Source organism: Oncorhynchus gorbuscha, linkage group LG02, assembly GCF_021184085.1.
Source record: "Oncorhynchus gorbuscha isolate QuinsamMale2020 ecotype Even-year linkage group LG02, OgorEven_v1.0, whole genome shotgun sequence".
Lineage (NCBI taxonomy): Eukaryota > Metazoa > Chordata > Actinopteri > Salmoniformes > Salmonidae > Oncorhynchus > Oncorhynchus gorbuscha.
This window is the reverse complement of record NC_060174.1, coordinates 100,614,993-100,687,081: the sequence shown is the minus strand read 5'-3', so window position 1 is coordinate 100,687,081 and position 72,089 is coordinate 100,614,993. Positions and strand designations below refer to the sequence as shown.

The window sequence follows — 72,089 nt, the reverse complement described above, 5'->3', positions numbered from 1 at the left end:
CTTTTGTCCAAATACTTGTGGATTATACTAATAAAAGCATGGTTGACCTGACCAGAGAGGTCCAGGACCTGTAGAACAGTTTGTAGTTCTCCCAGGGTCAGCACGATGAGTTGAAACAGGAGAACGGTAAGATGACAGTAATCTGTAAGTCATTGAGAGAGGACATCAGTTCTGTGTCTGAATCAATGATAACAATGAGGGACAATCAAGGCGGAACAACATGGTTGTGGACGGAATTGCAGAATCTCAACATGAGACCTGGACGGAGTCTGAAGACAAAGTGAGGAAATTGAAGATGGACCACAGGAAGATTGAGGTGGAGCACGCCCACAGGTCTGGAAAACCCACCACTGGCCCAGGTGATAGGCCCAGGCCGATAGTTGTCAAGTTCCTGAGGTTCAAGAACAAGATAGCTGTTCTGGAAAGAGCCAAGAACTTGAGAGGAACGTATATCTTCCTCAACGAGGACTATCCTGAAGCTGTGTATAAGAAGAGGAAAGTGTCACACACTGATCTGTTTCACCTGTCCTTGTGCTTGTCTCCACCCCTCTCCAGGTGTCACCCATCTTCCCCATTATTCCCTGTGTATTTATACCGGTGTTCTCTGTTTGTCTGTTGCCAGTTCGTCTTGTTTCTCAAGTTTTTTGTATCGGCTCCTGCTTTTCCCCAGTCTCTCTTTTCACGTCCTCCTGGTTTTGACCCTTGCCTATCCGGAGCCTGAGCCTGAGCCAGCCCGCTTCACCATTCTGCCTGTCCCTGACCCTGCCTGCTGTCCTGTATCTTTGCCCCTGTTGCTGTAATAAACATTGTTTCTTCGACACGGTCAGCATCTGGGTGTTACCTTTATCCTGATAGTAAAAACTGGCCATGACTGACCCAGTAGACCCAGGCCAGCTGTGCTCTATTGAACACAGTTTACCCCGTCTTAAATTTTATCGATTATTTACGTTTTAAAATACATAAAGTTGGATTAGGAAAGTTGTTTGAAATGTTTGGACCAAGATTATAGGTAATTTATTAGATCATTTGTAGTCATGTTGGGCGAGTTGGAACCAGTGTTTTTCTGAATCAAATGTGCCAAATAAATGGACTTTTTGGGGATATAACAATGGAATTAATCAAACAAAAGAACCATTTGTGATGTTTATGGGACATATTGGAGTGCCAACAAAAGAAGATCTTCAAAGGTAAGGAATAAATTATTTCGTTATTTCTGAGTTTTGTGTCGCGCCTTGCAGGTTGAAATATGATTGTCATGTGTTTGTTGGATGGGGTGCTATCCTCAGATAATAGCATGGTTTGCTTTCGCCGTAAAGCCTTTTTGAAATCTGACACGGTGGCTGGATTAACAAGAAGTTAAGCTTTATTTTGGTGTATTGCACTTGTGGTTGTATGAAAGTTAAATATTTCTAATAATTTAATTTGAATTTGGCGCTCTGCCATTTCACCGGATGTTGTCAAATCGATCCCGTTAACGGGATTTGATCCCACTCACCCATTGCAGACAATGTTCTTGATGAGTATGATGTTTTTTTAATAAGCTCTCAGCAAGACTTTTTAATAATGTACATATAAAATTCTATTTTTAAGTCTGAATGCTTTGGAATGTAGACTGCCTATATATGAGTGGGACATATGGAGAATTTTCCTTCTTCTTTCTCGCACCCCTGTTCATGCCATTCTGCTGTGGGGAAGCCCGTCCAAATCTATCCGGGTCTTCATTGTCTCTGGGGCCAATGAGAGTTTTTTTGGACGCTACCCTGGCTTCCGAGCTGAACATCCACGCTCAGCCCCTCTCCACTCCCATGGATGTTAGAGCGCTGGATGGGCACTCTATAGGCTGGGTCACTCATATTACCACACCCATCAACCTACGGGTGTCAGGGAATCCCAGCGAGACTATTCAATTTCTGCTCATCAAGTCTCCTCAGATTCCTGTGGTATTTGGATTATCCTGGCTCCAGCGACACAATCCCCTCATAAACTGGTCTACTGGTGCCATCATGGGCTGGAGACCGTTCTGCCACATCCAGTGTCTGAAATCAGCGCAACCTGCCCCGGGATTTTTCCTGGGGGCCTGGAGGGTGCACCGCACCTCTCCACCATTCCCACGGAGTTCCCGGACCTTCAGAAGTTGTTCAACAAGGCCTGGGTCACTTCGCTTCCACTGCACCCGACCATATGACTAGGACAGGGAGACGAGTGGAAGACCGCCTTCAACACGGCCAGCGGCCACTACGAGTATCGGTCATACCATTTGGCCTCACCAACTTCCCTGCTGTGTTCCAGGCTCTGGCAAATGATGTTCTCTGCGACATGTTGAACCGGTTCATCTTTTTTCTACATTGATGCCATCCTTGTTTTCTCCCGCTCCCCCCAAGAACATGTGCTCCACATCCGACAAGTTCTTCAGCGCTTCCTGGAGAACCAGCTAAAAGTCAAGGCAGTGAATTGCGAGTTCCATCGCTCCACCATCCCCTTTCTGGAGTACATCATCTCCGCTGGGAGTATCCAGATGGATCCCGGGAAGGTGAGAGTGGTGGTGGATTGGCCCCAGCCTTCGTCCAGGGTGCAGCTGCAACGTGTCCTGGGGTTCGCCAACTTCTATCTCCGCTTCACCTGGGGTTACAGCACCCTGTCTTCCCCCGTCAGCACTCACTTTTCCCAAGGTTCCGTTCACATGGTCCCCTGCTGCTGACCGGGAGTTCCGGAACCTCAAACACCTCCTGGTTCATCCTGATCCTTCCTGTCAGTTCGTGGTGGAAGCCGATACGTCGGATGTAGGAGTGGGGGCGGTTCTGTCCCAACATTCTGCCCTGGACGTGAAGCTACATCCCTGCGCCTTCTTCTCCCATCACCTCAACGCTACAGAGAAAAACTATGATGTGGGAAATTGTGAACTTCTCGCAGTCAAGATGGAGTTGGGGAATGGAGGCAATGGCTGGAAGGGACGGAACATCAGATCATCGTATGGACCGACCACAAAAATCTGAAGCATCTCCGCACCACCAAATGCCTCAACTAGAGGCAAGCTAGATGGGCCCTGCTGTTCACACGGCTCAACTTCTCCCTCTCAAATCAGCTGGGAACCAAGAATGTCAATCCGGATGCACTGTCTCACCATTATAGCCCCACTGCTATTACCCCGGAGCCCGAGACCATCCTTCCCACCTCATGCCAGGCAATGGCACTCAGCTGGGATATAGGGAAACAGGCTGAACCCCGGGGGGCCCCGATAAATGGATGTTTGGGCCTGACGCAGTCCGCTCCGTGGTCCTGGAGTGGGCCCACTCCTCCTGACTGGCCTTCCACCCGGGTACCTGCCGGACCATGGCATTTGTGCGACAACGCTTTTGGTGGCCCACCATGGTCCCTGACCTCTCCGCATTTGTCGCCACTTGCACAGTGTGTGCTCAGAAAAAGACTCCTCGGCAAGCTCCAGCTGACCTTCTGCAACCTCTGCCTGTCCCTCACCATCCCTGATCCCACATATCCCTGGATTTCGTCATGGGTCTTCCTCCATCTGAGGGCAACACTGCCATCCTTACTGTGATCGATCGGTTTTCCAAGGCCGCCCACTTCATTCCTCTCCCCAAACCACCCTCGGCCAAGGAGTCGGCCCAGCTCATGGTGCAGCAGGTCTTCCGGATCCATGGACTGCCCCTTGACGTGGGGTCCCCAGTTCTGGAAGGCGTTCCGCACCCTCATTGGGTCGTCGGCCAGCCTTTCCTCTGGGTTCCACCCCCAGTCCAATGGCCAGTCGGAACGAGCCAACCAGGACCTTGAGACAACTCTGCCTGGTCTCCGCCAACCCCACCACCTGGAGCCAGCAGCTTGTGGTGGTTGCCTGCTCTGCCACGGGCCTGTTGCCCTTTGAATGTTCCCTGGGGTACCAGCCCCCGCTCTTCCCCGAGCAAGAGGAAGAGGTTGGCGTATCTTCTGCCCAGATGGTTGTCCGCCACTGTCGTCGTACCTGGAGGAGTGCCCGATCGGCCCTCCCATATTAATATATGTAGCCTTAGAAATAAGATTCATGAAATCAATAACTTGCTAACATCAGATAACATTCATATATTAGCCATTTCTGAGACTCACTTAGATAATTAATTTGATGATACATCAGTAGCAATACAAGGATATAACATCTATAGAAGAGACAGAAATGCTTATGGCGGAGGTGTTTCTGTATATATTCAGAGCCTGTAATGCTTAGAGAAGATCTTATGTCAGGTGTTATTGAAGTGTTGTGGTTGCAGGTTCACTTGGCACATCTAAAGCCTTTCGTTTGGGGGTGTTGCTATAGGCCACCAAGTGGTAGCAGTCAGTATCTAACTAATATTTGTGAAATGCTTGATAGTGTACAGTGGGGCAAAAAAGTATTTAGTCAGCCACCAATTGTGCAAGTTCTCCCACTTAAAAAGATGAGAAAGGCCTGTAATTTTCATTATAGGTACACTTCAACTATGACAGACAAAATTCAGGGGAAAAAATCCAGAAAATCACATTGTAGGATTTTTTATGAATTTATTTGCAACTTATGGTGGAAAATAAGTATTTGGTCAATAACAAAAGTTTATCTCAATAATTTGTTATACACCCTTTGTTGGCAATGACAGAGGTCAAATGTTTTCTGTAAGTCTTCACAAGGTTTTCACACACTGTTGCTGGTATTTTGGCCCATTCCCCATGCAGGTCTCCTCTAGAGCAGTGATGTTTTGGGGCTGTTGCTGGACAACACAGACTTTCAACTCCTTCCAAAGATGTTCTATGGGGGTTGAGATCTGGAGACTGGCTTCTTACGAAGCCACTCCTTCGTTGCCCGGGCGGTGTGTTTGTCATGCTGAAAGACCCAGCCATGTTTCATCTTCAATGCCCTTGCTGATGGAAGGAGGTTTTCACTCAAAATCTCACGATACATGGCCCCATTCATTCTTTCCTTTACACGGATCAGTCGTCCTGGTCCCTTTGCAGAAAAAATGATGTTTCCACCCCCATGCTTCACAGTAGGTATGGTGTTCTTTGGGTGCAACTCAGCATTCTTTGTCCTCCAAACACGACGAGTTGAGTTTTTACCAAAAAGTTATATTTTGGTTTCATCTGACCATATGACATTCTCCCAATCTTCTTCTGGATCATCCAAATGCTCTCTAGCAAACTTCAGACGGGCCTGGACATGTACTGGCTTAAGCAGGATTTGAGTCCCTGGCGGCGTAGTGTGTTACTGATTGTAGGCTTTGTTACTTTGGTCCCAGCTCTCTGCAGGTCATTCACTAGGTCCCCCCCATATGGTTCTGGGATTTTTGCTCACCGTTCTTGTGATCATTTTGACCCCCACGGGGTGAGATCTTGCGTGGAGCCCCAGATTTACATTTACATTTAAGTCATTTAGCAGACGCTCTTATCCAGAGCGACTTACAAATTGGATCGAGGGAGATTATCAGTGGTCTTGTATGTCTTCCATTTCCTAATAATTGCTCCCACAGTTGATTTCTTCAAACCAAGCTGCTTACCTATTGCAGATCCAGTCTTCCCAGCCTGGTGCAGGTCTACAATTTTGTTTCTGGTGTCCTTTGACAGCTCTTTGGTCTTGGCCATAGTGGAGTTTGGAGTGTGACTGTTTGAGGTTGTGGACAGGTGTCTTTTATACTGATAACAAGTTCAAACAGGTGCCATTAATACAGGTAACGAGTGGAGGACAGAGGAGCCTCTTAAATAAGAAGTTACAGGTCTGTGAGAGCCCAAAATCTTGCTTGTTTGTAGGTGACCAAATACCTATTTTCCACCATCATTTGCAAATAAATTCATTAAAAATCCTACAATGTGATTTTCTGGATTTTTTTCTTCTAATTTTGTCTGTCATAGTTGAAGTGTACCTTTGATGAAAATTACAGGCCTCTCTCATATTTTTAAGTGGGAGAACTTGCACAATTGGTGGCTGACTAAATGCTTTTTTGCCCCACTGTATGTGATGTAAACAGAGAGGTCTACTTTCTTGAGGACCTGAATATTGACTGGTTTTCATCAAGCTGTCAGCTCAAGAGGAAGCTTCTTACTGTAACCAAATCAAATGTATTTATATAGCCCTTCGTACATCAGCTGATATCTCAAAGTGCTGTACAGAAACCCAGCCTAAAACCCCAAACAGCAGGCAATGCAGGTGTAGAAGCACGGTGGCTAGGAAAAACTCTAGAGAGGAACCAGGCTATGTGGGGTGGCCAGTCCTCTTCTGGCTGTGCCAGGTGGATATTATAACAGAACATGGCCAATATGTTCAAATGTTCATAAATTACCAGCATGGTCAAATAATAATAATCACAGGCAGAACAGTTGAAACTGGAGCAGCAGCACGGCCAGGTGGACTGGGGACTGCAAGGAGTCATCATGTCAGGTAGTCCTGAGGCATGGTCCTAGGGCGCCGGTCCTCCGAGAGAGAGAAAGAAAGAGAGAATTAGAGAGAGCATATTTAAATTCACACAGGACACCGGATAGGACAGGAGAAGTACTCCAGATAAAACAAACTGACCCTATCCCACCGACACATAAACTACTGCAGCATAAATACTGGAGGCTGGAGGGGTCAGGAGACACTGTGGCCCCATCCGAAGACACCCCCAGACGGGGCCAAACAGGAAGGATATAACCCCACCCACTTTGCCAAAGCACAGCCCCCACACCACTAGAGGGATATCTTCAACCACCAAGTTACCATCCTGCGACAAGGCAGAGTATAGCCCACAAAGATCTCCGCCACAGCACAACCCAAGGGGGGAGGCACCAACCCAGACAGGAAGATCAAATCAGTGACTCAACCCACTCAAGTGACGCACCCCTCCTAGGGACGGTATGAAAGAGCCCCAGTAAGCCAGTGACTCAGCCCCTGTAATAGGGTTAGAGGCAGAGAATCCCAGTGGAAAGAGGGGAAAGTGCCTGTAATCTGGTTCAGGATATTAATCAACCTACCAAGGTGTTTAGAAACACTACAGGAACAAGATCATCCACATGTATTGATCACATTTTTACTAATACTGTAGAACTTTGTTCTAAAGCTGTATCCGTACCCATTGGGTGCAGTGATCACAATATAGTTTCTATATCCAGGAAAGCCAAAGTTCCAACAGTTGGGCCTAAAATAGTGTATAAGAGATCTGGCATGTCTTTACTATGAATTCAATTATATATGACATGCTATTTTATCAAATAAATTCTCTGTAATTAATATTACCTTATTAAACTTATCATGTAAATGTAATTAACTAGGAAGTTGGGGCACCACTTCCTAGTTATGCTTATAGAGCTGTTGTCTTCTGAATAAACTCTTAAAGACTTGGTAATCTATCAACGTAAGCATATTGTCCATGTGAAAGTCATGGAGTGCCTGGGTCTGTGCTTTTGGTAATCCCTGGATCACTCTTGTGAAATCTCCAGTCTGCAGTAGCACAATGGCCAGTGTCACAAGGCATCAGAACTGCCAAGACCATATTACAGTCCTTCAGTTTACTTAACTTGTGTGGGCTAACGAGTGTGTAGGTAGGCCTCATTTGTTTAAAAAACAAACATTTAAAAGCTTTGGAGCACCTTAAATGACATTTTGTGGGGAAAAGCCAACTCGGCCCCCATTTTATTGAATCAGATGGCTCATTTATCACAAAACCCACTGATATTGCCAACTACTTTAATTACTTTTTCATTGGCAAGATAAACAAACTTAGGGATGACATGCCAGCAACAAAACGCTAAACACTACACATCCAAGTAGATTTAGCCAAATTATGAACTTTCACATGGACAATATGCTTAGCAAGATGGCACCAATAGAGATGGCAGCTTCGCTTCTAGTCCTTAGGAAACTGTGCAGTATTTTTTATGTATTATATCTTACATTGTTAGTTCAGAAAACCTTAAGTGTTTTTACATACAACCGGGAAGAACTATTGGATATCAGAGAGACGTCAACTTACCAGCACAACCAGCACTACGACCAGGAATACGACTTTCCCAAAGCGGATCCTTTGTCTGCACCTCCCAGGGCATCTGAACTGACTCCAGAGGCCGACCCAAAACAACGCCGCCGGAGGAGAGAATGCCTCTAGTGAGGCTTCGGATGCGCACACATCACCCACCGCTTCCTGAGTATATTACTCACTAATGTCCAGTCCCTAGTTAACAAAGTCGACAAAATCAGGGCAAGAGTTGCTTTCCAAAGAGATATCCGGGATTGTAACATACTCCGTTTCACAGAAACATGGCTAGCTGGGGACATATACATACACGTGCACATAGATTTTGTGTTGTAGATATGTGGTAGTGAAATATGGGCCTGAAGACACACACTTAGTGTGTTGTGAATTCTGTAATGAATGTATTGTAATGTTTTTCAAATTAAGGATCAACCCTTTTTTTCAATTTTCGTCTAAAAAGACATACCCAAATCTAACTGCCTGTAGCTCAGGCCCTGAAGCAAGGATATGCATTTTATTGGTACCATTTGAAAGGAAACACTTTGAATTTCGCGGAAATGTGAAAGGAATGTAGGAGAATATAACACAATAGGTCTAGTAAAAGATAATACGAAAAATAAAAACAACGTTATTTTGTATTTTTTTGTACCATCATCTTTGAAATGCAAGAGAAAGGCCATAATATATTATTCCAGCCCAGGTACAATTTAGATTTTGGCCACTACATGGCAGCAGTGTATGTGCAAAGTTTTAGGCTGATCTAATGAACCATTGAATTTCTGTTCAAAATGTTGTATCAAGACTGCCCAAATGTGCCTAATTTGTTTATTAATAACTTTTCATGTTCAACATTGTGAACTCTTCTCAATAAATAGCATGGTATTCTTTCACTGTAATAGCTACTGTAAGTTGGACAGTGCAGTTAAATTAACAAGAACTTAAGCTTTCTGCCAATATCAGATATGACTATCTCCTGGGAAAATTTATTGTAACTTACAACCTCATGCTAATCGCATTAACCTATGTTAGCTCAACAGGCCAGTGGAAGGGACACCGATCCCGAAGAAGTTTGAATTTTGCCAGACCCCAGGAAGAGTAGCTGCTGCCTTGGCAGGAACTACTGGGGATCCATAATAAATTCAATACAAATACAAAACACACTTGCTGTAACAATTAAAAAGGTACAATGGCAAACTAAGGTTTTAAGACTTGACATGATGTGTTAATTTAGTCTATTCAATCTATCCAACCGTACACCTGTGTAAATGGGACAGATTACTTTGGCAGTTACACAGATATCTTTATCAGTGATTTGGTTGATAAAGGTGTCCGTTTGATTACAACACCATAGGAGCAAAATTGACAAAAATGTAGTGATTTTTTTTTCTTCTTCTGTGGATGCAATTTATTTAGTTCAAACAGGCCCGGAGTTGTGTGTTTGAACTCCTCTAAAAACACAGCATATGGGCAACTACTGATGACGTTACCCAAGCAGGCCGTCTTCTCGATCCATTAGTGTGGCAGGTCGCCTCTCTCCTAAGTCATTCAAGGTATCAGGCACAAATCTATAAGAATGTATGACACAGTATTGTTTAATGACAATATAAAAACAATGATCATACAAAAAGCGCTTTACATGTATCCTTGTTTTTCTCTGAAAGGCTTCTTTGTCGTTTTACAAAACATTATAACTGTGGTCGGCACACAGTGAACAGAATACACCGAATCTTGTCGGATCACAGAAAATGAAGGAACGTTTCCAACGCAGCAGATAATAAGGTACTAATAGCCATCATTAGCAGCCTTACCTCCCCACACACCCCCTGGTGGGGATCCATCTACTGGGCTCTTACAACAGAGTTTTCCCTACTTCTTAACAGGTGAATCCAGTCCCCTTTACTACTAACATAACTGTTTGGGGTTTTTTCTATTACAAAAGTAGTAACAGTTTCCAGGGTGTGGAAAACAGGAGCCATCTGTCTGTTTCCAAAGTGTAGCATCGTCATACAAAAGGGGTAAACTAACTTCATGCCCTCCAGTCCCTCTCCCCCCCTCTGCCTCTGTCAATGACATAACATAATCAAATCAAATGTATTTGTCACATACACATGGTCAGCAGATGTTAATGCGAGTGTAGCGAAATGCTTGTGCTTCTAGTTCCGACAATGCAGTAATAACCAACGAGTAATCTAACCTAACAATTCCAAAACTACTACCTTATACACACACGTGTAAAGGAATAATGAATATGTACATAAAGATATATGAATGAGTGATGGTACAGAACGGCATAGGCAAGATGCAGTAGATGGTATTGAGTACAGTATATACATATGAGATGAGTAATGTAGGGTATGTAAACAAAAGTGGTATAGTTTAAAGTGGCTAGTGATACATGTATTACATAAAGATGCAGTAGATGGTATCGAGTACAGTATATACATATGAGATGAGTAATGTAGGGTATGTAAACAAAAGTGGTATAGTTTAAAGTGGCTAGTGATACATGTATTACATAAAGATGCAGTAGATGGTATCGAGTACAGTATATACATATGAGATGAGTAATGTAGGGTATGTAAACAAATGTGGCATAGTTTAAAGTGGCTAGTGATACATGTATTACATAAAGATGCAGTAGATGATATAGAGTACAGTATATACATATACATATGAGATGAGTAATGTAGGGTATGTAAACATTATATTAAGTAGCATTGTTTAAAGTGGCTAGTGATATATTTTACATCAATTTCCATTATTAAAGTGGCTGGAGTTGAGTCAGTGTGTTGGCAGTAGCCACTCAATGTTAGTGGTGGCTGTTTAACAGTCTGATGGCCTTGAGATGGAAGCTGTTTTTCAGTCTCTCGGTCCCAGCTTTGATGCACCTGTACTGACCTCGCCTTCTGGATGATAGCGGGGTGAACAGGCAGTGGCTCGGGTGGTTGTTGTCCTTGATGATCTTTACGGCCTTCCTGTGACATCGGGTGGTGTAGGTGTCCTTGATGATCTTTACGGCCTTCCTGTAACATCGGGTGGTTGTTGTCCTTGATGATCTTTACGGCCTTCCTGTGACATCGGGTGGTGTAGGTGTCCTTGATGATCTTTACGGCCTTCCTGTGACATCGGGTGGTTGTTGGTGACCTTGATGATCTTTACGGCCTTCCTGTGACATCGGGTGGTGTAGGTGTCCTAATGAACTGGACACATTGTTCTTTTTTGGGAAACTTCTTAAAAGACATTTGTTTATTTGTGCTGGGTGAGTTAGTGATTAATGAATGGATACTTTGACAAGTTTTTATAAAGGATGGTGAGAAAGTTCCACAGTGACTTGATCTTGTTTTGATCCGTGTCCTCTTCAGATGTGGAACATAAACAAAATATTTCCTAATAATATTATGACATTTTCATTGTTCATTTGTACATTCTCAAATTAGCTCACCATGGAAAAAGGCTGACACTGAGGAGAATCGGCAGCAACCGTCTTGAGCTCTGAATAAACCAAAGATACAATATTTTGGGCTAAAATTACAGCCTGGTCTATTTATGTTTAATCTACAATATCTTCTATCAGGCCTACGGACAAGAAGGAGCCATAGAGCCCATTTAGAGAATAGTCCAGCAGCATTCAAACTGACACTTAGCCATCAGTTAGAGACTATCACAGCATAAGAAAAGGCAGGTGATATATCTGCAACATGAGTACAATTTCACATCAAGAAAATATCACAAATGTTGGGGTTTAAAGACAAATGTGTACAGCATAATAATCAAATCCAGGGTTTGATTGAAATCTTTTTTTTTTTTTTACGAGATTGATATTGGAGTAATAATACTATGCAATGGAGGTATTTACTTTGGGTTATTTCTTTCCGGTTAAGGTTGCTCTGGTCACATATCTGTCTGTGCAAGATTAGGGAGCGTCCAGGCTTAAGAACTGAGCTCCATGGGCTGACTTCAGAAATACAACCCTTGGAATTCAGTTCTCAAAGCTAAGAACTCAGGGTGTGTTCAGTGCATTCATTTACAGATGAATGAACAGCTCATCCTTCCTGTAAAGTGATGCGATCACACAAACAAAAACAAAAACAGCCATACCGTTTATTTAGTACATGAGTTCACTTAAAAGATAGCTCACTTTAAAAAGTTACATCAGTATGAAAAAAAATCTAAAATATGTAGACTATTCCCAAACTTGAAAAGTATTTGGTGATTGATTCTGTCTCATTGTAATACCTTTATGTACAAAGGACATGATACTGTGACTGAGAAAACAGACTATCCCTTGAAAAAGAAATATGTCAGACTTGATTTTATTTTTTATTGTAGGCTACCTCCAAGGATCACTTGTATATTTGCAGTATTGGTGCATTACATTCCCATGATGCTGCACTGACGTTACACACTGTCATGTCCCTATCTTATGTAGGCAGATGACCGATACCAGGTTTTCCAGTGTAAAATGTTAACTTTTAAAAAACTTTACATTTGTAGGTTTCTATTCTTCAACGCAGGGCACGTGACTCAAACACAATAGTGCCAATTGCCAAACATCCAGCATAAAAACAGGAACTCACTAAGAAAATATTAAATTAAAGGTCTGTTTAAAGATTTGAACATTTAAATTAAATCTGGACATTGCTCTTTAATTTGACTATTTTCAAAGCAGATATTTGCCCATAAATTAAAATAATTAATTAATATGCAATAAAACAAATATATAAAAAGAAATACTAGGCTAATAAAATAACAAGAATAGGTGCATTTATCTGAATATTAATTTTGTTTCTGTTATTATTGTTGCAACAATACTAATTCATTATGTAGAGCTGAAGTACACCTATCTTTCAAAGCAAATGACTTTTACATTAAAGGTTAGGTTTCACTATCTAACAACACAGTGTCTCGGTATTTCATCATGTATCACATGAATTCTCATAAACTGTTTTAAATCAAAAAGGATACCTTAGTTGTGGCATAAAATGTAATAGCAGTTTGTTGGTTGATATGTTAGTAATTGAACAATTTAATCAGAAGTTATTCAGAAGTTATTTGTAGTGGCTACATTGTTAAATTGTCTTAGGAAAATTGTACTAGTTGCAAACATATTTAGAAAATGTTTCAATAAGTTACAATTACTAGGGTTATAATTGTGTATCGAATATAAAATGTTTAACAATCTCTTGCCATGCATTTTTAAAATTTTAATTAGGCTATAGTCTCCATTTTAGCAATACTTTTTGATGATTCAACAACATTATCAGACATGGGTCTATTTCAAGTGGATTAATGATGCTATACATGTGATTATCCTGTCATTACATTATTGTAGCCTATGCATATTATAGAGTACTATAACGTATTGTGCTTTAACATTGTAGGGAGATGGCTAGCCTAATGTTAGAATAGTCTAAACCCTTAAATGCAGTAACCTCACCTCTGAATGCATTCTGCACAAATTAATCCATTTATTTAAATAGAGGCCATTAGACAGTACAGGCCTAGTCCTAAAATAACCATGAATTTGAATACAAATTAGACAGCTTAGACCATTCTCATTTACCCCTATAGCCTAGGGTTCTTCATTAGGTAGTTAGTCACTTTCTTTTTGTACTTACCATGAGGTTCTCTCTCATTTTTCTTTCTTTGGCTTCATCATCAGGATGAGTCATTTTGGCAAGAGTGCTGTCAGCATCACGGCAGTGCCACTGCTGAATCATCCTGCCGTGCTGTCTGGGTAAAGAGGCGCTCTGGGAGATCATTAGCCGCCTTCTCCACACTCACCGCGTTCATGATGGGCCTCACATAGTAGTTGGTATATAAGGGAAGCGACGACTGCTCATTTGCATAGGCGTATATTCCAATATGGTCATGGAAAGTCCCTTTTATTATCCCACTGCACATAGAGAGGTTACACAACTCTATGACAATGCTCATGACGCGTACAAGCGCATATCCAAACAGACATCATTTTCAATCATTCTCAATAAATTGCAACATCGGACAAATAACAATTTAGTTTTTTCCATTTTCATGTTAATGTAAACATACAGGATGGTGGGTTTGTTGAGAATGATGTCTGTTGAGAAAACGGCAGAAGCCGGAACAGGAGGAAATGTTGGTGAAGTATTCAATACAGCGTTTCCGCTCTGTAAACTCCGTGGGTTGCGACGGGGAAATCCTGTGACCTGGTACCAACCACCACCATAAGACATCTATTTAGATCGAATTTTCACTGATGACTATGCAACTATGCTGTCTTTCTTTTGTTTTCATCAGTGGTGATCAAGGTTAGACTTGATCAACAAAATAAACCAAATAAATACAGTTAGCATGACAACAATAATTATTGCTTTCCTATGTGTGGGTGTGGGTGTGGGTGTGGGTGTGGGTGTGGGTGTGGGTGTGGGTGTGGGTGTGGGGGTGAGCGAGAGGGGTGGGGGGTGGGGGGGAGAGCAACCTCTGGCCTCCAAAATGATAGAGAAAATGTAGCTGGACATCCATCTTGATGAACAGTTTGTTCAGGCTCTACAGGAAAACAACAACATATGGAGCACAATGGCCTTGCACAATACCTGGGAATGTCCCTCAGTGAAACCATTGAGGTTGAGTCTTGTTTATCTTGTGTTATCAAGTTGTGTGTGTGTGTGTGTGTGTGTGTGTGTGTGTGTGTGTGTGTGTGTGTGTGTGTGTGTGTGTGTGTGTGTGTGTGTGTGTGTGTGTGTGTGTGTGTGTGTGTGTGTGTGTGTGTGTGTGTGTGTGTGTGTGTGTGTGTGTGTGTGTGTGTGTGTGTGTGTGTGTGTGACAGAGAAGGAATCATGACATCTCTGCATGCACTTGTGCATGTCTTGCGGTCTGAGCCACAACAGGAGGTCACACAAACAGGAGAGGCACACAAAATATCTGAAGATGTGGCTGGCCTAAGGCATAGAAAGACAGTGAAGTGAAGAGGACGCATGAAAATTCTACATTTTGAACGCACTTGTACTAGGCACATCAAACATAATTGGTACTTCTTGTCCATTTAACTTCATGTGAAAAGAGTTTGGAAATCTTATTAGACCGTTGGTTTTTAATTTATAACTTGAAAATGCTTCACGAGGTTAGTACCTTCACGAGGTTATTACCTTCACGAGGTTAGTACCTTCACGAGGTTAGTACCTTCACGAGGTTAGTACCTTCATGAGGTTAGTACCTTCATGAGGTTAGTACCTTCACGAGGTTAGTACCTTCACGAGGTTAGTACCTTCACGAGGTTAGTACCTTCATGAGGTTAGTACCTTCATGAGGTTAGTACCTTCACGAGGTTAGTACCTTCACGAGGTTAGTACCTTCACGAGGTTAGTACCTTCATGAGGTTAGTACCTTCACGAGGTTAGTACCTTCACGAGGTTAGTACCTTCACGAGGTTAGTATCAGCTCTTTCTAAACTGAAAAAAAATATACAAATGCAACATGCAACAATTTCAAAGATTCACTGAGTTACAGTTCATATAAGGAAATCATTCAATTGAAATAAATTCATTTAGACCTTAGACCTTAATAGAACTTAATCTATGGATTTCACATGACAGGGCAGTGGCGCAGCCAGGGGTGGGCCTGGGAAGGCATAGGACCATCCACTTGGGAGCCAAGCCCGCACACTTGGGAGCCAGGCCCAGCCAATCACAAAAGGGCTTTATTACAGAGAAATACTCCTCAGCTAACTACTAGTAAATAACCTTTATCATTTAATTAAACTTTTATACAAATCAACAAACACTTTTATTTTCAATATATACTTTAAAATGTCATGGTCCTAAATGGTTGCTCTCACAGAAATGACTACTAAAGCAGTAACACCGCACACAGCCTATAAACAAAGGACCACGTGAAAGATCTCACCTGAAAGCTATATCGCATTAGTGTATACTCACACTGCTCTCAGGGCAGGTCTGCTGGTTTTGACTGGCAGAAGAAGTTACTTTTTGTAGCAGCTTAGGAGAATTAGCGTGGCAGGTTAGAATAATTCATGTGGCAGGTTAGGAAAATGAGGTTTGGGTTAGCTAAAATTGTCCCAGATGCAACATATCTAGCAACAGCCAGGCCTGCACTGAGAACAATCTATGCTTCCACTAATACGATGCTGCCACCTGAAACAAACTAGGGTCAGAGATGGGATATTATGACGAAAAGCTTATTGTTGTCCACAGTGTGGAACAGCGGGCTGTCAGTCTCCCACCTATTCCTTTCTTTGGATTGGTGGATACATCTAGTTTATTTTAATACTTTTTTGAATATTCACTGAGGGGTTGAGGTCAACTGCCTGTATTGAATGGAGAGTGAGATGGATTCAGGGAAATCTTAACGCTACAGTATACAATGACATTCTAGAATCTAGACGATCCTGTGCTCCCAACTTTGTGGCAACAGTTTGGGGAAGGCCCTTTCCTGTTACAGCATGACAATGCCCCCGTGCACAAAGTGAGGTCCATAGAGAAATGGTTGCTCGAGATCAGTGTGGAAGAACTTGACTGGCCTGCACAGAGTCCTGAACTCAACCCCATCAAACACCTCTGGGATGAATTGGAACGCCAACTACGAGCCAGGCCTAATCGCACAACATCAGTGCCCGACCTCATTAATGCTCTTGTGGCTAAATGGAAGCAAGTCCCCGTAGCAATGTTCCAACATCTAGTGGAAAGTCTTCCCAGAAGAGTGGAGGCTGTTATAGCAGCAAGGGGGGGACCAACTCCATATTAGGGCCTATGATTTTGAAACGAGATGTTTGATGACCAGGTGTCCACATACTTTTGGCCATGTAGTGTATATATAGAGTACCAGTCAAACGTTTAGACACACCTACTCATTCAAGGGTTTTTCTTTATTTTCACTATTTTCTACATAGTATAATAATAGTGAAGACATCAAAACTATGAAATAACATATGGAATCATGTAGTGACCAAAAAAGTGTTAAACTATTTAAAATACACTACCATTCAAAAGTTTATGGGTCACATTTTTGTCCATTAAAATAACATCAACATCAAAAAATACAGTGTAGACATTGTTAATGTTGTAAATGACTATTGTAGCTGAAAACGGCATATTTTTTATGTAATATCTATTGCCACCCAGATGAGCTCTGCCAAGAACATTGTTCTGCTGGCTTACCACCGCTGGAGCAGGCAGCTGGAGATGGTTGACCAGAAAGATCTGATGGACTAGATCAAGACTGAGCTGTGACACCCCCACCCCCACAGGCTCAGACTCCGGGTAGCTGCAGGGGTTGTTTCTACGGAGTGGCTGCGATCTGACTTTTCTGGACCGCTCTTCTCAGGGGCTAAAGGTCCCGAAGCTTCTGCACATGTGCCGGATTCTCTACATATGTACAGTCTCAGCTCTACTAGTAGAGAGTAGGCTACTCTGGCGAATGGTGCTCTTTTAATAAAGTCTTATGTAGCTAAATTTGAACAATGGGAAAGTAATTCTGCTTTGAAAGTTGATAAACTTGTAACCTCAATTTTGAGAAAATGACCTTTGAATATTTCCGTACCTACTGGAGAGCTCTTCTTTGTCTACACCATTTCAGCATCATTCACACCTTCTTAAGCTTTAGCACCACCCATCTCCCTAACCATCTCTAGGCTAGGGGGCGGTATTTTCACGTCCGTATGAAAAGCGCGCCCAAAGTAAACTGCCTGCTACTCAGGCCCAGAAGCTAGGATATGCATATTAGTATTAGTAGATTTGGATAGAAAACACTCTGACGTTTCTAAAACTGTTTGAATGGTGTCTGTGAGTATAACAGAAGTTATTTGGCAGGCGAAACCCAGAGGACAAACCACCAGGATTTTTCTTTTGAGGTCACTCTCTTTTCAATGAGTTTTCAATGGGAATCTAGAATTCTAAGGCAGTTGCTTGCAGTTCCTATCGCCTCCACTGGATGTCAACAGTCTTTAGAAATTGGTTGATGTTTTTCCTTTAAGAAATGAAGAAGTAGCCCTGTTCAGAATGAGGGTCGAGTGAAGTGTACTGTTGTGGTTGAGGCGCGTGACCTGAAAGCTCGCTCCACTTTGTTTTTATCCGCTATTGAACGCAGTTTATCCTGTCTTAAATTTTATCGATTGTTTACGTTAAAAAAATACCTAAAGTTGTTGTAAGAAAGTTGTTTGAAATGTTTGGACAAAGATTACAGGTAACTTAATATTTTGTAGTCATGTTGCGCGAGTTGGAACCTGTGTTTTTCTGGATCAAACGCGCCAAATATGGACATTTTGGAGATATAACAACGGAATTAATTGAACAAAAGGACCATTTGTTATGTTTATGGGACATATTGGAGTGCCAACAAAATAAGATATTCAAAGGTAAGGCATGAATTACATCGTTATTTCTGAGTTTTGTGTCGCGCCTGGTGGGATGAAATATGATTGTCTGTGTTTGTTTGATGTGGTGCTATCCTCAGATAATAGTATGGTTTTCTTTCGGCAGTAAAGCCTTTTTGAAATCTGACACAGCGGCTGGATTAACAGTAAATTTATCTTTAAACCTATGTATAACACTTGTATCTTTCATCAATGTTTATGATGAGTATTTCTGTAATTTGATTTGGCTCTCTGCAATTTCACCGGATGTTATTTGAGACAATGCATTACTCAGCATAACACGCCAATTTAAACTGAGGTTTTTGGACATAAAGAGGGACTTGATTGAACAAAACAAACATTTATTGTGTAACATGGAATCCTGGGAGTGCCACCAGATGAAGATCATCAAAGGTTAGTGATTAATTGAATCGCTATTTCTGTCCTCTCCTTGGCAGGAAAATGTCTGTATGGTTTTTTGTGGCTAGGCGCTGTCCTAACATAATCGCATGATGTGCTTTTGCCATAAAGCCTTTTTGAAATCGCAGACTGTGGTTGGATTAACAAGAAGTGTATCTTTAAAATTGTGTATAATACTTGTATGTTTTAATTATGAGATGTTTTAATTATGAGATTTATGTTGTTTGAATTTGGCGCCCTGCAATTTCACTGGCTGTTGTCGAGCCCAGAGAGGTTGATCTGAGCGTTCTGTCCTAACAACAACAACAGTCAAGCACCCAAGCTAACCTGCTAACATTGGCTAGCTTGTTAGCTACTTCCAGACACAAACGAGAGAACAGCTCACTGACCAATTTACTTGCCCTAGCAGAGCTGGTTAGGCTGTTTTTATGCTATGCTATGTTGGTGACAGCAACTGTGCTGCTGGCAACAATTTATGCTTTTTTGCCAACATATACTGACATCAGCCATATTCAACGGGTGTTGAGCGTTCATAAATGTATCAGTTATTTTGCGCTCAGAGTAGATAGCCAGAACAAATGTACCTGCTACGTCTATCAACAGTTGTCACAGTGACATTCTATTGAAATAATTACTTGCATTGTGGAGTCTTTTGTTAAGACATGTAGCTAGCTAGCTAGGTAAACAATGAACCATAATCCCAACTCGTGACATTACTACCCTGTATGAAACTGCAGGTAGCTAACCAACAAGGTTCAATGTTAGCTAGCTAACATTAGGCTATAATTAGCAAAGCAAATGGTTCTGAGTTACAAATAATAAGATCATACACTTAACGTTGGCTAGCAAGCCAGCCAGCCAGCTAACGTTAGCTAGCAAGCTATCAATACATTAACTTGAAATGAAAACAACCTTCTGTCAAAATTAGAAACGTGTAATACCTGAAAATGTAGCTAGCTAGACTGTCTTACTCATGCTCTGAAATCGGAGTAGATAGCCAGAGCGAATTTACCAGCTACGTCTATCAACAGTTGTCATAGTGACATTCTATTAAAATAGTTACTTGCCTTATGGAGTCTTTTTTAAGACATGTAGCTAGCTAGCTAGGTAAACAATAAACCATAATCCCAACTCATGACGTTACTACCCTGCATGAATCTGCAAATAACTAACCAACCAGGTTCAATATTAGCTAGATAACATTAGGCTATAACTAGCAAAGCAAATGGCTCTGATAGACGAATAATAAAATCATACACGTAACGTTAGCTAGCTAGCTAACAGTACATTAACTTTAAATGAAAATGACTTTCTGTCAAAATTAAAAACGTGTAACAACTGAAAATGTAGTTAGTTAGACTATCTTACCCATAATACAGTGGTGGCTGACTAAATACTTTTTTGCCCCACTGTACATTGTGGATGGACGCTTCTCCCTGTCACGGTTGCCATGGTTGCCCTTAGTTTGAAGATGTAATCCGGAGACAGGTGTTTTCTCCATCTCCTTCGGTATCATACTCTAATTACCCTGTTTTCAAAACTCGGACCTCCAGAGAGTGGAGAGCCACATTTTTGCATTTCTACTACGTGATAATTTTTCTTTAAACAGGATTAGCTATACATAATAAACTTGGATTAGCTATACATACTGACCAGCTCAGGCAGAAGTGGGCTATATGGCAGACCAATCCGAACTCATCTCTGGGCATGTCCAGCCCACTTGTTATCTCAGCCAATCATGGCTAGCGGGAAGGTTGCTCACTTTTTCTGTGGCTAAACCAACTAGGCTCATAATTTAACAATTTTATTAATATTTACTGATGGCATACCAGAGCTGGCATTTTACTCTCATGCGGCCTCAACTCAACAGTGCTTGCCACTTGGCAAAATATGTGCTTTGAAACAAATCACAGGTAGGCTGCAGTTTGTTAACACGATCTGCTCTGAAATTCGCTCACTGTACATAATTCAAAACAACACTGTACATAACAAAGAAGATCTAAATGCATATTCCCATGAAACTAATTGAGATCAAATGGTTTGCATGCAGATGCTGCATGGATGTTTCACATGTAAAACTTTAAGAATTATCTTTCACGATTGACAGTGAGAAAAGTGTGAGGGGGTGACCACAAAAAAATGTGTGCGTAAAGTTAAAGTAAAAAATAAACACATGTGCAGAACATGATACAGATCTTCACTGGAGCAGGACGGGGGCAGAACGCGGCGGTTACCTACGGATATGCAGCCTCGGCCTTGTTTCTATGGAACCTTGCTGAAAGGTTGCCTTTAATGGGCAAGCTACGTCAACAGAAATGGTACCGTATATATGTCTTTAAACTATGGACACCTTCGATAGATAACTAGCAGAAATAGTTTGGTGCTTCTGTTTTTCATCACTGGTTATTTGGACAAATCACGACTTCGCAGCTGTTCGCGTCGTTCAAATTTCGGAAGCGGAGGGGACATTCGGTCCATGGACTTGCCCGTAACTTTGAAACGGAGAGGGTGGAGCTCAAACTTAAAACTTGTTACTGCATTAATTTTGTTACGCACTTCTACAATGTATCAACAATAGGCTACATTATGCATCGCGATTCTTGACGTAGGGCGCTTCTTCATGTGACCTGATTTACCGATATGCTACTAAAGTTCTGTAGTTCTCATGGACTTCTCGTGAATTTAGTCTAATGTAGTAGGCATTAGACAGTAAACGGGTTTTAAATCAACATTCTTAAATCAACAAACAATTCATAAGACGCAACATGGCTTTTTCCATTCCTATGGTTATAGTTACACTGTTTTGGGGATTTGTTGGAGGGGTGGTACCATGGTTTATTCCGAAGGGACCAAACAGAGGGTGAGTATTGCGGAACATAATTAATTTTCTACTGTGCAGGAAATGTGAAAGAGATGAGAATGAAAAATAATCCTGGCTGTCGGATTTTGTTTATCGATATTATATCACAAAAAGTTTACGAAATGTATAAGCAAATTACGTTTTTTTATGGCCCACTCTTTGATGGTGCGGCTTTAAACTTTAGAAAAATAACATGTTTATTCCATTGCATTACTGTATGAATGGCCATATCTGCTTCTCACAGGGTCGTCATTACCATGCTAGTATTGACTGCAGTTTGCTGCTACTTGTTGTAAGTATCACAATTTTTTTTATCCCTTGTGAAATGTATAGATGTTTTGCTATACAGCACAGGCTTCGTTCAACTTGTTTGTTCTTTTTTTTAAATCGACAGAGCAGTGTAGTCACGTGGGTCACGCGTCAGCCAGGGTAGTGACCTCTGAGCTAGCTAGTGACAAACTTAAGGAAGTTTATTTTAAAATTATTCATAAATATTATCCTGCCAACCACTATATGTAGAAGTAAAAAATAAAATTTAAAAAACATGCATTCAAATTGTACTTTTTGTAATGACCATCCAGAAACAGTGTTGCATCTTTTTTGGCTTGTATTCATTTTTGTTTTAAACCTTTATTTAACTAGGCAAGTCAGTTAAGAACAAGTTCCTATTTTCAATGACGGCCTAGGAACAGTGGGTTAACTGCCTGTTCAGGGACAGAACGACAGATTTTTACCTTGTCAGCTCGGGGGTTTGAACTTGCAACGTTCCGGTTACTAGTCCAACACTCTAACCACTAGGCTACGCTGTGACAATACATCAGTAGATCTATAATTGTACACATTTATGAAGATTTTACACTATTATGGAGAGATGTACTGCTTGTATTCTTTACTTATGATATAAATAAGTTGAAACAATTTTATGTAATTAATTTCATTATTCTTTTGGCCAAATTTCATATTCAGAAATGTAATTTACAAACATAACACCACATTTTCTTACCTTGCAAAAATAAATTGAACTGTATTTTAAGACAATTAAATACTCTGCCAACAAAAAAGCTGTTGTGATGAAGGAATGTGATATTGTACCCCCTAGCCCCGCCTCTAGCCCAAATGTCCTTTGTATATTCTTTATATATACTTGTGTTCCTCATGTAATTTTTGTATTGATGTGTTGTTAATAAAAATATATATTTAAAAGATTAAAAACATTGTGACATCCACGCATACGTGCTATATTGTTCCACCGGTAGGGGGCAGTAAACACAAGGCATCGTGTGCATTTATTTGTTCCTTAACTCTGCCAAGAATGTGAAAGAAACAGAATACCCTTTTGTATTTAAGTGTGTGAGAAACCAGTGTGATTCACACGAGGATCAAATTGGTGAACTTTGACCTGAAAAACTGGGAGAAGTTGCAAGGAGCTCAGTAAGCCACATCTTTGTTACAAATCCACTGTCTTTAATTGGAGCTCTGTTCAAGTATTTATGAATCTTCTGTTCACTTTGTCTATTTAGCCTGTATTCACATTTTACAGATAGCACCACTTAAAGGGGCAATCTGCAGTTCAAACTATTTACAAAGCGGTCAGTCCACCACGGTTTCTGTAAACAGCTGAGGGACGGGGCTAGAGAAATGTACATTTACATTACATCATTTGTAACCACGCTCAAATGAATAGACAGCTATGGATACAAGATATAAAAAGTATTGTTTTAATCATGTTTTGAGGCTATATATATTGTTTGTTTACAATTACATTGTTTTCAAACAACAGGAAAACAAGCTTATTTTGGGTTCTGGGTTAGAAAGTTAAACAAAGCTCGTGAGGCAATTCTAAGTTATATTCTTCAAGAATCAATGGCTATATATCATCAATTTAAAAGTGGGGAAAAAAGGATTGCAGATTCTCCCTTCAAACTATGTTGCCTAATGAAACCACTCTTGCCAGTTATCAGTGTTTAATGGATAAGGTATAGGTCTCTGTGCTTCAGAACAAATACCAGAGAGTGGGCTGTTAGTTGCTGCCAAATATGACAGCTGGCCTGATTATAGCAGTCAGATCCATCCAGGCGGACCCAGGAAACAGTCAAAACAAACAGCAAACAGTTACTTGGATTGTCTGCTGCATCTATTTACATAGCAACTCTTTTTGATAAATATTGAGCTTGTGGAGCAGCCTATGCTTGTGTGTTACTGAGCCGTTGTGTTAATGAACCAGCTGACGACAGTAGTTGGCCACAACATTGAAAGCAAATGTACAAAACAAGCACAGTGCATTGTCTCCTCAGTAAAATGTTGGGAATTCATGAAGGAGAGAGGTTTGCTGAACAACTCCTTCTTTGTTCTCATTAAACTGTATTTCATTGATCACTCCACAGTACATACTGTTATTGTACGTTAAATCATTTTTTTTTTTTTTTTACATCATTGGATCTAAAAAACTAAACAATCCGCATTCTGGCTTTGTTCAAATTAAAGATGAATTCAACACAAAGATGATGAGTGCTTGAAGCAGATGAGGAGCGTGCACAGTGAATATGCTAATTGAAAGGCTATCATAACGTTTTTTTTTCTCGTCCCTGTTCTTTCACAGCTGGTTGATAGCCATTCTCTCCCAGCTGAATCCACTGTTTGGACCTGCTTTGAGTAATGACACTATTTGGTATCTGCAATTCCACTGGCGCTGACTCTGCCCTCAATGACTGAGAAAGGCCCAGGAGGACCAAGGACAAAGTCATCATAAACCTGTCCATTTAGCATTTTTTAACTTTATATCTGACTCTTGGTTTACCTAAGATAATGGTAATAAATATACTGAAATAGCTTGCAAGATGGAATTCATGATAGCCTGTAAAACGGTCACCAACATCTAGGGAAGCTATATCTATGTAGGAATTTGAAAATGAGGGGGGCAAGTGGTTGAGATACACAAAGCACATCGAGTTAAAGTGATTGTTTTATTTCTTACTGCTGAGTAATAGCCTCTTCTATTGATTGGGGGGGGGGGGGGGCAGCAGGCAGATCTAAGTCCTCCAGTCTTTCCCACAAGGCCCTGAGCTCAGACCCTCCCACCAATGGAATCCTTGGCTTTGTTTATGTGTATTTTATTAACCACACAGTTACTAAGTGTTTTAGGGTTAAATGCGAATGTATGACATAGGATCTTCAGCGATGATTGGATTCACATTACCTTGCTCAGCCTATCAGCTTTAAGTGTTTCTCAAAACTCATGTTGTGTTGTTTATTTATCTCACCCAACTTGTCTGTTACAATTCATATTTGAAGGTGCCTCAAAATCCACCACAAAATCCACCACGATTTTGTACTGTATGTACATTTTTGGGGACACAATGTGCCCAAGCATTTCCTGTACAGGCAGTAATGTTGACTAAATGAGTTAACCTAGTCTGTATGTTCCATGTTTATCTTGCCCTGGACAATTGTTTTCCAACATGGGGTAACAATGTCAAATCACAGTACATAACAAATAGCATTATGGCAGATCTAATCAAAGATGGTATTTGTAAACCCTAGTGACTTGAGTTTCATGCTTGCACCAAGCAAGTGTAACCTAGAGCCTTTGAAAATACAGTGGGGCAAAAAAGTATTTAGTCAGCCACCAATTGTGCAAGTTCTCCCACTTAAAAAGATGAGAGGCCTGTAATTTTCATCATAGGTACACTTCAACTATGACTGACAAAATGAGAAAAAAAAAAAAAAATCACATTGTATGTTTTTAATGAATTTATTTGCAAATTATGGTGGAAAATAAGTATTTGGTCAATAACAAAAGTTTATCTCAATACTTTGTTATATACCCTTTATTGGCAATGACAGAGGTCAAACGTTTTCTGTAAGTCTTCACAAGGTTTTCACACACTGTTGCTGGTATTTTGGCCCATTCCTCCATGCAGATCTCCTCTAGAGCAGTGATGTTTTGGGGCTGTTGCTGGGCAACACGGACTTTCAACTCCCTCCAAAGATTTTCTATGGGGTTGAGATCTGGAGACTGGCTAGGCCACTCCAGGACCTTGAAATGCTTCTTACGAAGCCACTCCTTCGTTCGGCGGTGTGTTTGGGATCATTGTCATACTGAAAGACCCAGCCACGTTTCATCTTCAATGCCCTCGCTGGTGGAAGGAGGTGTTCACTCAAAATCTCACAATACATGGCCCCATTCATTCTTTCCTTTACACGGATCAGTCGTCCTGGTCCCTCTGCAGAAAAACAGCCCCAAAGCATGACGTTTCCAACCCCATGCTTCAGAGTAGGTATGGTGTTCTTTGGATGCAACTCAGCATTCTTTGTCCTCCAAACATGACGAGTTGAGTTTTTACCAAAAAGTTATATTTTGGTTTCATCTGACCATATGACATTCTCCCAATCTTCTTCTAGATCATCCAAATGCTCTCTAGCAAACTTCAGACGGGCCTGGACATGTACTGGCTTAAGCAGGGGGACACGTCTGGCACTGCAGGATTTGAGTCCCTGGCAGTGTAGTGTGTTACTGATCGTAGGCTTTGTTACTTTGGTCCCAGCCCTCTGCAGGTCATTCACTAGGTCCCCCCGTGTGGTTCTGGGATTTTTGCTCACTGTTCTTTTAATCATTTTGACCCCATGTTGTGAAATCTTGCGTGGAGCCCCAGATCGAGGGAGATTATCAGTGGTCTTGTATGTCTTCCATTTCCTAATAATTGCTCCCACAGTTGATTTCTTCAAACCAAGCTGCTTACCTATTGCAGATTCAGTCTTCCCAGCCTGGTGCCGGTCTACAATTTTGTTTCTGGTGTCCTTTGACAGCTCTTTGGTCTTGGCCATAGTGGAGTTTGGAGTGTGACTGTATGAGGTTGTGGATAGGTGCCTTTTATACTGATAACAAGTTCAAACAGGTGCCATTAATACAGGTAACGAGTGGAGGACAGAGGAGCCTCTTAAAGAAGAAGTTACAGGTCTGTGAAAGCCAGAAATCTTGCTTGTTTGTAGGTGACCAAATACTTATTTTCCACCATAATTTGCAAATAAATTCATAAAAAAATCCTACAATGTGATTTTCTGGATTTTTCTCATTTTGTCTTTCATAGTTGATGTGTACCTATGATGAAAATTACAGGCCTCTCATCTTTTCATGTGGGAGAACTTGCACAATTGGTGGCTGACTAAATACTTTTTTGCCCCACTGTATATAGGTGCCATTATTGAAGTATGTATATTACTTCCCTATTTATAAAAATGTCTGGATAACGGTATTACAGCATCGGAAGTGTGTGCAATGCTCTGCATTGTGTGCAGTAGTATACTGTAATTTAGGTGCAATGTTTTGGGTCAAGCTTAAAGCTTCAGTGCGATTGGTCAGTGAAGGACCAGGTGACTCGGTAGTCACGCGCTTTCCAACGAACCCGTCAGGAAGAAGAAAAACAAAACAAACGCAAGAGAAAGGCAGCGTGGACTCCATTGAAATTGCTTTGTTATTGCTCAGATAGGAATAAACACGAAGCGAAACACGACACAAAACGTTCATATGGGGTTTCTAAAGGTGAGCTGAACGTTTTTAAAACCATTTGCCAAACTTTGTGGATAATGTTTCTTCGTTGTATGCTTGTTACCTCTTGTCTTGGTTAGCTGGTTATATCGTGCTGCTGTGAGAGGGGCGGGACGGAGGCCATACTGGAGCTAGTTGGTAGGGAACAAGATTGAGCTATTTTGGTGTTAAATCGTGCTGAACTAAAACGTCTCACTTATTTGACAAACCATTTTTTTTGTATCACGACAACTATATATATGTGCATGCACAATGTAGCTCCTTTCAATAGCTTGCATTTTTGTTTACGAAATTATTTGTATTTGTAAGATTGACATCTAGATTATGATTTTTTTACATTTGTTTTGGGGGGTCATGCGGGTGTTGAAACGAGGTGCTGTGAATCAGGCATTCCCCATTAATGCTTTTTGGGTCAAGTAAAATCAACATCCTCTTAGGGTACACGCCCCCCACCCCCACCATGCTGCTACAGAGCTCGAGAAAAAAAGATCTAGAACATTCTAGGTAAATTGGGCAAAGAATAAAGACAGCATTTGACCGAGTTTGTTGACAAATTGGCATTTCGGGGATTGAAGGGCGTCAGCTAGTCGGGACGGTTGTCAATGCCTACTTTTGTTCAGTATCACCGATATATTCACGTCGTGTGTTTATAATATTGACTAACTAGATATGCGTGTTCCCTCAGTAATTTATACGATGATTACATAGACCTCAGAAAAATGATCTCCTATGCGAATTCTGCCTGTCAAGGGGTCATTTTGCATGTATTTAGTCAGCTATTTAGGCCACAAAAACAATCCTTTTAAATTGCTTGTTGTTTTCAGTCTCAACCTACAATGAAATCTCCTGCTATTGACAGTAAAGCCGACCATTCGTGCATATCTGGAGGCGGGCTATAACTGCGCTTTGACCAATAGGGCTGTTGGATTACGTGGGTGTTGGCCCAGGATAGTAGTAGTTAGTTTGACGTTGTACTTGTTTGTGTTGGGATCCATGTTGAGTCAGCCTCAAACTATTAATTCAGTTGATTAGTGATTATATTAGTTATTTTTTGCTCACTGCAATCCTGTATTGCAGAGGTATTATGCTGTGTAGTTAACGTTAGATCGTCCATCCTCATCGCGTGTAACGCTAGACATCTAGTCCTATATCTATACTGAACAAAAATATACATGCAACAATTTCAAATATTTTACTAAGTTACAGTTCATATAAGGAAATCAGTCAATTGAAATAAATAAATGAGGCACTATTCTATGGATTTCACATAGCGCAGGGGTGCAGCCATGGGTAGGCCTTGGAGGGCTTAGGCCCACCCACTCAGGAGTTTTTTTTTCCCCACAAAAGGGCTTTATTTCCTACAGAAATACTGCTCAGTACCCCCCCTGCGCAGATGAAAAAGCCGGACGTGGAGGTCCTGGGCTGTTGTGGTTACACTTGGTCTGCGGTTGTGAGCCCGGTACTGCCAAATTCTCTAAAATGACAATGGAGGCAGTTTATGGTAGAAAAATTAACATTCAATTCTCCTGAAACCGCTCTGGTGGACATTCCTCTGCCAGCATGGCAATTGCAGGCTCCCTCAACTTGAGACATCTGTGGCATTGTGTTCTGTGACAAAACTGCACATTTTAGTGACCTTTTATTGTCCCCAGCACAAGGTGCAACTGTGTAATGATCATGCTGTTTAATTTGCTTCTTTATATGCCACACCTGTCAGATGGATGTATTATCTTGGAAAATGAGAAATGCTTAAATTTGTACACAACATTTCAGGGAAATACAATTTTTGTGTGTGTGGAACATTTCTGCGATCTTATTTTAACTCATGAAACATAGGACCAACAATTTATGTTACGTTTTATATTTTTGTTCAGCGTAGTTTATACGTGGTAAATCTGAAGACTTAGCCCATTTCTGCTGTAATTCTTTCCTACATGATCGATTTGCCCCTGTAAACTTAGGGGTGACCAGTGTTGCAAATTTGATGTGGAGTGCTCTGCATGCTGAGAATACCACACACATTCTTGTCTTGACTCTTTGCTCAACATGTCCTCAAAGCAAGGTTGTCATTACCAGCTGTGGTGGTTAGACCAGAAGTATATCCTTCAGAGTACATGAAAGAAAGATGTCTGCCTCAGTGTATTGGATAACTTTGTGATAATAATAACATGGTAATAACTGAGATAATAAAACGGACCTAAACTTCGTTGTTACAGAAATTCAACAATAATCCTGAAGCAGTCCATTTCGTATATTGGTAGTACAGTATCTCAAATGTTGCCAGCCTTGCAGACAAAATCAATGCAATTTAAAACATCTAGGCTATCTAGATGTACACTGAACATTTAATGGTAAACAAACAACCCCTTGAAGTTAGGACATTTCTCTGTATTGTCTCTCAGGCGTAGTAGTCAGTTAATTATTATAAGGTTGCTGGTACTGCATTTGCTTCCTGGTTTGTTTTGGTATTGGCCCTAGACCTATAAATATGCTTGCATGATATTGATAGAATTTGCCCGATAGTATAAGTTTGCGTGACTCATCTTGCCATGTTTATAGCCTACTTTTCTAATGTAGTTGTAGAAACATAGCTATATCTCTGTGTAATTAATTAGCGAATGGAGATGACGACAAATAATTCCTGCTACCACTACCTATCACACTTGAGATTATTATCTCTCTGTTATTATATTATAAAGCCAACACACGTGGCAAGGATTCAGTTCAGCACGGAAGCGGAGCTTTTTCTGTAGAACGCTACCTTCAATATTAGCAGAATGATATGAAACTTGGATATGCCAGTGATATATTTTTTTGGTGTGCTGCAAAAGGTGCACAGGAGAGGTCCCTGTGTTTCTAAAATATACCTATGCTGGCCTTCACACCAATGTTTTTTGTTTTGTTTGTTTTTTTGTGAAGCATATTAGTTGGTGACGGGGTTGATAAAGTAGATTATCACAATATTATCTTTGACGATATTTATATACAATATCAGTCAAAAGTTTGGGCACTACTCATTCCAGGGTTTTTCTTTATTTTTTTTAAACTATTTTCTACATTGTAAATAATAGTGAAGACAATCAAACCTATGAAATAACACATGGAATCATGCAGTAACCAATAAAGTGTTAAACAAATCAAAATATGTTTTAGATTCCTCAAAGTAACCACCCTTTGCCTTGATGACAGCTTTGCACAGGCTTGGCATTTTCTCAACCAGCTTCACCTGGAATGCTTTTCTAACAGTCTTGAAGGAGTTCCCACATGCTGAGCATTTGTTTGCTGCTTTTCCTTCACTCTGCGGTCTAACTTATCACAAACATCTCAATTGGATTGAGGTCGGGGTGATTGTGGAGGCCAGGTCATCTGATACAGCACTCCATCACTACTCCTTGGTGAAATAGCCCTTACACAGTCTGGATATGTGTTGGGTCATTGTCCTGTTGAAAAACAAATGATAGTCCCACTTAGCGTAAACTAGATGGAATGGGGTATCACTGTAGAATGCTGTGGTAGCCATGCTGGTTAAGTATTCCTTGAATCTGACAGTGTCACCAGCAAAGCACCTCCTCCGTGCTTCATGGTGGGAACCACATATGCGGAGATCATCCGTTCACCTACTATGCGTCTCAGGCTGGTTTAGCCTTAATGTTTTTTGTGTGCTTATGAGTGAGACCATCCCAACCTGAAGTTGGTACAGGAGTATGACTGTCCTTTGTATCTGTCATTCCCCACACAATCAGATTGTGAAGTGGGCTCATGTTTCCTAAGGCCTGTGGCTTAATGCCTATGGCTTAATGCCTTTCCAATTGTGTTGAGACCTTTGAAGCCAGCTAATGCATAGTGAAGTTTAATGTCCGTCAGGAGCAGCTTGTGACATCCATTGTGACCAATGATATATACAAAAAATAGATTGCTGATGCTATGTATTGGCCAATGAGAGACTTTGAAGCCACCGGTCGGCCATATTGGTAATCCTCAGCAGCAGTCCTCCAAAGGAATGAATGGAATTACACAGTATTTCAATTAAATATTTCAAGGACAAATTAACATGTATTTATGTTTTTTTTTAGGTTTTAGTGGGGACAGTAACACTAATATTTTAAAAATTAAACTTTAAGTAAAATGGCTTGCAATATTTTTGATTTGCATGTGCAGCTCACATAACACAATTTTTAAAAGGATGCTTTAAGGTGTCTGTGATAGAATAAACATGGCAAAAACCAATGTAAATGGATTTCTCTAGCTTCCAAAAGTTATTTTACAATGGTAGGGGGGAGTAGTAAAATGGATCAGCCGTGGGGTAGGAGTAGTAAAATGGATCAGCCGTGGGGTAGGAGTAGTAAAATGGATCAGCCGTGGGGGGAGGAGTAGTAAAATGGATCGGCCGTGGGGTAGGAGTAGTAAAATGGATCAGCCGTGGGGGAGGAGTAGTAAAATGGATCAGCCGTGGGGGGAGGAGTAGTAAAATGGATCGGCCGTGGGGGAGGAGTAGTAAAATGGATCGGCCGTGGGGTAGGAGTAGTAAAATGGATCGGCCGTGGGGTAGGAGTAGTAAAATGGATCGGCCGTGGGGGAGGAGTAGTAAAATGGATCGGCCGTGGGGAGGAGTAGTAAAATGGATCGGCCGTGGGGGAGGAGTAGTCAAATGGATCAGCCGTGGGGGAGGAGTAGTCAAATGGATCAGCCGTGGGGGGAGGAGTAGTAAAATGGATCAGCCGTGGGGGAGGAGTAGTAAAATGGATCAGCCGTGGGGAGGAGTAGTAAAATGGATCAGCCGTGGGGGAGGAGTAGTAAAATGGATCAGCCGTGGGGGGAGGAGTAGTAAAATGGATCAGCCGTGGGGGAGGAGTAGTAAAATGGATCAGCCGTGGGGGAGGAGTAGAAAATGGATCAGCCGTGGGGGGAGGAGTAGAAAAATGGATCAGCCGTGGGGGAGGAGTAGAAAAATGGATCAGCCGTGGGGGGAGGAGTAAAATGGATCAGCCGTGGGGGGAGGAGTAAAATGGATCAGCCGTGGGGGGAGGAGTAGTAAAATGGATCAGCCGTGGGGGGAGGAGTAGTAAAATGGATCAGCCGTGGGGGGAGGAGTAGTAAAATGGATCAGCCGTGGGGGGAGGAGTAGTAAAATGGATCAACGGTGGCTTCAGAACAGTGCTCCCTGTCTGTCATCTAGTGTATATATAAATAATTGATTGTGACCCATATGTCAGTGCCCATAGTAAACTAACTTAACCTGTCTGCATAGCATACTGAAGAGCCCATTATGCTTTAGTCGTGATCTCCTATTTCAAAATCTTGCGCCAACAAGTTTAAAACATGGAGCCTGCCCTAATCTAGTTTGACTACAGTGCTGTCAATATCAGGTGTGGGGCGCACCGTTGTTTATGTCTGAAATCTGCAATTATTTCGGCCTTCCTTTCATTTCTACATTCTGCCGTCAACAGAATCCTATCATCAGAGAAATCTGACTAGGAAGTGAGTGGTCAATCGTAAGCGTAAGAGAGAGGCCTACTCTGTAGCGTGCATTTTAGAAACTGTTGCAGTAAGGCACCACGCAGTGTGTTTTTAATGTCCAGGGGGATGTTTCTGTGTAGAGAGGACAAGGATATTAAAATGGCAGAGTGCAGTAGCCAGGCTGGCAGGCAGTTTCGCATGGCATCAGCACATTGCAGCAAGGGCTTCCCCACAGTGCCTCCCAAAACACAATCGCCCTCATCTGAGTGGCTCTAACAGGTGTGTGTATTTTCAGGACCAGGACTGCACTCGCAGCACATTACTTTTCCTTTGCATGGCATTTTAAGACTCATCAACACATCTCGCTTTTAAGGTGAGCTATGTGTAACCAGTAACATACTGACTAGGTATGCGTAACCAGTAACATACTGACTAGGTATGCGTAACCAGTAACATACTGACTAGGTATGCGTAACCAGTAACATACTGACTAGGTATGCGTAACCAGTAACATACGGACTAGGTATGCGTAACCAGTAACATACGGACTAGGTATGCGTAACCAGTAACATACGGACTAGGTATGCGTAACCAGTAACATACGGACTAGGTATGCGTAACCAGTAACATACGGACTAGGTATGCGTAACCAGTAACATACGGACTAGGTATGCGTAACCAGTAACATACGGACTAGGTATGACTAGGTATGCGTAACCAGTAACATACGGACTAGGTATGACTAGGTATGCGTAACCAGTAACATACGGACTAGGTATGCGTAACCAGTAACATACGGACTAGGTATGCGTAACCAGTAACATACGGACTAGGTATGCGTAACCAGTAACATACTGACTAGGTATGCGTAACCAGTAACATACTGACTAGGTATGACTAGGTATGCGTAACCAGTAACATACTGACTAGGTATGCGTAACCAGTAACATACTGACTAGGTATGACTAGGTATGCGTAACCAGTAACATACTGACTAGGTATGCGTAACCAGTAACATACTGACTAGGTATGACTAGGTATGCGTAACCAGTAACATACGGACTAGGTATGCGTAACCAGTAACATACGGACTAGGTATGCGTAACCAGTAACATACGGACTAGGTATGCGTAACCAGTAACATACGGACTAGGTATGCGTAACCAGTAACATACGGACTAGGTATGCGTAACCAGTAACATACGGACTAGGTATGCGTAACCAGTAACATACGGACTAGGTATGCGTAATCAGTAACATACTGACTAGGTATGCGTAACCAGTAACATACTGACTAGGTATGACTAGGTATGCGTAACCAGTAACATACTGACTAGGTATGCGTAACCAGTAACATACTGAACAAATCAAATCAAATTTATTTATATAGCCCTTCGTACATCAGGATATCAGTAGGAAAACTCCTAGAAAGGCCAAAACCTAGGAAGAAACCTAGAGAGGAACCGGGCTATGGCTGGCCAGTCCTCTTCTGGCTGTGCGGGTACATACTGACTAGGTATGACTAGGTATGGGCTCAGGTCCTCCGAACCAGTAACATACTGACTAGGTATGCGTAACCAGTAACATACTGACTAGGTATGACTAGGTATGCGTAACCAGTAACATACTGACTAGGTATGCGTAACCAGTAACATACTGACTAGGTATGAGTAACCAGTAACATACTGACTAGGTATGCGTAACCAGTAACATACTGACTAGGTATGCGTAACCAGTAACATACGGACTAGGTATGACTAGGTATGCGTAACCAGTAACATACGGACTAGGTATGCGTAACTAGTTTCAGCCAGTGCTACTGCTCTACTTTGCAGGCTATGCTGCCGTGTCTGTGTGTCTCTGTGTGATGCTGTGGCAGGCAGAGAGAAGAGGAGGTGGTGTTTTTCTGTTGGTGTTTTTCCTCTGCGGGCAAAAGCTGCTGTGTGAAAAGCAGACAGGGGTGATAAGAAGCTCATTTGACTGAGTTGGCAAACCAGGTGGAAAATGTCATCCACCACTAGAGGAGCTGGGTTGTTTTGCTCTGTGTCACAGCTGGCCAGCACAGTGGCCTCCCTCCCCAGCATATTTCTCATGATTTGTTATGCAAACGGGGTCCAGTGACTCTGCTCCCTCTCTTTGTGACTCTTCGTTGGCAGCGGGGAATGGTAGCTAGCTAGTGTCGTTTTAAAAATAGCCTAGACACAGTGTTTATTCAATGCTCATTCTGTCTCGCATCAAACTAATCTGCTGTGTGCAGGGAGGGCTCCCAGTGTATTTTCTGGATCTGAAATGCTGCAATCGGACAATGTCTGCAACTTTGCTCGGCTTCGACTGTCTCTTTTACAAACATGGAAGCCCCCCCCCCAGTCTTGCACTGAGTGTAACCAACAGTCATGAGTTAAGATCTATCACACTAGAGTTGATAGAAGTAGGCTATGTGTTCTGATTTAAATGAACAGCCGGTCTTGACAGTCGCTCTCAGAAGCCGTGTTTGACTATCTGCACAGAATCTCAGCTTGCAGGCTAAGTGACAGTATTATGTGTTTTTGGCGTATAAGATTGTAGGCGGGGAAGTGGGAAAATGTGCAAACATATGTAATATCTTACTAATTGAACCCTTCCATTCCCCCTGTGTTCTCATCTCTCTCCAGACACCAGGCATCAGACGAGAACTAGACTTCCATGAGTTCACAGAGTTTTCCACAATAAAGAAGACTCTTTTTGTTACTTAACTCATAGATTTTTCTACTGTCGGTTGACATCATCCGAAGACGACTGGGACACGAGGTGGAGGAAACATTCACAATAAGGAACAGAGATCGGTGCTCGGCGATGCCTCAGGTAATGGAAGGGAGGGTTCTTTAGACGTCGTCCAGCTTTAGCCAGTTGTCTCTCTATAGTCTTGCAATTGACCAACTTCTGAAGCGAAAACAACTAGGTTGCTGGACAGTTAATGGACAGTCTGGAGCTTAAAACTGACAGACCTCAGTCTAGTTGCCCTGCAATTACAATGTGGATGATATGGGCACAGATGGAACAATGAGCCGGTTAGTTAGAAAAGTCTTTGATACAGCTGTCAGTGAACAGACAGCCTATGGCGATTTCCCACGTCCATGGGAACATTCCCCTTTTTATCCAGGCTGTCCCAACCCCACAAATGTTGTTTGTTCACTGTTACTCTCCATGCTTAACATTTAGTTAAAGGGGCAATCTGCAGTTGGTGCATCCATTAATTACAATTTTAAATAATTAATGAATTAAAATGTACTTTTAAGTTAATTTTATATATATGCCCATTGATTCTTACAGAATGTAACTTCTATTGTAATTGCCTTATGACCTTAGTTTAAAACGGGTAGCTTCTTTAAACTACAACTATACTGAACAAAAATATAAATGCAACATGGAACAATTTCAAAGATTTAACTGAGTTACAGTTCATTTAAGGAAATCAGTCAATTGAAATAAATAGAGGCCCTAATCTATGGATTTCACATGACAGGGTTGCAGCCATGGGAGGGCATATGCCCACCCACTTGGCAGCCAGGCCCAGCCAATCAGAATTAGTTTGCCCCCACAAAAGGGCTTTATTACAGACAGGAATACTCCTCAGCAACCCTACCCTCCCCCCTCAGACGATCCCTCAGGTGAAGAAGCCAGATGTAGAGGTCCTGCCTGTTGTGGTAAACATTCAATTAACATTCAATTCCCTGGCAACAGTCTGCGGTTGTGATGCCGGTTTGACATACTGCCAAATTCTCTAAAATGACGTTGGAGGCGGCTTTATGGTAGGGAAATGTAACATTCAATTCCCTGGCAACAGCTCTGGTGGACATTCCTGCAGTTAGCATGCCAATGGCACTAACCACTAGACTCTCCCTCAACTTGATACATCTGTGGCATTGTGTTGTGTGACAAAGCTGCACGTTTTAGCGTGGCCTTTTATTGTCCCCAGCACATGGTTGATATGCCACACTTGTCAGGTGGATGGATTAACTTGGCAAATGAGAAATGCTCACTAACAGGGATGTAAAACCAATTTGTGCACAAAATATGAGAGATACGCTTTTTGTGCATATGGAGCATTTTTGGGATATTTTATTTTCAGCTCATGAAACATGGGACCAACACTTTTACATGTTGCATTTTTGTTCAGTATAATTATCTCCGTTCACTCTGAAATGGAAAAGTGGTATTTAAATATGTTCTTCAGAGTATTATAACAGGACAACAGGAATTGCAACAGGTTGAATAGTTTGGAATGTTTATTTCCCCTTAGCCCGGCATCAGTGGAATGGATCTTCCCTTTGGGGATTTCTTTCAAAATTATACTTTTGCTGATCAGGCGCTGACCAGCACGGACCTGTTGGCGAGTAACACAGACCCAGACTTCATGTACGAACTGGTAAGTGTTCTCCGTGCAGAGGAGCCTCCGGGCAGGATCACAGCTTACAGATGATAGAAAGAATGATAGTAAAAAGCTTTGGTGCACCTTAAATTACATTTTGGGCAAAAAGGCAAACTCCAACTACTTTTTCATTGGCAAGTTTAGCAAATTTAGGCATGACATGCCAGCAACGTAGGCCGTACCTACACATCCAAGTATAAATGACCAAATTATTAGAGACGAGCGTTGTCATTTTGAGTTCCGTAAAGTGAGTGTGGAAGAGGTGAAAAAATTATTGTTGTCTATCAATGACAAGCCACCAGGGTCTGACAACTTGGATTGAAAATTACTGAGGATAATAGGGGATGATATTGCCACTCCTATTTGCCATATTTTCAATCTAAGCCTACTAGTAAGTGTGTACCCTCGTGCCTGGAGGGAAGCAAAAGTCATTCCGCTACCCAAGAATTCCACCGTCCCCTTTAATGGCTCAAATAGCCGACCAATCGGTCTGTTACCAAATCTTAGTAAACTTTTGGGAAAAATGGTGTTTGACCAGATACAATGCTATTATACAGTAAACAAATTGACAACAGACTTTTAGCACCCTTATAGGGGAGGACACAGCACTTACAGAAATGACTGCTATATTGTGGATAAAGAGTTACCTAACAGAACACAGAGGGATGTTCTTTAATGGAAGCCTCAAACATAATCCAGGTTGAAGTAGGAATTCCCCAGGGCAGTTGTCAAGGCCCCTTACTATTTTCAATCTTTACTAACGACATGCCTCTGGCTTTGAGTAAAGCCAGTGTGTCTATGTATGCAGATTATTCAACACTATACACGTCAGCTACTACAGCGACTGAAATTACTGCAACACCTAACAAAGAGATGTAGTTATTTTCAGAATGGGTGGCAAGAAATGTTAGTCCTAAATATTTAATATAAATATAATAATAATATATGCCATTTAGCAGACGCTTTTATCCAAAGCGACTTACAGTCATGTGTGCATACATTCTACGTATGGGTGGTCCCGGGGATCGAACCCACTACCCTGGCGTTACAAGCGCCATGCTCTACCAACTGAGCTACACAGGACCCCCTTTAAATATTTAATTTAAAAGACAAATCCTTCACTGAACCCTAAACCCCAACAAAATCTTGTAAAAATGTGGAAATTGAGCTAGTTGAGGTGACTCAACTGCTAGGAGTAACTCTGGATTGTAAATGGTCATGGTCAAAACTCATTGATACAACAGTAGCTAAAATAGAGAGAAGTCTGTCCATAATAAAGCGTTACTCTGCCTTACAACACTATCAACAAGGCATGACCTACAGGCCTGAGTTTTGTCTCACCTAGACTACTGTTCAGTCGTGTGGTCAGGTGCCACAAAGAGGGACTTAGGAAAATTACAATTGGTTCAGAACATGGCTGCAAGGCTGGCCCTTAATGTACACCGGGAGCTAATATTAATAATATGCATGTCAATCTCTCATATCTCAAAGTGGAGTAGAGATTGACTTCATCACTACTTGTTTTTTCGTGAGAAATGTTGACAAGCTGAATGCACCGAGCTGTCTGTTTAAACTGCTAGCACAAGACATACCACCAGAGTTCTCTTCACAATCCCCCAAGTCCAGAACATACTATGGGAGGCGCACAATACTACATAGAAATCAAATTTGATTTGTTGCATACACATATTAAGCTGAAGTTATTGCAGGTGTAGTGAAATGCTTTTAAAATACTTGACTACATGGAATTCCACATCAGGTAACTGAAGCAAGCAGTAGAATCATAAAAATACACCTTATGGAACAGCGGGACTGTGAAGAGACACACACACACACACACACACACACACACACACACGGTACAGACACCCACATACTTACACGTACATTGTAATATTGTTGTATGGTGGTATTATACATTTTGTATTGTAGCGGTGTAGTAATGTTATCTGATGTACTGTTTATCTTTTGTTTTACGTGTTATGTAAGTGTCTTAATGTGTTTGGACCCCAGGAAGAGTAGCTGCTGCCTTGGCAACAGCTAATGGGTATCCATAATAAATATACACAGAGAGACCAGACAGGTGGTGTAGTAGAGAACACAACACGCTATGACAATACAATAACAAATTAAAAAATATATATTTACACAGAATATTGTTGATTGAAGATGGTTGCATAATTATCCCAGGAAATAATGTAAATTCTATGCACTATTTTCATCTCTGTACTTTCTTTTCCTCCCCAGGACAGAGAAATGACTGCTTGCCTAAGTCCTAGAGTTGATCACTTCACGGTGGGGGACTGCAAGGAGATGGAGTGTGGGGAGCACCTAATGGAGCTGGTGGACAGCGATCCGGCCTACAGCTCGAACTTTGAGCAGTGGGATACGTACTGGGAGGACCTGACCAAGTACACCCGTTTCACCAGCTGTGACATCTGGGGCACCAAGGAGGCAGGCCTGGATGACTTCTCCAGCCCTTACCAAGACGAGGAGGTGATTGCCCGGACCCCCACCTTGGCTCAGCTCAACAGCGAGGACTCGCAGCCCCCTGTGTGTGACACACTCTACCACCCTGATCTGCTGATAGGGGGCCAGAAGCAGCACACCTCCCTCCACCCACTCTCCCTGAGCAAGAAGACAGCCGCCCGCCCGGGCCCCTCCTCTTCCTGCTCCAACCTGGTCAAGAACCCCCTGGGTGACTTTGCCAAGGGTTCCCAGAAGGCCACCTGGCCTGTCCCCTCCAGCACAGAGACAATGTCCAAGGCCCAGGGAACCAGCAAGATGGCCACCCTGGGCTACCACTGCAATGACTACGTGCGCAAGGCAAAGGTTCGCATTAGCATGCCCCACCGGCCCCTAGTCGACATGCCCATGGCCTCCCATCAGGTTGAGGCTGAAAACCACTTCACATACAGCAGCAAGCCCCCAGAGCTGGCCACCACATCTGGCTGTGCTGCCCCCGTGGCTGCTCCTGCTACTGCAGCCTCCGCCTCTGCCTCCGCCAGCACCCTGGCCTATGAGAAGACGGTAGAGCTGCCTCGCCGGGAGATGCCACCCGCCTCAGTGGGCACGTCTGGCGCTGTGCCCCCTATGCTCCACTACCCTGTAGCTGGGGCTGGGGCCAGCGAGACCCTGGTGACTGCCAGTGGGACTGACCCAGTCTCTGACAAGAAGAAGGAGGAGGAGCACAACTACTCTCTGTTCCTAACCCGAGCCAGGCTGGCCGGGAAAGCCCTCACTGAGGAGGAGGAAGAGGTTGAAGAGGAGGAGGAAGAGGAGGAGGAGGTGGGGGAGGATGAAGAGGATGCTGAGGGGGTGGAGCTGGATGAAGATCTTGATGAAGATCATGATGAGGGTTTTGGAAGCGAGCATGAGCTCTCTGAGAATGATGATGAGGAAGATGAGGAGGACGATGATTATGAGGGGGATAAAGATGATGACATGAGCGACGCCTTCTCCGAGCCAGGTAGCCATATATCAGGTAGACATTCACCTTTTTTGAGACTCACATTGGCCCCGAGCCCAAGCATGTACCTTTATAGCAACCATTTTGTTTTTCCATGTGAAGTGAGGTTGGAGTTGCTGCAGGTGCTCTCTTCAGAACGGCAGTTTATTACAAATGTCAGCTTCCTGTAATAGTAATGATCCCTTAGAGTTCTGGATGGGAATATCTTTGTAACTGCAGAGTCCCACGGAAAGGAAATATCTGATTGGTGAACTTATTCCCTGTTGGGAGTCCCTGGCCTGGCCCATTGTGGTCCAGTGAGTCAGGATTATAAATGGATCTTGAGAATGGGGTCATGTTTCTGCTTTGGGTGGGTGTTAGTGTGACCCTGGCCGTGCTCTGAGATGGAACAGTATAATCAAGGGTTTATTTAAGCTGTTTTATATGTGGAAGGCTCTCTGATCGACTCACCCTCTGCCATTTTCTCATCCTCGCTCTCTCCATCTTCATCTCTCTTCATCTCTCTCCATATTTATCTCTACCTTCACCCTTATCTCCCTTGCTAATATTTTCTCTCTGGTCCTTCTTTCTCTCAATTGTGTCTCGCTCTCCCCCTCCCTCCCTTCCTGTTGTGATCAGGATGTGACAATGACGCGGTGGAGGACGTGAAGGGGCTGACGGCAGGTATCTCCAGGAAGAGGGGCAAACGCCGCTACTTCTGGGAGTACAGCGAGCAGCTCACCCCCTCCAAGCAGGAATGCTTGCTCAAGCCCTCTGAGTGGGACAGGGAGACCCTGCCCAGCAACATGTACCAGAGGAATGGCCCACACCACGGTGAGACACACTTTATCATAAACACACACATCTGGTAAGTTGTGACATGTACAAGCACACACCACAAAATATCTATTGCACTACAATCCTGTGAAGAAGTATGAATTCCCACATTTACACATGCACTCGATGGAAGCCACACTCTTCATAGTTCATCGATTACAGTAGATCACATCATACAGTACATTCTACCCTGATAATGTATGTAGGTTACAAATGTAACATTGTTATTCCATTATTTATAGTGTACATTTTGGGGTTTTTAATTAATCCATTTGAGATACAAATGTGTCTGACTGTCCCTGCTAAGGGACATGTCTTAGTGGTTAACTGGCTCTGTGATTGGCTGTGTGAACAGGGAAGTACACTCTGAAGAAGTCTCGGCGGACAGATGTGGAGGACTTGACCCCTAACCCTCGCAAGCTGCTGCAGATCGGGAACGAGCTGCGTAAGCTCAACAAGGTGATCAGTGATCTGACCCCGGTCAGCGAGCTGCCCCTCACAGCCCGCCCACGCTCCCGCAAGGAGAAGAACAAACTGGCATCCAGGTACTGGATACTCACCTTGAAACCCTGTTCAACTCTTGTTCTCCAGAACCTTCTCTTTCTGCTTTGTTACAGTTAACTTTGATACATGCTACTACTACTACTACTATCACTACTACTAGTACTAGCACTGCTATCACTACTACTAGTACGAGCACTGCTATCACTACTACTACTACTAGCACTGCTATCACTACTACTACTACTACTACTACTACTAGCACTGCTATCACTACTACTACTAGCACTGCTATCACTACTACTACTACTACTAGCACTGCTATCACTACTACTACTACTACTACTACATTTACATTTACATTTAAGTCATTTAGCAGACGCTCTTATCCAGAGCGACTTACAAATCACTACTACTACTACTACTAGCACTGCTATCACTACTACTACTACTACTACTACTAGCACTGCTATCACTACTACTACTAGCACTGCTATCACTACTACTACTAGCACTGCTATCACTACTACTACTAGCACTGCTATCACTACTACTACTAGCACTGCTATCACTACTACTACTACTAGCACTTCTATCACTACTACTACTAGCACTGCTATCACTACTACTACTACTACTACTAGCACTGCTATCACTACTACTACTACTAGCACTGCTATCACTACTACTAGCACTGCTATCACTACTACTACTACTAGCACTGCTATCACTACTACTATAAATATAGCACTGCTATCACTACTACTACTACTAGCACTGCTATCACTACTACTAGCACTGCTATCACTACTAGTACTACTACTATTGCTATCACTACTACTATTCGTACTACTATTGCTGCTCCTAGTGCTATCGCTGCTAGTGGTAACACTGCTAGTACTATAACTGCTAATGCTAACACTGCTAGTACTATCACTACTACTAATACCAGTACTATCACTACTACTAATGTCACTATTACTACTACTAATGTCACTATTACTACTACGAATGTCACTACTACTACTACTGTCACTACTACTACTACTGTCACTACTACTACTACTGTCACTACTACTACTACTGTCACTACTACTACTACTGTCACTACTACTACTAATGTCACTACTACTAATGTCACTACTACTACTAATGTCACTGCTACTACTAATGTCACTGCTACTACTAATGTCACTGCTACTACTAATGTCACTGCTACTACTACTGTCACTACTACTACTACTACTACTACTACTACTACTACTGTCACTGCTACTACTGTCACTGCTACTACTAATGTCACTGCTACTACTACTACTGTCACTACTACTACTACTACTGTCACTACTACTACTACTACTACTACTAAGGTCACTGCTACTACTACTACTACTGCTACTACTACTAATGTCACTACTAAGGTCACTGCTACTACTACTACTACTACTGCTACTAATACTAATGTCACTGCTACTACTAATGTCACTGCTACTACTACTACTAATGTCACTGCTACTACTACTACTACTGTCACTGCTACTACTACTACTAATGTCACTGCTACTACTAATGTCACTGCTACTACTAATGTCACTGCTACTATTAATGTCACTGCTGCTACTACTACTACTAATGTCACTGCTGCTACTACTACTACTAATGTCACTGCTGCTACTACTACTACTACTACTAATGTCACTGCTACTACTACTAATGTCACTGCTACTGCTAATGTCACTGCTACTGCTAATGTCACTGCTACTACTAATGTCACTGCTACTACTAATGTCACTGCTACTACTAATGTCACTACTACTACTACTACTACTACTGTCACTACTACTACTGTCACTACTACTACTACTACTACTAAGGTCACTGCTACTACTACTACTACTGCTACTACTACTAATGTCACTACTAAGGTCACTGCTACTACTACTACTACTACTGCTACTAATACTAATGTCACTGCTACTACTAATGTCACTGCTACTACTAATGTCACTGCTACTACTACTACTACTGTCACTGCTACTACTACTACTAATGTCACTGCTACTACTAATGTCACTGCTACTACTAATGTCACTGCTACTACTAATGTCACTGCTACTACTAATGTCACTGCTGCTACTACTACTACTAATGTCACTGCTGCTACTACTACTACTAATGTCACTGCTGCTACTACTACTACTAATGTCACTGCTGCTACTACTACTACTAATGTCACTGCTGCTACTACTACTACTAATGTCACTGCTGCTACTACTACTACTAATGTCACTGCTGCTACTACTACTACTAATGTCACTGCTGCTACTACTAATGTCACTGCTACTACTACTAATGTCACTGCTACTACTGCTAATGTCACTGCTACTGCTAATGTCACTGCTACTGCTAATGTCACTGCTACTACTAATGTCACTGCTACTACTAATGTCACTGCTACTACTAATGTCACTGCTACTACTAATGTCACTGCTACTACTAATGTCACTGCTACTACTAATGTCACTGCTACTACTAATGTCACTGCTGCTACTACTACTACTAATGTCACTGCTGCTACTACTACTACTAATGTCACTGCTGCTACTACTACTACTGTCACTGCTGCTACTACTACTACTAATGTCACTACTACTGCTACTATTACTACTAATGTCACTACTACTGCTACTACTACTACTAATGTCACTACTACTGCTACTACTACTACTATGTCACTACTACTACTACTACTACTAATGTCACTACTACTACTACCACTACTACTAATGTCACTGCTACCACTAATGTCACTGCTACCACTAATGTCACTGCTACCACTACTACTAATGTCACTACTACTGCTACTATTACTACTAATGTCACTACTACTACTACTACTACTACTAATGTCACTACTACTAATGTCACTACTACTACTACCACTACTACTAATGTCACTACTACTGCTAATGTCACTGCTACTGCTAATGTCACTGCTACTGCTAATGTCACAACTGCTACTGCTAATGTCACAACTACTACTACTAATGTCACTGCTACTACTAATGTCACTGCTACTACTAATGTCACTACTACTACTGTCACTGCTACAACTGTCACTGCTACTACTAATGTCACTGCTACCACTACTACTAATGTCACTGCTACCACTACTACTAATGTCACTGCTACCACTAATGTCACTGCTACTACTGTCACTGCTACTACTAATGTCACTGCTACTACTAATGTCACTGCTACTACTAATGTCACTGCTCCTACTAATGTCACTGCTACTACTAATGTCACTGCTACCACTAATGTCACTGCTACTACTAATGTCACTACTACTACTGTCACTGCTACAACTGTCACTGCTACTACTAATGTCACTGCTACCACTACTACTAATGTCACTGCTACCACTACTACTAATGTCACTGCTACCACTAATGTCACTGCTACTACTAATGTCACTGCTACTACTAATGTCACTGCTACTACTAATGTCACTGCTACTACTAATGTCACTGCTACTACTAATGTCACTGCTACCACTAATGTCACTGCTACCACTAATGTCACTGCTACTACTAATGTCACTGCTACCACTACTAATGTCACTGCTACTACTACTAATGTCACTGCTACTACTACTAATGTCACTGCTACTACTACTAATGTCACTGCTACTACTACTAATGTCACTGCTACTACTACTAATGTCACTGCTACTACTGCTAATGTCACTGCTACTACTGCTAATGTCACTGCTACTACTGCTAATGTCACTGCTACTACTACTGCTAATGTCACTGCTACTGCTAATGTCACTGCTACTGCTAATGTCACTGCTACTACACTGCTACTGCTAATGTCACTGCTACTGCTAATGTCACTGCTACTGCTAATGTCACTGCTACTACTACTAATGTCACTGCTACTACTACTAATGTCACTGCTACTACTACTAATGTCACTGCTACTACTACTAATGTCACTGCTACTACTACTAATGTCACTGCTACTACTACTAATGTCACTGCTACTACTACTAATGTCACTGCTACTACTACTAATGTCACTGCTACTACTGCTAATGTCACTGCTACTACTACTGCTAATGTCACTGCTACTGCTAATGTCACTGCTACTGCTAATGTCACTGCTACTGCTAATGTCACTGCTACTGCTAATGTCACTGCTACTACTACTAATGTCACTGCTACTGCTAATGTCACTGCTACTGCTAATGACACTGCTACTACTAATGTCACTGCACTGCTAATGTCACTGCTACTGCTAATGTCACACTGCTACTGCTACACTGCTAATGTCACTGCTACTGCTAATGACACTGCTACTGCTAATGTCACTGCTACTGCTAATGTCACTGCTACTGCTAATGTCACTGCTACTGCTAATGTCACTGCTACTGCTAATGTCACTGCTACTGCTAATGTCACTGCTACTGCTAATGTCACTGCTACTGCTAATGTCACTGCTACTGCTAATGACACTGCTACTGCTAATGTCACTGCTACTGCTAATGACACTGCTACTGCTAATGTCACTGCTACTGCTAATGACACTGCTACTGCTAATGTCACTGCTACTGCTAATGTCACTGCTACTGCTAATGTCACTGCTACTGCTAATGACACTGCTACTGCTAATGACACTGCTACTGCTAATGACACTACATAAGGGGTGGTCTTGTTATATGTATACCTTTACACAAGCTGTTTGTCTCTCTGTTCAGGGCCTGTCGACTGAAGAAGAAAGCTCAGTATGAGGCCAACAAAGTCAAGCTGTGGGGTCTGGGCACAGAATACGGTATGTTGATCAGTTATGTTGAATAATACACTTTTCCCATAGTCAATTTCCCTTTTGATTTCCATTTACTACATTGTGCAATTGGTAGACTGTCGATTGTCCTTCTCTATAATGTGTGGTTTACGGAAGGAAGTTTATTATGTTTTGTGTTTGGCAATAACGCTATTTACAATCTTTCTCTCTAAAAAAAAATCACAATTACATTGCCCTTGTTTTATTGTTTGTTCCAGATCGGCTTCTGTTTGTCATCAACACCATAAAGGAAGAAATAGTGAACAGAGTGCAGGATATCTGCGACGACAAGGGAACGAGCATGGCTGAAACTCTGGACAAACTCATCCAAGAGACCCTTGGTAAGATGACTATGTATTTTTCGTAAGTAGCAACAGAAATATAGTTTTGAGCCCAAACACAGTTTAAACAATGGCTGTTGTTTAAAAAAAACGTGTCCCCTTTTTTCTTTTTTCTTTTTTTTTTACAGTGAAGTCACCAGTTGCCGGGCAGACGTCTGACTTTGTTAACCAGATCTTAGAGAACACTGGCAAGGGGGATCCCACTGGAGGACTGGTCGGGCTGCGTGTACCCACGTCTAGAGTGTAGATGGACCATGTAGAGGTCTGGTGATGGCATACTCAAAGCCATCCTCGCCATTCTTGTCCCACACTGTAACGGCTCACCCTCTGCATGACCATTCCATCCAGGAATCGCATCACCATGCCCTGTGGGAAGACAAACATACCACTCTCCAAATGTATGTATGTCTTCACACTGTGAGCATGCGCTGAAATGAAACTTAGTATCTATCTCTGCACTAGTAGTCTGTTACTTGCCATTTGTACACATGGCTAGTGCACGTAGCTAGTGTCTTTAGGGCTGCAGTGTTTGCGAATTCAAAGCCAATATATGAAAAATACCTCCCGAAATGTTTATATTGGAAGAAAAAAAGATGATCAGTTCTAGCTGTAGCCATTTCCTGTAGCGTTCAAACGACCCATTTCATTCCTGCGTACCTGGGTGGGAAAGGCAACACAGGATGCCGTTATAATTAGAGCGAGACGACGGGATGGCACGAGATATTTGCTATTGAAACGTGAATAGTAACTTGTCAATCCCATGTCCTTGTCACATTTACTGAACTGTGCTTCTCAGATGAAAAAAACCGAACTTAAAACAGCCACTGGGTATTCCATAGTGTCTACTGTTGTGAAAGTATAGGGAACGCTTCACACCCGTTGTCTGCTTTCCCATTCTAGCACCGTGGCATTCACATAGGGGGAGATGATGTTACCCAATACTCTCAACCTGCCAACCACATTTTAAGGCAACAAAAACACACAAGCACCCGAATTACTACTAACATTAAGAAAGTCTACTTTGACGGAATGCGCTAAAAATGTGTAGAAGTTGGGGGGTGGGGATACACAGGAATGCAGTGAAATGTTGTTTTGCGATTTGGCCTGATTTTTCAATTCCATTATCCTGTGTTTTTGCAGTTGAGAAGATATTTCAAATAGACTTGAGCAGAAGGCCACTATATACCCATCCGTTGCATGGGAAAAATTCTTAGTCATCTGACTATAAGCTAGATGACGTGATTATAACAACCATTTCCTCGATCTATATACCCTTTGGTTGAAGCGTCTTCAAATGAAAGCGCCATTGGCTTCTTGCAAAGTAGGGATGAGAGGGCTAATAGTTTGAGGTTCCTTAGTTTGGTGTGTTCATATTTGTATTTAATAACAGTACTGTTCATTGTGCCTTGTATTTAAAGTGAGATGATTACACAAGTGGTTGAAGGATAGTGGACCATTTTACACTGAGGGAGAGCAGAACATGGTGCAGGAAAGGTAAAGAGGTTTGTTATGTATTTCTGCTCTTTCAAGCTATTCTGAATGTACATATGAACATGGACCATGTAGATATATGCCACAGAGTCTGTGCATTGTATTATAAGATGGCTCTGACAAAAATGTACTTTGGTTATCGGTACTTGGACTTTGGGGCAGGGGATGGGAATGGGAGGGTTAAAAAAGGATATTCGTATAGAATTTAAAAAATATTTGCACACTATATTTTGATTGCTTTTTGTACCAAAGACACATGCAACGAAAACGGCGACTAGCCAGATAAAGTAAGGTTTTGCACAGCTTATCTGACACCGTATTGAATGTAGGAAATGTGGTTGGGTCAGGGATTTTCATTGAACTGTGAAATTGGCTTGGGTCCAATTACGTACTGAAAGAAGCATTCATTAACTTTTTCTAAACGGCTCCTGTCGGTTGGCTTCTCAAGTAGATTAGTTGCTTTAAAAACATTTGATAGATTCCAGAAGTTACATATAATACTTCCACTTCTATTGTGCTTTGGCACGAAGTAGAAAAGAGAGGGAGAACATACAATTTTTATTTTGACTGTTTGTCAAAACGTCACAAATAACCAAAAGGTATATCACTTCTATAATTTACGTAGGTGAGACGAATACACATGTCATATTAAGTGTTGCGTATTTATAGTAATGTCCATTCATGCATACACACATGTCTATCTATTGTGAATTGCCACTTTTTCAAATTGATACGTTAGTAAGCATGACACAATTCTAAGGCCTATCCTCACATTCAGAGAAACTTTGGAAGAAAAAAAAATGGAATGAAAAAACAAAAACATTTTTGTACTATTTGCCTTTTTCTGTTGGTGCGCATGTATGTCATTTGAGAGATGTTCAGAGAAATACATTTCTGGATGGAGACTGCATGAGATAGGGTGGGTGTTCTGGATGGAGACTCTGCATGAGATAGGGTGGGTGTTCTGGATGGTGACTCTGCATGAGATAGGGTGGGGTTTCTGGATGGAGACTCTGCATGAGATAGGGTGGGTGTTCTGGATGGTGACTCTGCATGAGATAGGGTGGGGTTTCTGGATGGAGACTCTGCATGAGATAGGGTGGGGTTTCTGGATGGTGACTCTGCATGAGATAGGGTGGGGTTTCTGGATGGTGACTCTGCATGAGATAGGGTGGGTGTTCTGGATGGAGACTGCATGAGATAGGGTGGGGTTTCTGGATGGAGACTCTGCATGAGATAGGGTGGGTGTTCTGGATGGAGACTGCGTGAGATAGGGTGGGGTTTCTGGATGGTGACTCGGAGGGGTTCCTCCTGTTTTTTGTGATCTTTGTGAAGAGGCTCTAGTTTTTTAGGGGTTGTTCTGAAAGTAAGGGATTGAATATCATGGATATCATTCTGGTTTCTTTGTGCCCTCCGCCTCAGTTCTTGACACAAAGCTGTTGCGCTGAGTCACGGGAAAGACTGATAGAAAACGAATGGATGATAAGTCTCAATTGTATACTTGCAATTGTAGTCTTAACCTGTATTACAACCTCAGCCCAGACGAGGTGAGCAGCTTTTAGAGAGGTCCAGCGTCTGTCTTTGCTGCTGTAACTTGTCAATGTTGTCAATTTGAAAGACTAGGTTTGCTCATTTCAAGAGAACAAGGAGACTTAAGGCTGAATTCAATCAAACCGGCACAGCTGAGAACCCTCTCTGCGGGAACGTAACACTGTCCTTATTCTGAGAAAGGGCATGTTTTAATTGAAAATGTAGTGAACATTTTCTTATTTCAGTACTGAAGATATCTGAACATGCCTTTTGTTTGCTGTAGAGAAACAATGTTATTGTTCTGCAAAGCAGGTTTCTGCACTGCATGCCATACTCCAACTATTTTTGATTGAATTAAAAAAGGAAAAAATACACTCTCTGAAACTAGAATGATATGTTTGATAAGATATCTTATTCTACTTACTTTGTTAGTGTGGTAAATATTCTCTATATACCGTCCATGGTTTGTTTTTGTAGTGTTTCATTTTGTAAATGGATTTATCTTCTAAATATTATATTTGTATAGTATATTCTATATTACATGTATGAAAAAGAAAGCACTTTGTTCAAAAAAAAAACAACAACAAAAAACAAGTATGAAGAAAAGCATTTTTCCTTCCATTTGCTGCTAAACCGACCTTGTTTGAATGCTGCAGTGAGTACTTGACTTCTGTAACCTGACCAGGACAGTGTGTTGGGGAGGTCTTAAGAGGGCAATCAACCTTTGATTACAATGCCCCTATGTTCTGAATGACTCTTAACGTCATGAATTCATTTGCCTTCAGTAGAGATTTCCTATGGAAAAACAAATTCTGCTTTGGGTTTTTCTTCAGGTTGATGTACAGTGTAGACACACTTCTTCTGGGCATTTGCCAGAGAGTTATATTGTTATCATTTTAAAAGTAATTTGTACTTGTAACTTGTACTTAATGGGGAGGGGGAGACTGAGGTACTCACAACAGCCCACATCCTTTTGTGAGTACCTCAGAAGGAAAACTATATCACTGTACTGTATGGCAAGTAATTTGCAGTGGAGATTTAATCCGGGATACTTTTTGCCTTCTCAAACACCCATCCATTCACTTAATTAAGATGGCCAATAGTGGGTTCAATTGCAAAGTGGTTTGCTGTGGCAACCGATCTTGGCCAATATTGTACTGTCTACAATCAAGACCTTCAACCTGGTGATATGCTCAAATCAACGATGGCCTCTCCATTGGGATCACTGATGGCAAGTGAGGTTGAGCTAGGGGAATTAATGTTGTGTAAGAAGCTAGTGGAACATAGTGTTGTGAGGCTGATTCCAGCATCGGGTGTGTGTGTCCACGCAGGTTTTCACATTTAACATGATGGGCGCAAGCTGTGCAACTTTACATTCTAACCAGGAGACTCTGTGGCATTTTAACAGTCAAAGAAGTGGTTGACATTCAAAGCCAGTAACTATTCCTTCTGCTCTATTGACATCAAACATATAAACAGATAATAGATAGTGTAATTATGTGCTAGTCTCGTCTGATAATTGAATCCATTATGGTCTCTTCTGCAGCGAATCAGGGTAACTACCATTCTTCTAATAGAAATATATGTAATAGAATAGTAAATCAAAGGAAAATATATTTATGTATTCCAATTAACGTTGCAATTTTTTTATTTCTGCAGTTCAATAACTATGTGTGCGTTTAATGGAGATTCAATGTAAAACAAAATGGTGCGATGCTCTCTACAGGATAAGAATAGACAAAGGCCAATGGATTTGTAAGTATAAATATTTTACCTAGATTAGTTTTTCTTTATACTCTAAGAAATTTAAACGTACAAACTTTTTTTTTTTTGTATTATTCAAAAGGGAAATAAATTATATTTCTAGTTTTGATCCAACTTCTGTTTTACTGTGCTGCTGCTCATGTATGGGTTGGTTATTAATGGATTATATTGTATTAAAAAGATGATAGTTCATTATACATTACATATGCCTATGCTTAACAGACCTTGTTATACTTTTTAACAAATGATTACCGCTTTGATCACATTTGAGTTAACCTTATGCTATAGTCTTAGACCTTGTGGATAGATGTCTAATGGTAGCATTAACAAACCGCTGGATCACAATGAGAAAGAGACCGATCTCAATTTATTCCAATTCTCCCGAATGGCTACAGTAGACTCTAGAGAGGAGGCAGCAAGTGTGTTTGTCCTCTTTTCTTTCAATTCCTGATATGATTCTGGCTTGCTTTGTATGTAGTTGTTTGTAGTGTATGTGATGACAATGTTCTTAAATTGTGCACTATGCATGTCTTACTTGTTTTTGAGTAAGACAGCGTGTTGCTTTAGTTTTCAGCTGTCTCGTGTCTGAGCAGAGCATTTTCATTGTACAAAGTCAGACTCTTATCCTGTCTCCATAACCCTATGGAGGTGTTCCTAGTGGTGATAGGCATGTGGGGAATGAGTGGAGCTATTTCCTCTGACAATGGAGGAGCCACACGTGTGTGTAACAGAGAAAGACCTGTCTAATAACTGCTAGATGAGTATGTTCCTTTCCATCTTATCTAACCAGTTGAATGCATTGTTTTTTGCTTTAAACTGTCATTCAAAGGACCTACGTTCTGCCATTTTATTTATTTATATACCTTTTCCCATACACCCATAGTATCTATAGAAATTGAGAACTTAAAAGTATGAACACTTTTGTATAGTTATTTCATGGGCTGTATATTGCATATATAATTGCTTCAATGCTTAAAGGGGCGGGCACTCAGCAGTTGCAACCTTTATAAATTTATGATACGTATCCATTGTTTCCTTAAGGAATATAGATTGTAAAAATGCCTCATGAAGTAAGTTCAACTGTCGTAACCCATCGGAAGCCAAAATATAAGCTTTTTTTTTAAACTCCAATGTTTGTAAACAAAGTAAATGTAAACAAACACTGTATAGCCTAAAAACAGTTTGAACCATTTTTATATAATGCATGGTCAGTCCTTGCATCCATAGCTCTCTGAATTTGAGAGTGCCTACTGGTGCTTAGCGATTAACCTACGTTTTTGTATTTTTTTGTTGTTATTAAACAACTAATTGACCGACATCAGTTCAATTACTTGAATTCCATGCAGTTTGTTTTATTTGGGGGGTGGCCCAACTCGTTGTTTTTCTTGAGATAAATCATTCACGAGAGAAATCATGTCAGGAACTATGTGGGGCACTTGGCTGAAGGGAGTTGTAGTTTTCATTAAGCAAAGTTTCAACCTAGTTCAGCACAAGAACATGGTAATTAACTACAATGACCATAATCCATTACGCCTGTTTTTTCCGTCTTGGACCGAGAGAGATACAATTTACACCTGTTATGTTAGATACACACAGGCCACATGAGAGAGAAATGTACACAACACGACTACGAGAGAGATGGAGACAGTTCGTGAAAGTATGCCTTATCTACCTTGAAAAACAAGTACAATTATTTCATCAGACAGCTCGGCAGCACGCTTAGGCAGGCTAGCCTAGCTAAAAAAGGACGACTAGACAGTACAGTATGGGAAGCACAGTGAACGTTGTCTGGCTGCTACTGCCTGAGCAGAAAATAGGACTTTAAACAATATAAAATAATGAAGTCCTCAAATAAAAACTCAAGTCATATGCACATCTGAAATGTTTGATTTCATAGGTATGACATCAAAAGAAAATGACTAATGTGGACTTGATGGAGACAATGGAATATTTTCATGTTTTTTTAGCAATTGAATGTTCACAATTTATGGCTTTTGAATTTCCATTATTAAAAAGCTTTAAAAAAAAAATGTTATTTGTTAATAATCAAAACTGAACTGACCTCAAAAAATCACTAATCGCGTAGCGCTAGTGTTACCATTACTACATCCCCATCCCCCAGTTTTTTTTTTCCCGAACCAGTGGTGGGGGACGATTTGCTATTGTTTCAACTGCTGATTGCCGGTTTTAAGCATTGCAGAAGCATTTAAAAGCATTCTTTTCGTATTATAACTTGCTCAACACCCTATATTGCTTGTGGAACTGCTCATACTCAAAGGTTATAAGCTCAGTGCACTATAACCGTTTATGTATTATATTGCTGGATAATTAAATGCAGAGAATATGCGTAGGGAATGACCATTGTGCATGAAAATCTCACTCATCTGATAGGTTTGTTACTGGGTCAAAATGTACTGAGTAATGGGTGCATCTTCACCCTGAGTTCAAGGATTTTGTAGGTGTCAAGGACTATGTCCACGTGGCATTTGAACTTAACAAGCATAGAGAGATTTGGTTTTGGATGTTGAACATATTCAGATCAAACTATTTTCCATTGCTTACCCACTGTTTTTACGAAAACAAAATCGTACAAACAAAAGCATACCCACAACTCACTTGGTTTTACAAAATGTCAAACATTAATTTTAATACAATGCCTGCTAAAACCAGGTGCCTTAAAAAAATATATATATATAATTGAATCCAAACGTGATCTACTCCCTTCAAAGTCTTGCTGTTTTGTATGGATACAAGATTTACTATCTTTCTGCCCACTATGCCAAGAATTCTGACATTTTACTCTGTCTGGTGTTTTAACAGGGATCTCATGTACAGATGAAAATTGATGCTGCTTTGCCTCAGACAGATTTCTCATCAGTGGAATGTAGTCTTCCTTCAAAGGATTCAATTCAATATAAGGATATGTTCATACTCCAGATGTCCAGTGTAACATTGGGTGAGAGAGACTATCCAAAGTGTGCTGCAATCATGATTCAGAGGAATTTGAACTTGTTTGTATGGTTGTCCTTATTTCTGTAAACCTTTTTTTAAATTTATTTTGTATTTGTGCTCAAAATCAGTCAATTGTTGCACACGTTTGGATTTTTTAAATATTTTTTTTGCCTTTTCTACTTAGACCTTACCTACTTGCCATACCATTTATTTGATATTTCATTTGAAATATTTCCTCTAGTTTACCTATAGAAATGATTTTAGATATTCATGATACCGCAGCGAGGTATATGTTCTTGCTGAATTACATTTATCAGACCCAGAGCATTCACCAATGGTGATTGATTTAGTTGAGTTTTCTATAGAACCGGTAGATCTGCTTTGCAAAAACTGTCAATTTACCAACTTATTGTGTCCCCTCAAAAATGATCAAGATTATTGTGCCTCTTTGGTCCTCATTTTCTACTGTTCCACAAACGTCTGGGTTTCACTTTACCTGGAGCAGTGTCACATGTACAAGCAGATGGTCTTTAGCAGCCTTTCTTCAATGAACAAACAAGGTTTGAAACAGTAACTCTTAATGACATATGTTGAGGTTTGCATTGTTCAACATAGATCTGTTAAACCATGGAGTTCCAGGAAACAAACCTCGGTTGTCTCTAGTAATTACGCAGGGGCAGGCGGTGTTTTAAACGTGGCAAAGCCTGTATAACGCTTAAAGCAATGGTGATTGGTGAAGTGGTGGGCATCTGCACAAATCCAGGTTCCTTGATTCCACCAGTTTGCTCCAAAGTGCCACCACACAGTTCTTCATAACTTAAGATTGAAGGGGGCACTAATTGGAGAGTGAGTTTAAAACAAAACAATGCAAACAGCTGATCGGAGGCACCGTTCACCAGCCATGGTGCTGAATCTCAAAGACGTACTTGAACTTCCCCAAGAGCTGCAACTCGGGCCCTGTTGCTGGTTGGAACGCTGCCTGAGGGGTGTTGCAACTCTTGACCAGTACCCAGTGAACTTTGGACAGTGACTGACTTCTTTTTAAGACCTGCTGTAGCCACTGCAGTGTCGGTGTCAGTAACGCCTTGTCCTCAGTAATGGTGGTTGACGACCGTGTTTAAAAAAAATGTAATTGAAGTGGATTGGCTGGTAGCTTTGATAGGATTATGATTATTTTTTGCTTCAGGAAAAGGCATAGAGATCGGTAAGGGTCACTAGGGCTGCTGGGCAGAGATCTCTCATCCCTTCACCGAAGTGTTGGAATATGTGTTCCTGCATAGTACACATGCAGACCAATTCAATGATTACCAATGACATTGAGAAAACAGATATAACCCTCTTTCAAAGCACCATAAACACATCATATTCACACTGCAATGATTTACATTTACCTTCCAAACTTGCCAAATTATTTTTTGGGGAAATCCATACAACTCCCAATGAGGACAATTTAAAAAAAAGATGTCTCACCCATTCTTAAAACTACACAATTCATGCCCTTGATGTAATGCTTCTGATGTTGTATGGTATTTCAATAGATAATGTAGCATGGGAACTTAAGTAGTTAGTACTGTGTGTGTACTCCCCAAGTGAAAAATATTTGTCACAGTAGGAAGGCTGTATTTCATTGCTAAGTGCTCTGTAATAAATCTCTTGGGTGATACTCATAAACAAATCTGTATCCTGCTGAAACTAACAGTGACTTGATCCTATTAGAAATGTCTATATTTGTAGTTCACATGTATGCCTGTTCAAATTCAATAATATCTTGACAGTTTTATTTATGTTGTTTAAATGTTGTGCTGGGTTTATACTTTTGTCGTTCGATCTCTCTCTTATTTTTGTTTCCATTTATTTTTGGAGGCACAATTAGTTGGAGATCAGATAATGATCCTTGTAAATGTACACATGTGATGTAGGTTGGGTTCAGTTATGATTGATTGGGAAAATGTCTGCTTGTGTAATTGTGCCTCTCCTTCATTTAGTTTAGTTTTTTTTATCATACTTTTTCTCACAGAATTGTATCAGCCAGGAGTTGGTACCACACTTGTGGCTAGGTGGAGTACCGCTATGGACTGAAGTGACTTTACGTAGCAGGTTAGGAGAATTAATGTAGCAGGTTAAGGTTAGGAAAAGGGTAAGGGTTAGCAAAAATGCTACAGCTGACCCCGATGCGACTCGAACATGCAACTTTTGGTTCTGTAGCTGTACTCCAATCTAGCCACAACCCAATTTTGCTTGTAACCATGATTCTATTGTCCAATTCTATTGTTGATTTTAATATCAAAATAAAAACCTTTGAAAACCACTATTTGCCTTCTTTTACAATTTGTATGTTTTATTTGTGCTATCAGTTTATTTGTATGATTTAACACTGAAGCACATTCATGACCTATGACTTCCATACGACAAAGCATAGTTAAAATCCAGTCCAGACATATGACGTAATGTTGAATTGCATAAGCATTGATGTTAGAGGCTGAATCATAGAAATTCAATCACATTCTAGTTCTATGAACAGACTGACCAACTGTACTGAAAAGCAAGTTCAAATAGCCTGGCAGCTTCACACAAACACTATCTCCTCTCAATATCTGACCTTTTCTGATTTCTTGTCTTGTGTGGATGCCAGTAGCTGGTCAGAGTCAGCATGACATGACAATGTTTACCTGAAGCAAACAAAAATCAAGTGGTTTATTATGTCACTCGCAGAAAGCTCTTACAATGGCTGAGATGCATGAGGACATCTACAGCTTGGGACTAGAAGTTTCTATCTGGTTCTATTTGCAGAAATGCAGATAGAAACTTCTCACTAAACACATGCTTCATGTGTAAATTATGTGAGTGTTGGAACATGCCACTGGCTATCTGTAAATATACTATATGTATATATATAGTATATATATTTTAATGGTTTGCTTAATAAAAATAATTTGAAATGTTATACTTTTACTTTAACTTTTGATACTTAAGTATATTTATAACAAAGTATTTTACTGGGTGACTTTCACTTTTACTTGAGTAATTTTCTATTAAGGTATCTTTACTTTTACTCAAGTATGAGAATTGGGTACTTTTTCCACGACTTCATCCCTGTGGAATGTTTTCAACACCTTGTAGAGTCCATGCCCTGATGAATTGAGGCTGTTCTGAGGGCAAAAGGGGGAGCAACTCAATATTAGGAAGGTGTTGCTAATGTTTTGTACACTCCGTGTATGCATTAACAGGGCTGAAAAGTGACTGGTAGCAGGACTATATAAATACTTATTGTAACATACTAATGGTCATATAATTATGAGCAATGAATCCTTAGGTACTGGTACTCAGCGTTCAACACCATAGTACCCTCAAAGCTCATCACTAAGCTAAGGATCCTGGGACTAAACACCTCCCTCTGCAACTGGATCCTGGACTTCCTGACGGGCCGCCCCCAGGTGGTGAGGGTAGGTAGCAACACATCTGCCACGCTGATCCTCAACACTGGAGCCCCCCCACGGCTGCATGGCCAGGCACGAGCAGGTTGAGAGCTTCAAGTTCCTTGGTGTCCGCATCACCAACAAACTAGAATTGTCCAAACACACCAAGACAATCATGAAGAGGGCATGACAAAGCCTATTCCCCCTCAGGAAACTAAAAAGATTTGGCATGGGTCCTTAGATCCTCAAAAGGTTCAACAGCTGCAACATCAAGAGCACTGGTTGCATCACTGCCTGGTATGGCAACTGCTCGGCCTCTGACCGCAAGACACTACAGAGGGTAGTGCGTACGGCCCAGTACATCACTGGGGCTAAGCTGCCTGCCATCCAGTACCTCTACACCAGGCGGTGTCAGAGGAAGGCCCTAAAAATTGTCAAAGACCCCAGCCACCCTAGTTATAGAATGTTCTCTCTACTACCGCATGGCAAGCGGTACCGGAGTGCCAAGTCTAGGACAAAAAGGCTTCACAACCATTTTTACCCCCAAGCCATAAGACTCCTGAACAGGTAATCAAATGGCTACATGGGCTATTTGCATTGTGTGCCCCCCCCCTCCAACCCCTCTTTTACGTTGCTGCTACTCTGTTTATCATATATGCATAGTCACTTTAACCATATCTACATGTACATACTACCTCAATCAGCCCGACTAACCGGTGCCTGTATGTAGCCTCGCTACTGTTATAGCCTCTCTACTGTATATAGCCTCACTACTGTATATAGCCTCACTACTGTGTATAGCCTCACTACTGTGTATAGCCTCACTACTGTGTATAGCCTCACTACTGTGTATAGCCTCTACTGTATACAGCCTCTACTGTATATAGCCTCTCTACTGTATATAGCCTCTCTACTGTATATAGCCTCTCTACTGTATATAGCCTCTCTACTGTATATAGCCTCTCCTGTATATAGCTTCACTACTGTATATAGCTTCACTACTGTATATAGCCTCACTACTGTATGTAGCCTCACTACTGTATGTAGCCTCTCTACTCTATAAAGCCTCTCTACTGTATGTAGCCTCACTACTGTATATAGCCTCTCTACTGTATATAGCCTCTCTACTGTATAAAGCCTCTACTGTATATAGCCTCACTACTGTATATAGCCTCTCTACTGTATAAAGCCTCTCTACTGTATAAAGCCTCTACTGTATAAAGCCTCTCTACTGTATAAAGCCTCACTACTGTATAAAGCCTCTCTACTGTATATAGCCTCACTACTGTATATAGCCTCTCTACTGTATAAAGCCTCTCTACTGTATATAGCCTCACTACTGTATATAGCCTCTCTACTGTATAAAGCCTCTCTACTGTATATAGCCTCTCTACTGTATATAGCCTCTCCACTGTATATAGCCTCCCTACTGCTATTTCTCACTGTCTTTTTACTGTTGTTTTTATTTCTTTACTGACCTATTGTTCACCTTATACCTTTTTTGTGCTGTTGGTTAGAGCCTGTAAGTAAGCATTTCACTGTTGTATTAGGTGAAGGTGACAAAAACTTTGATTTGGAGTTGATTCTTATTATAACTCTTCAATGTCAATGGATTTGGTCTTGTTTCGTAGAATTACATAGGCCTATAGAACAATAGGATTTCTATTTTGCTATTCATGATTATTTTATTTAACTAGGCAAATCAGTTTTTATTTACAATGACGGCCTATCAAAAGCAAAAGGCCTCCCTGCGGGGAGGGTGTGGCTGGGATTAAAAATAAAAATATACAAATATAGGACAAAACACACAACACTTCAGAAAGAGAGACCTAAGACAACAACATAGCAAGGCAGCAACACATGACAACACAGCATGGTAGCAACACAACATAACAATAACATGGTAGCAACACAACATGGCAGCAACACAACATGGCAGCAACACAACATGGTAGCAACACAACATGGTAGCAACACAGCATGGTAGCAACACAGCATGGTAGCAACACAGCATGGTAGCAACACAACATGGCAGCAGCACAAAACATGGTACAAACATTGTTGGGCACAGACAACAGCACAACGGGCAAGGTAGAGACAACAATACATCACACAAAGCAGCCACAACTGTCAGTAAGAGTGTCCATGATTGAGTCTTTGAATGAAGAGATGGAGATAAAACTTTTCAGTTTGAGTGTTCCTTGCAGCTCGTTCCGGTCACTAGCTGCAGTGAACTGAAAAGAGGAGCGACCCAGTGATGTGTGCTTTGGGGACCTTTAACAGAATGTGACTGGCAGAACGGGTGTTGTATGTGGAGGATGAAGGCTGTAGTAGATATCTCAGATAGGGGGGAGTGAGGCCTAGGAGAGTTTTATAAATAAGCATCAACCAGTGGGTCTTGCGACAGGTATACAGAGATGACCAGTTTACAGAGGAGTATAGAATGCAGTGATGTGTCCTATAAGGAGCATTGGTGGCAAATCTGATGGCAGAATGGTACAGAACATCTAGCCACTCGAGAGCACTTTCACCTGCCGATCTATAAATTACATATCTGTAATCTATCATGTGTAACGATATTCATAGGTGGAAGAAGGTGAAGAGGACCAAGGTGCAGCGTGGTACGTGTTCATGGTAAATTTAATAAAGAAACTGAACACTAGAACAAAAAAACAAAACGGAAACAAACAAAACAATTCTGTCTGGTGCAGATACACAAAGACAGAAAACAACTACCCACACCCATAGTGGGAAAACAGGCTGCCTTAGTATGGTTCTCAATCAGAGACAACAACTACCCACACCCATAGTGGGAAAACAGGCTGCCTTAGTATGGTTCTCAATCAGAGACAACAACTACCCACACCCATAGTGGGAAAACAGGCTGCCTTAGTATGGTTCTCAATCAGAGACAACAACTACCCACACCCATAGTGGGAAAACAGGCTGCCTTAGTATGGTTCTCAATCAGAGACAACAACTACCCACACCCATAGTGGGAAAACAGGCTGCCTTAGTATGGTTCTCAATCAGAGACAACAACTACCCACACCCATAGTGGGAAAACAGGCTGCCTTAGTATGGTTCTCAATCAGAGACAACAACTACCCACACCCATAGTGGGAAAACAGGCTGCCTTAGTATGGTTCTCAATCAGAGACAACAACTACCCACACCCATAGTGGGAAAACAGGCTGCCTTAGTATGGTTCTCAATCAGAGACAACAACTACCCACACCCATAGTGGGAAAACAGGCTGCCTTAGTATGGTTCTCAATCAGAGACAACAACTACCCACACCCATAGTGGGAAAACAGGCTGCCTTAGTATGGTTCTCAATCAGAGACAACAACTACCCACACCCATAGTGGGAAAACAGGCTGCCTTAGTATGGTTCTCAATCAGAGACAACAACTACCCACACCCATAGTGGGAAAACAGGCTGCCTTAGTATGGTTCTCAATCAGAGACAACAACTACCCACACCCATAGTGGGAAAACAGGCTGCCTTAGTACTCAATCAGAGACAACAACTACCCACACCCATAGTGGGAAAACAACTACCCACACCCATAGTGGGAAAACAGGCTGCCTTAGTATGGTTCTCAATCAGAGACAATAACTACCCACACCCATAGTGGGAAAACAGGCTGCCTTAGTATGGTTCTCAATCAGAGACAACAACTACCCACACCCATAGTGGGAAAACAGGCTGCCTTAGTATGGTTCTCAATCAGAGACAACAACTACCCACACCCATAGTGGGAAAACAGGCTGCCTTAGTATGGTTCTCAATCAGAGACAACAACTACCCACACCCATAGTGGGAAAATAGGCTGCCTTAGTATGGTTCTCAATCAGAGACAACAACTACCCACACCCATAGTGGGAAAACAGGCTGCCTAAGTATGGTTCTCAATCAGAGACAACAACTACCCACACCCATAGTGGGAAAACAGGCTGCCTAAGTATGGTTCTCAATCAGAGACAACAACTACCCACACCCATAGTGGGAAAACAGGCTGCCTTAGTATGGTTCTCAATCAGAGACAACGATAACCAGCTGCCTCTGATTGGCAACCATACCAGGCCTAAACATAGAAACACAACACCTAGACATACACATAGAATACCGACCCACATCACACCCTGAACAAACTAAGAATAGAAACATACAAAGCAATCTACGGTCAGGGCGTGACATCATGGATAGGATGGTCATCTGAATCAGGTTTGGCAGCTGGGGTGAAAGAGGAGTGATTACAATAGAGGAAACCAAGTCTAGATTTAACTTTAGCCTGCAGCTTTGATATGTGCTGAGAGAAGGACAGTGTACCATCTAGACATACTCCCATGCAGTGACGGTTCTAGCTTGTATGACTCCCTGGGCTAACTGTCATTTTTATTCAGTCATTTGGAACAACACAAATAAATAATAAACATTTAAAACTATATAAATATAAAAAATATATATGAAAATAAGACTCATAAATATAAAAAAGAAGTCATGGAAAGAAATAGTATATAAATATAAATGAAAAATATAATTTAATTATTACACTATTAGCCTATTGCTAACAAAAAATACAAATAAAACTAAATTGCACAAATCCTATATCACACAAATACACAACTATAATAACACACTTATAAAGAAGATAACCTGATTATGACACTACTGCACTTCAAATAGGAAACACACAAACTAAATTGCACAACTACCATCTAAACCCTGACCTTTCTTGCATTCCTTGCCTTCCTTGATGCAAAGTCATCATCATCATAAGAAATCTGCCCAGCAATTGCATGGTTAATACTGATAACAGCAAGGCCACTAAGGTGTTCCTGTGACATGGTGGACCTCAGGTAGGATTTGATGAGCTTCAGCTTTGAAAAGCTCCTCTCTGCTCAGTTACAGTCACTGGAAGAGTAAGACAAATTCTGAGACCAGTTCAGAAATTTGGATACATTTCTGAGAGCTCCCTTTCATGTATAAATATCAGCAGCTCAAACAGGGTCATGGTCTTCGATGGCAAGTCAGGCAAGTTCTTCAGTTCCTGTGCAAGATCTCTGCCATCCAAGTCTGAGTATTCTTTACAGTGCAGTGTCATACTAAGGGCCTCTCATTGTTCTGTCAGCCCCTCATTGGAGAGACTTTGGAAGGTTGACAGCACTCCAAACTTCTCTCCCACATTTTCCAATGTGGAAAATCTTTCCTGAAGGGCTGAGATTGCAGCATCAACAACAACATTGAAAAATGTCACCTCCAGCTTCTTCGGGGCATCACTCAAAGGCTCATCAAATGATTTGTATGAAAAGTGCCGCTTTGTGGATCTCAGCCCTTTTTTGTTGTAGAACGGCCTCTACATTCATACCCTCGCAAATATCTTTGGCTGGCGTTTGTGCTTTAGCAAGTATCCTTGGCTGACGTTTGTACAGTCATAAAGCCTGTCACACTGTAGTTGCTGAGACCGCTCTCTGTCTTTCTGAGAAGACTGACTGCAACAGCCACATGCATACTGGGAGACGGCACCAGCTTGCTCACATGTTGGATCTGGCTCCAGATGTCATACCACACCACCGTACAGATGCTGAAGCGGTATGATCCCACCTCCTCTGGCAAGGACTGGGTCTCAATCTTTATCACAGGGTCTTTGGTTTAATCCCTCACCTCAATCACTGTCTCTCTCACCACTGCTGCCTGACACCTCAGTGTCTCTCTCACTGCTGCTGCCTGACACTTCAGTGCCTCTCTCACCACTGCTGCCTGACACCTCAGGGCCTCTCTCACCACTGCTGCTGCCTGACACCTCAGTGTCTCTCTCACCACTGCTGCCTGACACCTCAGTGTCTCTCTCACCACTGCTGCTGCCTGACACCTCAGTGTCTCTCTCACTGCTGCTGCCTGACACCTCAGTGTCTCTCTCACCACTGCTGCCTGACACCTCAGTGTCTCTCTCACCACTGCTGCTGCCTGACACCTCAGTGTCTCTCTCACTGCTGCTGCCTGACACCTCAGTGCCTCTCTCACCACTGCTGCCTGACACCTCAGGGCCTCTCTCACCACTGCTGCTGCCTGACACCTCAGTGCCTCTCTCACCACTGCTGCCTGACACCTCAGTGTCTCTCTCACCACTGCTGCTGCCTGACACCTCAGTGTCTCTCTCACTGCTGCTGCCTGACACCTCAGTGTCTCTCTCACCACTGCTGCCTGACACCTCAGTGTCTCTCTCACCACTGCTGCTGCCTGACACCTCAGTGTCTCTCTCACTGCTGCTGCCTGACACCTCAGTGCCTCTCTCACCACTGCTGCCTGACACCTCAGGGCCTCTCTCACCACTGCTGCTGCCTGACACCTCAGTGCCTCTCTCACCACTGCTGCCTGACACCTCAGTGTCTCTCTCACCACTGCTGCCTGACACCTCAGTGTCTCTCTCACCACTGCTGCCTGTCACCTCAGTGGCTCGACACTTAACTTCCCTCTCCCACCTTGTCTCAGTCCACATCTTCAAAGTGATGTCCACATGTGGCTGAGAACAAGGTGTACAGTTTGTGTAAGATGCCAAAGTAACCTGTGGCATCGACAGAACTTTTAGCAGCATCAGCCACATCCAGGTTCAATGTGTGAGCCCCACATGGAACATATAGAGCTCTCTGATTCATTTCCAGGAGTCTGGCTTGGACACCTTTGTTTTTGCCTCTCATGTTGGCCCCATTATCATAAGACTGTCCTCTGCAGTCCTCAAAATGAATTTTTAGCTCCTCTAATCTTTTGAGAATCAGGGATGCCAAATGTTGGCACGTGGACTCCTCTGCCTCAAAAAAAAACATAAAGTGTTCCTTTATGTGGGGCTCCTCCTTCAGTGACATTTCTAATCACAACTGACAACTGTTCAGTGTGGCTGACATCTGAAGTGCAATCTAGAATGATAGAGAAGAATTTTGCCAGCTTGATGTCACTCACCATTATTGAATTTACTTTGCTGCTCAACAAATCAATGAGCTCATTTTGTATTTGGTGGCCAAGGTGGTGTGACTTGAGGTCCCTTTTTGGACACGGTTAATGTGCTCTTTCATGACTGGATCAAATTGTGCCATCAGTTCAACCTCTTTGAGGATATTTCCATTTGATGGAGAGTTGTATTTCTGTGGCCCCTTAGTGCCAGATTTCTAATTGCCAGAGACTGCACAATAGCAGTCAGACGTGTCAACACCTCTCTCCATCTTATCCTCTCAGCCTCCATAAGTACCATCTCCTGCTTGTCAATTGTTTCCCTTTTTTTGATCCTCATTGCCAGTTCTTTCCATGTTTTCATGCAGTTTTGGTGTTCTGGGCTGCTGTCGTGTGAAGTCAGCAAAGAACGTGCATGTTTTCAGTCTGTCAGACCTGAGTTTGCTAAATAAATTTTCTTCTTAGAAGCAGAAGAGGCTTTTGTTTCTTTAAAATAATACACCAACCAAATTCCAGAGATGTTTTTTTACCACTCACCAAGGTGTTCCTGAAATACTGGTGGTGGCAACTTCCATCACTCTCATTTCTTGGGAAACCAAAGTTAGGTGGTACCTCACTTGGTCCTCTGCAAACTACTTGTGTCCAAATTCTGTCAGTCAGAACAGAAGGCCAGTCAGCAGGGTCTGAAGACAGTGGTTCATCCTCAGCAGCAGGATTTGGTGGGGATGCTGCTACAGGCATTTCTAACAGAGAGCACATGGGCATTAGTTTAAACACGTTATTCATCGCATTTATATTGGTGGATCATCCCACATACATACCCAGTAATAATAACATCATCATTGTTACCTACAATATGGAAACTTAAAACTTTGCGAGAGGAAATTATTTATTTTGTTTATGTTATGCAGGAATGCACACATAAACACATGTGCTCAGGACCTAGTCAATACCTTCACAGAAAACCTTTCTGATGTCACCTCAGCTAAAGTTAACCAAATCAATAATGTGCTAGTTAGGTTTTAATCATTTTGCTGCTGGCTACACACATTATCATGTGAAATTATATCCAATGTTATGTAAGCTAGTTGGACAGAAAACTGAATATTGTCGCCCTTCAGTGGGGAGAACAAGTATTTGATACACTGCAGATTTTGCAGGTTTTCCTACTTGTGGAAATTAATTACTTAAAAATCATACATTGTGATTTTCTGGATTTTTGTTTTAGATTCCGTCTCTCACAGTTAAAGTGTACCTATGATAAAAATTACAGACCTCTACATGCTTTGTAAGTAGGAAAACCTGCAAAATTGGCAGTGTATCAAATACTTGTTCTCCCCACTGTATGTGTAATAGCATAGAAAGCAACATAGGCTAAGTGTTATACTAGTCTATTTCATTAAATGCATAATATTATAGTCATAAAGAGAGGACATAGCTGCATAGCTTTATCTTTCACGAGTTTCTGCTCCTCTTCTTTCCTCTTTTCCCTAAACTGGACACTTGATGGCTTAGACCTTTTCTTATCCATTTGTGTTGATTTGGCACTCGAGCATCAATACATTACCCATCCCCCAACACTGTCAACCAAGAGTCAAGACTACATTACCCATCCCCCAACACTGTCAACCAAGAGTCAAGACTAAACCAATTCACCTTGGTGGTGTGCAGACTGGTTTTATATTATTCTTAACGATTTCACACAAACCAGAAAAAAATGCAACAATATGTCTGTGAAACTATATATTCACAGTATTATGGATGAATTGTGGTTTATTTGGTAGCATTTCACAGTGTGACTGGTTTAGTAATTTCATTAGTACTGTACAAAGTTAGAGGTGCGATATTTGATAGATTCCCCGCTCCCCCCCACCTCGGACTTCCAGTGGGGAGACCTGAGGTCAACCTACCCCCGCCCCCCCTCCCCATCTCGTACCTCTGAGTGGGAGACCTTCCCAGGCAGTAGCCTGCCTAGCTCACAAACTAGAATCAGGGCGCCCACTCCGACAAGGTTAATTGACCCATAGTCCCATACGGTGACATGATATCATTTACGTGACGTGCAAATGAGCGATAGAAAACTAATCCCGCAAATGTCCCCATTCCAAATGTTTTTCTTAGGGCGCCCAGTGCCGACCCCGGCAAGATGCCGCCCCGGGCGGCTGCCCATGTAGCCCATACCTAAATCTGCCACTGCTCCCAAGTACTTGTATGAGGTGACCACCTCAAGCTCTAAACCCTCAGAGGTAGTAATCACATCTGTGGGGAGAGGGGCATTCTTCTTACCAAACCACATGACCTTTGTTTTGGAGGTGTTCAGAACAAGACTAAAAGTAGAGAAAGCTTGTTGGCCACTAAGAAAGCTTTGCTGTGGAGCATTTAACACACAATCTGGGGAAGGGCTAGCTGAGTATAAGGCTGTATCATCTGCATATAAATGGATGAGACAGCTTCCTACTGCCTGAGCTATGTTGTTGATGTAAATTGAGAAGAGCGTGGGGCCTAGGATTGAGCCTTGGGGGTACTCCCTTGGTGACAGGCAGTGGCTGAGACAGCAGACTTTATACCCTGCACTCTTCGAGAGGTAGTTAGCAAACCAGGCCAAAGACCCCTCAGAGACACCAATACTCCTTAGCCGGCCCACAAGAACGGAATGGTCTACCGTATCAAATGTTTTGGCCAAGACAATAAAAATAGCACATAGCGTAGAATCAAGGACAATGGTGACATCATTGAGGACCTTAAAGGTGGCAGGGACACATCCATAACCTGAGCAGAAACCCGATTGCATACCCAGAGAATACTTATAGACATCAAGAAAGCCAGTCAATTGATTATTGACAAGTTTTTCCAACACTTTTGATAAACAGGGCAAAATAGAAATAGGCCTATAACAGTTAGGATCAGCTTGATCTCCCCCTTTCATTAAAGATGAACCGTGGCTGCCTTCCAAGCAATGGGAACCTCCCCAGAAAGGAGAGGCAGGTTAAAAGGTCAGAGATAGGCTTGGTGATGATAGGGGCAGCAACCTTACAGAAGAAAGGATATAAACCATCTGACCCAGATGTTTTTTTGGGATCAAGTTTAAGGAGCTACTTCAGCACCTCGGTCTAGGTGACTGCCTGCAGGGAGAAACTTTGTAGTGGGGCAGGTGGAAAAGAGGGAGGAGCATTGAGGATAGTCACATTAGAAGGGGTGGCATATAAGGAAATGTTGGACGGGCAAGGAGGCATGGTTGAGTCAAATAGGAATCCTGACTTAATGAAGTGGTGATTAAAGAGCTCAGCCATGTGATCCTTGTCAGTAACAACCACATCATCAACATTAAGGGACATGAGCAGCTGAGGAGGAGGGTTTATTCTCCAGGTCTCTAACCGTTTTCCAGAACTTCTTACGATTAGACCCACAGAGAGAGAACAGGTCCTTAAAGTAACTAACTTTGGCCTTCCGGATAGCCTGAGTGCACTTATTTCTCATTTGCCTGAACGAGAGCCAGTCACCCTGAGTATGTGTGTGCCGAGCCTTTCGCCAAATGCAATTCTTGAGGTGGAGTAACTCTGCAAGATCACGGTCGAACCAGGGGCTGAACCTGTTTTTAATTCTCATTTTCTTGATGGGGTGTGTTTGTTAACAATAACACTGAAAATATCAAAAAAAAGAAGGGGATCAGAGGGGATCAAGCTGATTCTATACCATTTTACAGAGGCCAGTTCACAAAGGAATTAAAGTTTTTTAGCAAGTGTCTATGACAAAGCAGGACATGTCGTTTCACTGAGAAACCATTACGAACACAGGCTATAAAACAGTGATCACTAAGGTCATTACAGAAAATACCACACTGATCTCTATCAGGATTAGTCCCGAGTGTGGGAACAAAGATAGTCTGTCCCACGGTCGGGTAAAGAAAGTTTGTAGTCAACAAAGCATGCGGGAGCCACGAGGCAAATAGCAAAATGCACAAGAAAAAAAAGCTTATTCAAATAAGTACTTTTCATATATAGACTATGCACAGCTGCTTATGCTATATATATATTTTAATACGATGTGTTCATTAGTTATGTTAATATTGCATATAATGCATTTCTCATTTATATTGAACACTCAATCTTTTCATTTAAAAACGCGCTTCAAATAGCACGCACTTTTTGGATTTGTGGTTTTGCCGTACAACAACAGAAATGGCCTCTTCCCAGGATGTCCACGTCCGAATTTGTGGACAAGAAATAATCAAATATGATCTAGAAATTAAAGCTCTCATTCAGGTAGCTATATTTTATTAACTGTTTACTTATTTTCATTATTTATTTTGTGTCATTACAATTTGTGATTGGGGACAAGTCAGTGTACATTTGGCAAACTAATCTAGCCTAGCGAGCTAATGTAATTGTTGAGAGAAAGCGATTCAATAAACTATTTAACAAATGTGGATTATATTGAATGGTCAGTTAAAGTTTAAAAAGTATGTATCTTGCTTAGGACATTAGAGAATGTCCGGGGCCACAAAGTGTGTTGATGGATTTCAACTCCCAAGTAAAAGAGAGATTCAATCAGCTACGACTGAGAATCCAGGTATGTAATTCAATGCATTAGTTTAACTTACTTTACATCGCATTCATTGTGATCAGCTAGATAAAACTCTTCTGACCTATACATTCAATTCACAGAATATGGAGCAAATGGCCAAGGAACAAGACCGAGAAACAGAAAAACAAGCCATCTTGAGTGAGACCGAGAGTAATCGTAGACAGATGCTGAGGTATGAGATTGGAATCCAGATTCCTATTTAAAATGTCATTGATCTCACAATTCCTCTTGGAATTCCTTAACTGAATATTTTCGAAATATTCCCTCTACAGTAACCAGACAGCTTGGAGGAAGGCAAACCTGGCATGTAAACTGTCCATTGACAACCTTGAGAAAGATGAGCTGTTGTATGGTGGAGACTCCACTGTGCGACAACGGTGTGTGGTGCTCTTCTCTTCACGCACAGCTGCTTTATTAACCCTCTATATGTCCAGTTTCTTATTCCTGCAGTTCTCAATCTTCACAGCTTTCTTCTGCACTTTTTCAAGAAACGTATTAACATGCAAGTGGATAAATACCCCTTTGACAGGGACAGAAAGTTGGAATTGCATTGGAATTAATTGCAGTGTGTGTCCCCTCTCAGAAAAGCAACTAAGGAGAGTTTGGTCCAGACATCCGGTGATATCACAGAGAGCCTGATGAGCATCAGTCGTATGATGGCTCAGTCGGTGTCGCAGAGCGAGGAGACCATCGGCACTCTGGGTAAGAGACTACTCATTTGGGAAGGGAGAACAGTCAAAATGGGTGCCAATGGTTAGGGCTTGCAGACCTATAATAATAATAATATATGCCATTTTGCAATGTTTTTATCCAAAGCGACTTAGTCATACTTGCATACATTTTTACTTAAGGGTGGTCCTGGGAATCAAACCTACAACCAAACAAAGATATGATAACTTTATTGTCCATTTACATTTGAAAATGTATGTTGTGATGTTCACATACAAAATACACAAAGCCAATACACTATAGTACAATACAAAAATTGCTGGAAAGTGAGCACACAAATATTCACATAGCCTCGTCCCTTTGGCATACTGCCCCTAGTGTCCCTGTTGGTGCTAGGCTTTGTCCACTAGTCTAGAACACTTTGCATTTCCAGCACGTATTGTAACTCATCCCAGCAATGCTCTTATTAATCTCGGATAAATGAGTGATTATGTACACATTTTCTCCTGTATGTAGCTACGTCCTCAAGAACAGTCCTGGAAACTGATGAAGAGTTCAAAGCCATGACAGGAACCATACATTTAGGAAGGAAACTGATCTCAAAATATAACAGACGAGAATTGACTGACAAACTACTCATCTTTCTAGCAGTGGCTTTGTTTTTAGCAACTGTCCTGTACATTTTGAAAAAAAGGCTGTTCCCATTCATTTAGAGAAAATTGTGAGCAGTTTCCTGTTCTTCATTTTTTTTTTTTGGCCCTTGATATTTCTGTCCAAAACTGTCTGTAATATAACTACAGTCATGCCTTTCTAACCTTTCAATAAGTTTTTCTTGCCATACAGTCTTGTGCATTTCCATTATGCACCTTCCCCAGACTACAGGACTGTCTACAGGACTGTGTCAGACTAATTTTTAAATGTTATTTAACCTTTATTTAACTAGGCAAGTAAGTTAAGAACAAAATTCTTATTTACAATGATGGACTAGGAACAATGGGTTAACTGACTTGTTCAGGTGCAGAACGACAGATTTTTACCTTGTCAGCTCAGAGATTCGATCTAGCTACCTTTCGGTTACTGGCCCAGAACTGTGTCAGACTGTCTGCAGAACTGTGTCAGACTGTCTGCAGAACTGTGTCAGACTGTCTGCAGAACTGTGTCAGACTGTCTGCAGAACTGTGTCAGACTGTCTGCAGAACTGTGTCAGACTGTCTGCAGAACTGTGTCAGACTGTCTGCAGAACTGTCTGTCTGCAGAACTGTGTCAGAACTGTCAGACTGTCTGCAGAACTGTGTCAGACTGTCTGCAGAACTGTGTCAGACTGTCTGCAGAACTGTGTCAGACTGTCTGCAGAACTGTGTCAGACTCTCTGCAGAACTGTGTCAGACTCTCTGCAGAACTGTGTCAGACTCTCTGCAGAACTGTGTCAGACTCTCTGCAGAACTGTGTCAGACTCTCTGCAGAACTGTGTCAGACTCTCTGCAGAACTGTGTCAGACTGTCTGCAGAACTGTGTCAGACTGTCTGCAGAACTGTGTCAGACTGTCTGCAGAACTGTGTCAGACTGACATGCATTATCTATCTATACCACAGAGGAATAACCTTGTTTCAGGGCTCATAACTGGCAGGGGCAATTTTTAAAATATATATTTTTTATCCCATTGCCCTACTTATTCTTACTGTACAGTTTACCTGGAATGTACAACATGGCCATAGTCCATATACAATAAGAAGGAAATGGTTACTGTAGATCTGTATTGC

General features: G+C 41.7%; 3 protein-coding genes across 7 annotated transcripts; all 3 read left to right on the top strand.

Annotated features, from left to right (window-relative positions):
- Positions 1-20,943: 20,943 nt before the first annotated feature.
- On the top strand, positions 20,944-24,998 carry LOC123995040 (V-type proton ATPase subunit e 1-like). The gene is made up of 3 exons (XM_046298291.1): positions 20,944-21,586; positions 21,831-21,878; positions 24,186-24,998. Exons 1-3 carry the CDS (start codon positions 21,492-21,494, stop codon positions 24,277-24,279), a joined length of 237 nt encoding a protein of 78 aa, XP_046154247.1. The 5' UTR covers positions 20,944-21,491; the 3' UTR covers positions 24,280-24,998.
- Positions 24,999-26,692: 1,694 nt separating this feature from the next.
- On the top strand, positions 26,693-57,016 carry LOC124014225 (CREB3 regulatory factor-like). 5 transcript variants are annotated; one of them, XM_046329042.1, is made up of 10 exons: positions 26,693-27,125; positions 35,328-35,429; positions 36,934-36,993; positions 39,244-40,480; positions 41,084-41,278; positions 41,637-41,826; positions 46,545-46,618; positions 46,849-46,971; positions 47,100-47,369; positions 54,577-57,016. In XM_046329042.1, the coding sequence occupies exons 1-9, from the start codon at positions 27,111-27,113 to the stop codon at positions 47,216-47,218; spliced, it is 2,115 nt and encodes a 704-aa protein (XP_046184998.1). In that variant the 5' UTR covers positions 26,693-27,110; the 3' UTR covers positions 47,219-47,369; positions 54,577-57,016. The 5 variants fall into 5 exon arrangements, with proteins under 5 accessions (XP_046184998.1, XP_046184990.1, XP_046184982.1 ...); XM_046329034.1 differs by having other exon boundaries at positions 36,868-36,993; positions 39,244-40,465; XM_046329026.1 differs by having other exon boundaries at positions 36,868-36,993.
- A 12,182-nt stretch (positions 57,017-69,198) lies between these two features.
- On the top strand, positions 69,199-71,543 carry LOC123995035 (vesicle transport protein SEC20-like). The gene is made up of 6 exons (XM_046298278.1): positions 69,199-69,338; positions 69,553-69,645; positions 69,741-69,832; positions 69,933-70,037; positions 70,244-70,362; positions 70,846-71,543. The coding sequence occupies exons 1-6, from the start codon at positions 69,255-69,257 to the stop codon at positions 71,040-71,042; spliced, it is 690 nt and encodes a 229-aa protein (XP_046154234.1). The 5' UTR covers positions 69,199-69,254; the 3' UTR covers positions 71,043-71,543.
- Positions 71,544-72,089: the final 546 nt, after the last annotated feature.

Bases quoted from the DNA above. Each gene is read 5' to 3' on its own strand.
- LOC124014225 (XM_046329026.1), top strand. The intron at 36,994-39,243 runs GTAAGTGTTCTC...TTTCCTCCCCAG, and splicing joins CAGACTTCATGTACGAACTG to GACAGAGAAATGACTGCTTG. The intron at 46,619-46,848 runs GTATGTTGATCA...TGTTTGTTCCAG, and splicing joins GGGTCTGGGCACAGAATACG to ATCGGCTTCTGTTTGTCATC.
- LOC123995040 (XM_046298291.1), top strand. From the start codon at position 21,492: ATGGCTTTTTCCATTCCTATGGTTATAGTTACACTGTTTTGGGGATTT. The intron at 21,587-21,830 runs GTGAGTATTGCG...TGCTTCTCACAG, and splicing joins CCGAAGGGACCAAACAGAGG to GGTCGTCATTACCATGCTAG. The intron at 21,879-24,185 runs GTAAGTATCACA...GTTCTTTCACAG, and splicing joins GCAGTTTGCTGCTACTTGTT to CTGGTTGATAGCCATTCTCT.
- LOC123995035 (XM_046298278.1), top strand. From the start codon at position 69,255: ATGGCCTCTTCCCAGGATGTCCACGTCCGAATTTGTGGACAAGAAATA. The intron at 69,339-69,552 runs GTAGCTATATTT...TATCTTGCTTAG, and splicing joins AAATTAAAGCTCTCATTCAG to GACATTAGAGAATGTCCGGG. The intron at 70,363-70,845 runs GTAAGAGACTAC...TCCTGTATGTAG, and splicing joins GGAGACCATCGGCACTCTGG to CTACGTCCTCAAGAACAGTC.